General features: G+C 38.4%; 3 protein-coding genes and 1 pseudogene across 3 annotated transcripts; 3 read left to right on the top strand and 1 right to left on the bottom strand.

Moving 5' to 3' along the window:
• The first annotated feature begins 32014 nt into the window (after positions 1–32014).
• On the top strand, positions 32015–32951 carry LOC121475077 (olfactory receptor 2L5-like). Its single transcript, XM_041728211.1, is given in 2 exon segments — positions 32015–32166; positions 32168–32951. Coding segments are annotated over 2 exon segments (936 nt in total).
• Positions 32952–34921: 1970 nt separating this feature from the next.
• Positions 34922–36244, top strand: LOC121475003 (annotated as a pseudogene).
• A 24200-nt stretch (positions 36245–60444) lies between these two features.
• Positions 60445–61380, top strand: LOC121475084 (olfactory receptor 2L8-like). The gene has a single exon (XM_041728213.1). The coding sequence runs from the start codon at positions 60445–60447 to the stop codon at positions 61378–61380; it is 936 nt and encodes a 311-aa protein (XP_041584147.1).
• A 2618-nt stretch (positions 61381–63998) lies between these two features.
• Positions 63999–65996, bottom strand: LOC121475004 (transcription elongation factor 1 homolog). Its single transcript, XM_041728145.1, has 2 exons — positions 65876–65996; positions 63999–64291 (listed from the first exon to the last, which is right to left on the bottom strand). Exons 1-2 carry the CDS (start codon positions 65994–65996, stop codon positions 63999–64001), a joined length of 414 nt encoding a protein of 137 aa, XP_041584079.1.
• Positions 65997–72089: the final 6093 nt, after the last annotated feature.

A 72089-nucleotide genomic window follows, 5' to 3' on the forward strand; every position in this document is an offset into this window, starting at 1 on the left:
GGGCCTCTTGAGAACAAAGGTCTCACAATATAAACAGCTCATATTGAGCCTAGCACCTGAAAGAGGGTGGGGCATCTCCATCCAGGAACAGACACCTGAGCGTCAGCACAGGAGACCCCTCCTCCAGAACTGTTGGAAAAACAAAGGAAGAGCAAGTTTACTGAACAAGTAGCACTGGAAAGTTCCAGGACTGAGGGGAAATAGTATATACAACTAGACTTTTTCTTTATTATTATTATGATTCGTTTTTGTTTCAGTTTAAAAATTTCCAATGGTTTTCTTCTCTTTTCCTGCCTTAACTACAATATTTTACCAACTCTAAATTTTTAAGCTTTTTACTTTTTGACTTTCATATTTCTACAATTTCATGTCTTAGATATATTATTCATTTTTGGATTCCCTTAAACATATTAATTTTAATTTTGGTAGATAAGAGTTATGAGGTTTTTGTTGTTGTTGTTTGTGTTTTAGTTTTCTTTTGTTTGTTTGTTTTTTTTCTATCTCATTTTGTTTTACAATGGTAGAAGTTAGTGCCTTCTGACACACGGACCAAAATACATCCAGAACCAAGTGAAACACAGTGTTGGTTCATTTTGTGAGACTATATTCTCTCTTCCTTCCTATTCTGCCCCCCTCTTTTAACTTTTGTTTTTGTGGTTGATGTTGGGTTTCAATATTTATGCCCCTAATGTGGGAGCAGCCAAGTATATCAATCAATTAATAACCATCATAAAAAGATGCATAGATAATAGTATATTAATAGTAGAAGACTTCCACTCTCAGTAGAAGACAAAATGATCTTCTAAGAAGAACATCACCAAAGAAACAAGGGCCTTGAATGATACAGTGGACCAGATGGATTTCACAGATATATGCAGAATATTCCATCCTAATGCAACTGCATACACATTCTTCTCAAGTGCACATGGAACTTTCTCCAGAATAGACCACATACTGTGTCACAAATCGGGTCTCAACTGATGCCAAAAGATTTGGATTGTCCCCTGAGTATTTTCAAACCACAATGCTATGAAACTAGAACTCAGTCAGAAGAAGAAATTTGGAATGAACAGAAACACATGGTGGTTAAAGAGCATCCTAATTAAATATGAAAGGATTAAACAGGAAATTAGAGAAGAATTAAAAAGATTTATGAAAACTAATGAAAATGAAAATACATCTTCCAAAATATTTAGGATTCAGCAAAATCAGTCCTAAGAGTAAAATACATTGCAATACAAGTTTCCCTCAAATACACAAGCTCAAAAAATTGGAAAAAATCCTCAAATACACAAGTTAACCTCGCACCTAAAGGAATTGGAGAAAGAACAGCATTTAAAGCCTAAACCAAGCAGAAGAGAGATAATAAAGATTTGAGAATAACTCAATGAATTATAGTCTAGAACTGTAGAACATATCAACAAAACCAGGAGCTGGTTGTTTGAAAAAATTAATAAGATAGATAAATCCCTAGCCAGCCTTATTAAAAAGAAAGGAGAAAAGACTCAAATTAATGAAATCATGAATGAAAGAGGCCAGATCACAACCAATATCAGGGGAATACTAATGATTTTAAAAATGTATTATGAGCAACTATAATTAGGAAATCTAGAAGAAATGGATGCATTTCTGGAAACCCACAAATTACCATATACCTGATGAACATGAATACAAAAATTCTCACCAAGATACTAACCAAGACACTAACTAATCCAACAGTACATTAAGAGGATTATTCACAATGACCAAGTGGGATTTATCCTGAAGATTCAGGGGTGGTTCAACATTCATAAAACAATCAGTGTGAAAGATCACATCAACAAGTGAAAAAAGAAAAAAACAAGAACCATATGATCCTCTCAATAGACGCAGAGAAAGTATTTGACAAAATACAACATCCATTCCTGATTAAAAATCTTCAAAGTGTAGGGATAGAAGGAACATCCATCAATATCATAAAAGTCATTTATGAAAAGCCCACAGATAATATCATTATCAATGAGGAAAAACTGAGAGCCTTTCTCCTAAGATCAGAAACATGACAGGGATGTCCACTCTCACCACTGCCATTCAATATACTACTAGAACTCCTAGCCTCAGCAATCAGACAACAAAAAGAAATAAAAGGCATTCAAATTGGCAAAGAAGACAAACTCTCCCTCTTCACCCATGACATGATACCCTACATAGAAAACCCAAAACACTCCACCCCAATATTGCTAGAACTCATACAACAATTTGGCAGCGTGGCAGGATACAAAATCAATGCCCAGAAGTAAGTGGCATTTCTATACACTAACAATGAGACTGAAGAAAGAGAAATTAAGGAGTCAATCCCATTTACAATTGGACTCAAAAGCATAAGATACCTAAGAATAAACCTAACTAAAGAGGTAAAGGATCTATACCCTAAAAACTACAGAACACTTCTGAAGGAAATTGAGGAAGACACAAAGAGATGGAAAAACATTCCATGCTCATGGATTAGAAGACTTAATATTGTGAAAATGTCTATGCTACCCAGGGCAATCTATATGTTCAATGCAATCCCTTTCAAAATACCATGGACTTCCTTCACAGAGTTGGAACAAGTCATCTTAAGATTTGTATGGTATCAATAAAGACCCTGGATAGCCAGAGGAATACATAAAAAAGGAACCCAATGCTGGTAGTATCAAAATGCCTGATTTCAAGTTGTATTATAAATTTGTGGTCATCAAGACAATGTGGTACTGGCACAAAAACAGAAACATAGATCAATGGAACAGAAGAGAGAACCCAGAAATGGACTCTTGACTATATGGTTAACTAATATTTTTTTAAGATTTTATTTATTTATTCATGAGAGACACAAAGAGAGAAAGAGGCTGAGACACAGGCAAAGGGAGAAACAGGCTCCATGCAGGGAGTCCGATGTGAGACTGGACCCCAGGAATCCAGGATCATGCCCTGGGCCGAAGGCAGCATTAAACCACTGAGCCACCCAGGGATCACCTCAACTAATATTTGACAAAGCAGGAAATAAAATCCACTGGAAAAAGGACACTCTCTCCAATAATTGGTGTTGGGAATATTGGACAGTCACATAAAAAAGAATGAAACTAGACCATTCTCTTTAACCATACACAAAGATACACTCAAAATGGCTGAAAGATCTAAATGTGAGACAAGTATCCATTGAAATACTAGAAGGGAACACAATCAATAACCTTTTGAAATTGCTCATGGCAACTTTTAATTTAATTTTATGTTTTAGAGATTATTTATTTATTTATTTAGTTAGTTAGTTAGTTACTTATTTATTTATTCATGAGAGACACAGAGAGAGAGAGCCAGAAACACAGGCAAGGGAAGAGAAGCAGGCTTCATTCAAGAAGCCTGTTATTGGACTTGACCCTGGGACTCCAGGATCATACCATGACATGAGGCAAAGGCAGACACTCAACCACTGAGCCACCCAGGTGTCCCAGCCACAGCAAATTCTTGCTATACACATCTATAAAGGCAAAGAAAATAAAAGCAAAAATAAAATACCGGGACTTCATCATGATAAAAAGCTTCTTCACAGCCAAGGAAATAATCAACAAAACTAAAAGACAACCTACAGAATCGGATACAATATTTGAAAATGATATATCAGATTAAGGAATAGTATCCAAAATACATAAAGAATTTATCAAACTCAACATCCAAGAAACAAACAATCCAGTCATGAAATGGGCAGAAGGCATGAACAGACATTTCTTCAAAGAGATCTACACATGACCAACAAGCACATGAGAAAATATTCTGTATCAATTGCCATCAGGGAAATACAAATCAAACCACAATGATATACCACCTCACACGAGTGAGAATCACTGAAATTAATAAGACAGGAAATGCCAAATTTTGGAGAGGATGTGGAGAAAGGGGAAGCCTCTTACACTGCTGGTGAGAATGAAATCTGGTATAGCCACTCTGGAAAACAGTGTGGAGGTTCCTCAATAAGTTAAAAATAGAACTACTCTGATCCAGTAATTTCACTACTGTGTATTTACCCCAAAGATATAGATGTAGTGAAATGCTGGGACACCTGCACCCCAATGTTCATAACAGCAATGTCCATCATAGCCAAACTGGGAAGGAGCCACGATGTCCTTCAACAGATAAATGGATAAAGAAGGTGTGGTATATGTATACAATTGAATCTTACTCAGTCATCTGAAAGGAGGGATAACTACCATTTGCTTTGACATGAATGGAACAGGAGGGTATTATGCTGAGTGAAGTAAATCAATTGGAGAAGGTAATCATCATATGGTTTTATTCATACATGTAATATAAGAAATAGTGGAAGAGATTATAAGGGAAAGGAGGGGAACTGAGTGGGAAAAAATAGAGAGGTAGACAAACCATGAGAGACTCCTAACTCTGGGAAAGAAACAAAGGGTTGCAGAAGGGGAGATGGTTGGGCAGATGGGGTAACTAGGTGATGGGCACTAAGGAAGACACTTGATGCGATGAGCCCTGGATGTTTACTACATGTTTGCAAATTGAATTTAAATAAATAAATTAATTTTAAAAGCAAATAAAAAACACATAGGTTATCAGAATGGACAAGAAAGCCAAGATCCATCTCTAAAATGTGTAAGAGACTCATCTTAGACATAATGACACCTACAGATTGAAACTAAGAAGATGTGGAAATATTTATCACAAAAAATGGACATTGGGATAAAACCAGAGTTGCAATAATTATATCAGATACTACATGTTCAAATGAAGACTTTAACAAGAGACAAAGAGGGCACTATACACTCCTAAATGGAAAAATCCAACAAGAAGGTCCAATGATTACAAATATTTATGCACCCAACATGGAAGCACATGAATATATAAAATAATTAATAATAGACCTAAAGGAACTCATTATAATAGTAGGAGCAATGACAGTACACTTACCTCAAAGAACAGATCATCTAAACAGAATAAAGAAACCCAGAAGTAAGCCCACAATCATTTGGCCAATTAATATTTGAAAAAGGAGTTAATTTTTTTGTTTTAAATTGATAATTGGATATGGTTGATTTATATTGGGTTTAAATTGTGGAGCTTTCATGTTTACTGTCATTTAGTCTTAAAATATTTTTTACTTAGTAACCAGTGCTTTTGATAATGTGGTTGGCAACAAACCAGCAACTATTTAGAAGTGTTATAAAACTTCATTCTTTGAGTATTGGGAAAGTTAATTCAGATCCTACTCTAAAAGCATATTCACATATTAAAAGATTCAAACAAGGATCTGTGTAGAGGAGTAATCTGCAGTTATTTGACATAAACCTGATTTGCAGTGATCTTTCAGCAGTTCTGAAAATCTGGTATTACTATGTAAGGTCCTTGCTTTTGGTAAATTGTCTGACCCAGTTATTAATGAAAGAATATGGGTTTGAAAACTTTTAAACTGAACAATTTATACTGTCACAGAAATGGTTTTGTTGCTATTGTTTACTGGGTATAATTTCCCAATGCATTGATGTGAAGGGATAGAAAATCTGAACTAATTTAGTATCCAGTGGGGGGTGTATTTACTGTGATGAAGATGAGACAGATGCCAACAGAGCTTTGTGAATCAGCTGGGGTGTTTTCACTGATAAATCACACATAGCAGGTGTGCATTCATTACAAATATATGTGTCTGCCAAGGTGGAGCCACTTTAAAGAGTGAGTTTTGTCTTGTATCTGAAATGGATACAAGCGTATGTTTAAACTGCAAGATTTTTACTTGCTAGAGAATCTGTTTTAATATAGTGGTTTGGCCTCTGATTATTTATAGGTTCAATTTCTCTTTAAGGTGGCTCAGATTTTTCAATTCTTGTGCACATAAAATTGAGTTGAAGTTCCTTGTGCCTTTTTTTATCCAAATTTTGAGTTAAAGCTTCATATGGTAACTGCATCCTGTTCAGACACTGTAGTCGAAATTTTTGAAACTGTGTGGTGTTCACTAAAAGTAGGAATAAAAAAGTCAAAGCTAATTAAGGTCACAAACTTTGGTGAAACCCTTAAAGTTCAAATCTTCTTGATATTGTGAATTGTACCCCTTCCAGGTTAGTTTCTCCTGGACTCTTACTGACAGTTACCTTTTAAATTTTGCACACATTGAGATTAAATTGGGCCTCTACTGTGTGATTCCTATTTCCTCTTGTGTTTTAAGTGCGAACTAATGACATAAGTGAACATTAGCATCAAGAAGTACAGACATATGTGTGCATTTGCTTGATTCAATTTGTTGTGACCTTATCAGTTTGGAATTGGAATTGCACCATTTCATAGACAAAGGAAACTAAGTATGTTGCTGTACTTTTAGGTTTTCAGAACAATGTTGAAAAATTGCATTGTTTTTATTTTTTTAAACCCAGTTAAAAAAGACTAAAACATTCTTTTTAAAGAGGCATCTAAATGCGTTCCTAATTTTGAATATGGGCTTAGGTTTTGTAACCAATAAAAAAAGCTGCTATCAAACACGAAAATAAAGAAGGGAAAATACCCAATGGAAAAATTCTCTTCAACAAATAGTTTTTGAGAAACTGGACAGCAACATGCAAAAGTATAAAACTGGACCACTTTCTTACATCATACACAAAACATACACCTTACATCAACCCAAATGGATTAAGAACATACATGTGGGACCTGAAATCATAAAAAATTGTAAAAAAGAACACAGTGAGTAACTTCTGTGACATCAACCGTAGCAACATTTTTTCTAAATATGTCTCCTGAAGCAAGAAAAAGAAAGCCAAATTTAACTATCAGGACTACATCAAAATAAAAACCTTCTGCACAGTGACTGAAACAATCAATAACACTTTAAGACAATCTGCTGAATGGAAGAAGGTATTTGCAAATGAAATATCCAATACACAGTTAATATTATAATATATAATGATCTCATATGATTCCAAACTTAAATAATAATTCAATTAAAATTTCAATAGTCTTTGGCCAAAGACTAAGAAATATAATCCTGTCAGAGAGATACAAATACCATATGATTTCATTCATATGTGGAATTTAAGAAACAATAAAATGAAGAGAAAGAAAGGAAGACAAGAAAGAGAAAGAAAGAAAGAAAGAAAGAAAGAAAGAAAGAAAGAAAGAAAGAAAGAGAAAGAAAGAAAGAAAGAAAGAAAGAAAGAAAGAAAGAAAGAAAAAAGAAAAAGAAGAAAGAAAGAAAGAAAAGAAAGAAAGAAAGAAAAAAGAAAGAAAGAAAGAAAGGGAAAGAGAGAAAGGGAAAGAGAGAAGAAAAATATGACAAACCAGAGACCAGACTGTTAGTTATAGGAAAAAAAAAAAAAAACCTAATGGTTACCGAGAGGAGATGGGGATGGGTGACATAAATGTAAGAGGTTAAGAGTATACTTATCTTGATGTGGATTGAGTGATGTATACAATTGTTGAATCACTATATGGTATACCTTAAACTAATATAACACTGTGAGTTAACTATACTGGAATTATTATTTTTTAAAATCAATAGGCAAATGCATACATACATAACAAAAATGAGTGCATGTCCTCATTTAACTTTTTTAAAAATTTTATTTATTTAATTGCATGAGAGAGAGCATTAGCAGGGAGAGGAGGGACAGAGAAAGAGGAAGGAACAGACTCCCCACTAAACAGGGAGTCCAACATGGGGATGAATCCCAGGACCCCAGGATAAAGATCTGAACTGAAGGCAGATACTTAACAGACTGAGCCACCCAGGTGCCCCTGTGATCATTAAGATCTATGTGATTTAAAAAAAAAATTCAACTGCACTAAAAGCAGAAATTAAATGTACACAGATAACTTCTGTGTCTGAGTGGCTAAGTCAGTTAAGTGTCTGACTTTGGCCCTGGTCATGATCTCGTGGTCCTGGGATCAAGCCCTGCATCAGGCTCCCTGCTCAGTGAGGAGTGTGCTTGTCCTTCTCACTTTTCCCCTACCCGCACACCTCACTTATCTCTCTCAAATAAATACATTAAATATTTTTATAAATAAATAAACAAACAAATAAATAAATATAAATAGATCATGGTTTTCTTTAGGTTCTAGTCTTTTCTTTCATTGCTTAGGATAAACTGAATGTCATGGCTAAACATCATGGTTGCTTTTGTGGTGTCTCCTGGGGATATGGGTGGCATGAATTTTCACCATTTCTTATGCACTTTTGGAGAATATAGGGAGTATTTTAGGATCATTTCACTCTGATTTCACCGAGGCATTCTAGGGCTCTGAGTGTCTCAGTACTTCTATGACCAAACACAGAGTTATCTCGACCTGTCCACACATAGGGATGGTGCCAGGATGATGCAGAGATAGGAGCTGCCAGTCTACATCTCATCACAGAAACATGGATATGAATAACCATCCATCCACAGACATACCTTTATGAAAGTTCTTATATCTACATAAAAGCACAGGAATGGGAAAGGCAAATTGAAGAAAGTAGGAAAGACAGTTTAATTCCCTCCGTAGGGAAAAGTGTCAAGTGAGTATCCAAGATCTCTGTGGACACAAGTGTTAAGCCCATTTATCCATGGATCCTGTGAGATGCTCCATTTGTGTTATATACTTGCAGATCCACCAAAATTTCTGGCTAAACTGACTGGTAAAAGATTTTCCCTGTAATATGCAGTCCATAAATACTGGAAAAATGACTACTTCCTCAGATATGCAAACACCAATGCAAAGCTACAAGGTTCACAAAATGTCAAAGGAACATGACACAAGCAAAAATAAGATAAAACACAAGCAACTTATCATAAAAGAAGTGAAGATCTAAAAACTACCTAACAAAGAATTCGGAATATTTACCTAAATGAGAATAGAAAAACAACTCAAAAAAATCGGTAAAACCATACTTGAGCAAAATGATGCATTTAACAAAGAGACTAAACCTTAAAAAAAGAGAACAACATGGGATCCCTGGGTGGCGCAGCGGTTTGGCGCCTGCCTTTGGCCCAGGGCACGATCGTGGAGACCCGGGATTGAATCCCACATCGGGCTCCCAGTGCATGGAGCCTGCTTCTCCCTCTGCCTGTGTCTCTGCCTCTCTCTCTCTCTCTCTGTGACTATCATAAAAAAAAAAAGAGAGAACAACAACAACAACAAAAGACAAATGGAAATTCTAGAACTGAAGAACAGAATGACTGAGCTGAAAAAAATCAGATCTGAACAGACTTGATCCAACACAAGAAAGAATCATTGATCTCAAAGACATTACTTGAAATTATCCCACCTGAGGAATAAAAGGAAAATAAATTTTAAAAGAGTTTAAAAGAAAGCCAAGAGAACTTATGGGATCCCATAAGAAAATCTATATATACATGATGAAACCTCTGAAAGAGGAGAAAAAGAGAAAGGAGCGGAAAGCTTGGTGAAGGAAATAATACTAGAAAACTTTCATATATGGGGAGAAAGATAAGCATAGAGATCCATGAAGTTCAAAGGAACTCAAAATACTTAGGAAATAAACATATAACTAGGAATTTAAATAACTGAAAAATATTTTTAAAAAAATTTAAACCGTACCTATTTTTACCTTTTTTCAAGTAAAAAGTATAATTAATTCATTTACTGGAATCCAGGAAAAGCAAAAGAATATGTAAGATATTACCTACAATATTGCATTGTGAAACATTTTTTAATATTCTTGCATGAAAATCAGCAATATTATTTTCATTATTTAGTTTATTTAGTAAAAGTTGCTTCATAGTTAATTTTTTTCCAACAGAATGGAAAAATTTGAAAATATGTAATACCTAATATAAATTAAAGGTATATTTCATATTTGTGATATTTTAAGAATTTCTTACATGTTTTGTGTTAAATTGAATGCATTCCATTTAATTATTAAAGTTATGGGCCAATATAATCAAAATTGGGAAATAAATAAATATCTACAGATACATCGTTACTGTGAATTTACTGAACAACAATACATAAAATATGTAATTCATGAAACATAAGAGACACAGTACCACTGGAATAATTTGAATAAATGTATTTTTTTTTAATCACTGAATTGACCCTTAAAATACCTGTGAAAATATCTAAAGGAATAACTTGAACTCCTTCCCCAACCTTGGCTTAGGTCTACCTTAGGTTATTAGTAACTAAACCTGTATTGTCCAAGTCTCAGTGGACATTCCCAAGTGAATACAAAAGAAAAAAATGACAAAAGCAAACAGAAAGCAATAGATTAAATCTCCAGGTAAAGAAGACATAGAACCATTGTTGCTGTTGTGTTTCTTGGAGTTTCCTAAAATGTCAAGTGCAGATGAAAGAGTAAAATGGAAAACATTTGAAGATTTTACTTATAAGATGACTTTGTTCATATGATGATGATTGGACCACTGTCAGCTACCAAAGCCAGTGACTTTCTGAAAGTGTAGAGATAATACAAGGTACTCCAGTAATCTTAATTTTTTTCTTATTTTTAATACTCATATAAGAAGTGATAATCCCCAGCAAGTGCTGAGGAGAACATTATTTAAGATTTAATACTCTTGTGTATAATAAGCAATAGATGCATTTAGGGATCTCATTAATCAGAGGATTATATTTTATTCAACTAATGTGGATTTAAACAATATATAAATAATTTATGTTAGAGTATATACACCTAAAAATTGAGTTGGCTGATTGAACATTTGTTTATGTTTTAAGACATGAAGTTCTTTTATACTTAAAATGTGTTGTTATACAAATCTGAAAATTGATACAACTGTGAGTGTGGAATATTAATGAAAAAGAGTAAAATTGATAGAGAGGCTACTGCTAATGTTATCTATAAACTACTGCTTTGGATCTATTATGAGAACTACATGAGCTTATTCCTTTACTATATTCTGGAATATAATTGATAATAATTGTGATACTTGCTGACAGATTATATAAAATGTTTATGTAAATTAAAATAATACTTCAAATATCAGAATTTTTTGGTGATACTTGAACCTAGACATTTACAGAGAAAAAGTTGGACAGAAATTGTAGATTGTAAAATAGACACCCAAACACAGCATTGGAGATAATTTACAAAGTGCTGTCTGGATGGGAAATGAGACAAGGCTTCTACTGGAGTAGGCTTTGGATGTGCTCAGTGATTATTAAAGAAAACTACCACTTAAGAGTCCAAATGCTCAATAACTTTCTGGAGGATAGCTGTTTTTCCAGTTTCTTCTTTTACTATGAAAGAAGAGTGCTTACACGGTACTCATAGCAATCTTTTTTTTCTCATAGCAATCTTAACGTCACTTTCTACTGCTGTTTACCCTACATAAATTAACTATTTCTAATTAAAACTAGAAATTACTTATTTAGATTTTGTATAAAAATACAAATCAGAGTACAGTTCTCCCTCCTTTTTCTACTCTTCATTGTGAAGTCGGTCTTTTGTAAAAGTAAATTGGCATAGCTGAAACTTAAAAAAAAGACACACTTACATTCTGATGTGTATTTTTATATAAAATCTAGACAAGTAATTTCTAGTTATGAATTAAGAAGCATATATTTATGTGGAAAAAAGCAAGTAGGAAGTGCCATGAAGGTGACTGTGGGTTCCATACAAGCACTATTCTGTTGTGGAAAAAGAAGAAACAGTGAGGAAAAAGATCTGTCCTCCACAAACTTATTGAGCATTTGAACTCTTAAGTGTTTGTTTTCTTTAATTATAAATTAATCACATCTCAGGCATAATCCAATAAGATCCTTATCTTATTTCCCATACAGAGAGCACTTTTTAAAAAGATTTTATTTATTTATTTATTCATGAGAGACACACAGAGAAAGAGGCAGAGACATAGGCAGAGAGAGAAGCAGGCTCCATGCAGGGAACCCGTTGTGGGATACAATCCTGGCACTGTGGGATCATGCTCTGAGCCAAAGGCAGAGGTTCAACCACTGAGCCACTGAGGAGTCCCAGAGAGCCCGTTTGTAAATCAGCTTCAAAACCATGTTTCACGGGGATCCCTGGGTGGCGCAGCGGTTTGGCGCCTGCCTTTGGCCCAGGGTGCGATCCTGGAGACCCGGGATCGAATCCCACATCAGGCTCCCGGTGCATGGAGCCTGCTTCTCCCTCTGCCTGTATCTCTGCCTCTCTCTCTCTGTGTGTGTGTGACTATCATAAAAAAAAAATTAAAAAAAAAAAAAACCATGTTTCACTTATATGTGGAATATAAGAACAAGTGAAGAGGGTCATATGAGAAGGGAGGGGAAAATAAAATACATAAAAACAGAGGGGACAAGCCATGAGAGATTCTTAACTCTAGGAAACAAACCAAGGGTTACTGGAGAGGAGGTGGGTTAAGGTATGGAATAACTGGATGATGGCCATTAAGGACGGGACACAATGTGATGATCAATGGGTGTTATACACAACTGATGAATCACTGAACACTATATCTGAAATTAATGATGTATTATATGATGGCTAATTGAATTTAAACTTAAAAAGAGTTTTTTTTAAAAAGGCCTACTTCAGTACTCTTCATGTTAACCCCAAGAAATCTGAAAATATTGTCACTTAAAAAAAGGCAAAAGGTGGAATTGGCATTCAGTGCATATTTGGCAGCAAGTGATTAGAGAGTCAGTGTAAGCCTGGAGTCCTGAGTGTGGCACTGCCAAGCTGTTTCTTTGGAACAACATTAAAATTCTCAGCGTCCATCCTGTATGGTTTTGAATTGTGTGTGTGTGTCTCTGTTCACACTGATTCATGTTGTACATCCATCAACAATATGTGTACCAAGGTGTTATAAAAGCCTAGGAGTGGCTATTTTTTGAGTCTGATAATGAGGAAAACCTTTCCCATAAAAATTAATGGCCATTGTTTCTTCACTTCATGAACTTTCAGCTTATGGAAGCCTTTATAGGAGTGCTCTACTTTCAGAGATCAAGGGGAGCTTGTACATAGTGAAGGGAAAAAAAACTCAAAATTTATAATGGTGTGGGGAGGGCATGTGTAAAATGTGAGGGCCAACTTCTGGGAATAATCCAGAAAACTGTATGTTTAGTTATGGTGATCCATTTTTGTTTCTTTTATACACAAACAATGTGAAACTGATGTGTTTATGCTTGTAATTTTTGCATTTATTTATTTTTCAATTCTCATACAGATTAATATATTTCCAGTGAAAAACCAATAATATCTGAATTAAACAATTTGCAAAGTTTCTGTGAAGATCCATAAGCATAACATATGTAAAAAATTTGAAAATTGTATTATAAAAGTGTAGTGGATGAAAAGTGAAAATAAATTATTGTGATGACAATGATAATGATAAAGATGCTGAAATTTACATCTTCTCTTCAGTGACAACTTATAGCCAAATATTCACTATACTTTTATTACATACTATCTGATAGGTAACTTGTAATATTCCGTGTTTCATTATATAGTTTCTACTTAAAATGTTCAAGCTCTAATAGTTAAATTCTTTTATCCAATCTCACATTTCTTGTAAGTAGGTGAGCTAGAATTACATCCAGCTTTAAATCTAAACTTTCTCCAGTGCACTGGTACAATGATTCAAATTAAGGCATTCTCACTGCAAAAAAAAATTGAAGAACTGGTCTTCTAATTAGTTTCTGTCTTTGAAAATATCTACTTACCTAATTACCAATTTATCTACTAAGTAAGATTCACCATTATGAAATATTAAGGAATAACATGGACTGGAATCATATGAACATGCACTTAACACAAATATTCACTATGAACTTTCAGATCTCTTTATATTCTAAAAAAATAAAGTTCTTTTTAAAAATTAAAGTCCTGGAGGGTATTATGCTGAGTGAAATAAGTGAATCGGAAAAGGACAAACTTTATATGGTCTCATTCATTTGGGGAATATATAAAATAGTGAAAGAGAATAAAGGAGAAAGGAGAAAAAATGAGTGGTAAATATCAGAAAGGGAGACAGAATATGAAAGACTCCTAACTCTGGGAAACTAAGAGTGGTGGAAGGGGAGGTGCGCGAGGGGTGGGGGAGACTAAGTGATGGGCACTGAGGGGGGCACTTGACGGGATGAGCACTGGGTGTTATTCTATATGTTGACAAATTGAACACCAATAAAAAATAAATTTATTAAAAAAATAAAATACAAATGAAAGTCCATATTATTTGAGCACTAAATATTATCATTAAAATTCCTAATTCACTAAAGTAGTGCAAACTATATACTCTTTGTCCCTATAGTAGAATCTGTTGTAGAAGGACCTGAATGGATGTGAAATCTCATGTAGAATTCCAGAAATGGATAGTACAGATATTTATCCTTGTTTAGAACCCATAGACCCTCTTCTGTATCATCTGAATCTGACTTTAAAAAAAATCATTTTACAATAATGTAAACTTTACATAAGTGGTGACTATGCAAAATAATTCCTCTGTCTGCCTGGGTGGCTCAGCGGTTGAGCCTCTGCTTTTGGCTCAGGGTGTGATCCTAGTCTGGGATCCAGTCCCACATTGGGCTCCAAGTGAGAAGCCTACTTTTCCCTCTGCCTATGTTTCTGCCTCTCTTTCTGTGTTTCTTATGAATGAATAAATAAGATATTTTTTAAAAATTCCTCTTTTTTAAAAAAGATTTTGTTTACTTATTTATTCATGATAGCAAGGCAGAAACATAGGCGGAGGGACAAGCAGTCTCCCTGTGGGGAGACTGATATGTGACTCAATCCCAGTACCTTGGCATCACGACCAGAGCTGAAGGCAGACACTCAACCACTGAGCCACACAGATGCCCCCAAAATAATTCCTATTAAGACATGCACATTGATATATGATCATCCAATTTTTAGGAACTAAGATTCACTTTATGTAGCTAATGCAGTCAAAGCGGTCCTGAGAAAACTGGCCTGGTAATCTTGTTTATTGGTTTCCCAGGCTTCAGTTGAGTAAACAAAGTTACTGAGGAAAGATCCAGCATTTTGGACTATTACCAGGATCTTGAGAAAAGAGAAAGTAATTCAGATTTCTATAAACCTGGTAGAGAGTGTCTTGTGTTTCATAGGTTCTTAGAAGTCTAAGAAATGTCTGTGATTTCCTAGAACTCTTCCAACAAATAAAATTAAAGACTCTCTTAGGTAAAGCTGTATGATTTTGCACTTCTTTTTTTAAATAAATTAATTTTCTATTGGTGTCCAATTTACCAATATACAGAATAACACCCAGTGCTCATCACGTCAAATGTCCCCCTCAATGCCTGTCACCCATTCACCCCCACCCCCTGCCCACCTCCCCTTCAACCACCCCTAGGTCGTTTCCCAGAGTTAGGAGTCTTTATGTTCTGTCTCTCTTTCTGATATTTCCCACACATTTCTTCTCCCTGACCTTATATTCCCTTGCACTATTATTTATATTCCCCAAATGAATGAGAACATACACTGTTTGTCCTTCTCCGATTGACTTACTTCACTCAGCATAATACCCTCCAGTTCCATCCATGTTGAAGCAAATGGTGGGTATTTGTCGTTTCTAAAGGCTGAGTAATATTCCATTGTATACATAAGCTACATCTTCTTGATCCATTCATCTTTCGAGGGACACCGAGGCTCCTTCCACAGTTTGGCTATTGTGGACATTGCTGCTAGAAACATCGGACTGCAGGTGTCCCAGCGTTTCATTGTATCTGAATCTTTGAGGTAAAGCCCCAGCAGTGCAATTGCTGGGTCGTAGGGCATGTCTATTTTTAACTCTTTGAGGAACCTCCACACAGTTTTCCAGAGTGGCTGCACCAGTTCACATTCCCACCAACAGTGTAAGAGGGTTCCCTTTTCTCCGCATCCTCTCCAACATTTGTGGATTCCTGCCTTGTTAATTTTCCCCATTCTCACTGGTGTGAGGTGGTATCTCATTGTGGATTGGATTTGTATTTCTCTGATGACAAGTGATGCAGAGCATTTTCTCATGTGCATGTTGGCCATGTCCATGTCTTTCTCTGTGAGATTTCTCTTCATGTCTTTTGCCCATTTCATGATTGGATTGTTTCTTTGGTGTTGAGTTTAATAAGTTCTTTATAGATCTTGGAAACTAGCCCTTTATCTGATACATCATTTGCAAATATCTTCTCCCATTCTGTAGGTTGTCTTTGAGTTTTGTTGACTGTATCCTTTGCTGTGCAAAAGCTGCTTATCTTGATGAAGTCCCAATAGCTCATTTTTGCTTTTGTTTCTTTTGCCTTCGTGGATGCATCTTGCAAAAGTTACTGTGGCCGAGTTCAAAAAGAGTGTGGCCTGTGTTCTCCTCTAGGATTTTGATGGAATCTTGTCTCACATTTAGATCTTTCATCCATTTTGAGTTTATCTTTGTGTATGGTGAAAGAGAATGGTCCAGTTTCATTCTTCTGCATGTGGATGTCCAATTTTCCCAACACCATTTATTGAAGAGACTGTCTTTCTTCCAATGGATAGTGTTCCCTACTTCATCGATATTAGTTGACCATAAAGTTCAGGGTCCACTTCTGGGTTCTCTATTCTATTCCATTGATCTATGATCTGTTTTTGTGCCAGTACCACACTGTCTTGATGACCACAGGTTTGTAGTACAACCTGAAATCTGGCATTGTGATGCCCCCAGCTGTGGTTTTCTTTTTTAAAATTCCCCTGGCTATTCGGGGTCTTTTCTGATTCTACACAAATCTTAAAATAATTTGTTCTAACTCTCTGAAGAAAGTCCATGGTATTTTGATAGGGATTGCATTAAACGTGTAAATTGCCCTGGGTAACATTGACATTTTCACAATATTAATTCTGCCAATCCATGAGCATGGAATATTTTTCCATCTCTTTCTGTCTTCCTCCATTTCTTTCAGAAGTGGTCTGTAGTTTTTAGGGTATAGATCCTTTACCTCTTTGGTTCGGTTTATTCCTAGGTATCTTATGCTTTTGGGTGCAATTGTAAATGGGATTGACTCCTTAATTTCTCTTTCTTCAGCCTCATTGTTGGTGTATAAATGCCATTGATTTTGGGGCATTGATTTTGTATCCTGCCACACTGCCAAATTGCTGTATGAGTTCTAGCAATCTTGGGGGATGCTTTTGGGTTTTCTATGTAGAGTATCATGTCGTGGGTGAAGAGGGAGAGTTTGTCTTCTTCTTTGCCAATTTGAATGCCTTTAATGTCTTTTTGTTGTCTGATTGCTGAGGCGAGGACTTCCAGTACTATGCTGAATAGCGGTGGTGAGAGTGGACATCCCTGTCTTGTTCCTGATCTTAGGGGAAAGGCTCCCAGTGCTTCCCCATTGAGAATGATTTTTGCTGTTGGCTTTTGTAGATGGATTTTAAGATGTTGAGGAAAGCTCCCTCTATCCCTACACTCTGAAGAGTTTTGATCAGGAATGGATGCTGTATTTTGTCAAATGCTCTCTCTGCGTCTAACGAGAGGATCATATGGTTCTTGGTTTTTCTCTTGCTGATATGATGAATCACACTGATTGTTTTACGAGTTTTGAACCAGCCTTGTGTCCCAGGGATAAATCCTACTTGGTCATGGTGAATAATTTTCTTAATGTATTGTTGGATCCTATTGGCTAGTATCTTGTTGAGAATTTTTGCATCCATGTTCTTCAGGGATATTGGTCTGTACTTCTCCTTTTTGGTGGGGTATTTGTCTGGTTTTGGAATTAAGGGGATGCTGGCCTCATAGAACGAATTTGGAAGTACTCCATCTCTTTCAATCTTTCCAAACAGCTTTAGTAGAATAGGTTTGATTTTTTCCTTAAACGTTTGACAGAATTCCCCTGGGAAGCCATCAGGCCTTGGATTCTTGTGTCTTGGGAGGTTTTGATGACTGCTTCAATTTCCTACCTGCATATTGGCCTCTTCAGGTTTTCTATTTCTTCCTGTTCCAGTTTTGGTACTTTTTTGGCCTCCAGGATGCGTCCATTTCTTCTAGATTGCCTAATTTATTGGCGCATAGCTGTTCATAATATGTTTTTAAGATCATTTGTATTTCCTTGGTGTTGGTAGTGATCTCTCCTTTCTCATTCATGATTTTATTAATTTGAGTCTTCTCTCTCTTCTTTTTAATAAGGTTGGCTAACGGTTTATCTATCTTATTAATTCTTTCAAGGAACCAATTCCTGGTTTTGTTGATATGTTCAACAGTTCTTCTGGTCTTGATTTCGTTGAGTTCTGCTTGAATTTTAATTAAATCTCTTCTTCTCCTGGGTGTAGGGTCCATCTGCTGTTTTTTCCTCTAGCTCCTTTATGTGTAAGTTAGCTTTTGTATTTAAGTTATTTCCAGTTTTTCAATGGATGCTTGTATTGCGATATATTTCCCCCTCAGGACTGCTTTTGGTGCATCCCAAAGATTTTGAATGGTTGTATCTTCATTCTCATTAATTTCCATGAATCTTTTTAATTCTTCCTTAATTTCCTGGTTGACCCTTTCATCTTTTAGCAGGATGGTCCTTAACCTCCACGTGTTTGAGGTCCTTCCAAACTTCTTGTTGTGATTTGGTTCTAATTTCAAGGCATTATGGTCTGAGAATATGCAGGGCACGATCCCCATCTTTTGGTATCGGTTCCGACCCGATTTGTGACCCAGTATGTGGTCTATTCTGGAGAAAGTTCCATGTGCACTTGAGAAGAATGTGTATTCAGTTGAGTTTGGATGTAAAGTTCTGTAAATATCTGTGAAATCCATCTGGTCCAGTGTATCATTTAAAGCTCTCGTTTCTTTGGAGATGTTGTGCTTAGAAGACCTATCGAGTATAGAAAGAGCTACATTGAAGTCACCAAGTATGAGTGTATTATTATCTAAATATTTCTTCATTTTGGGTATTAATTGACTTAAATATTTGGTAGCTCCCATATTCGGGGCATATATATTGAGGATTGTTAAGTCCTCTTGTTGGATAGATCCTTTAATATGATATAGTGTCCCTCTTCATCTCTCACTACAGTCTTCGGGGTAAATTTTAGTTTATCTGATATGATAATGGCTACCCCTGCTTTCTTTTGAGGACCATTTGAATGGTAAATGGTTCTCCAACCTTTTATTTTCAGGCTGTAGGTGTCCTTCTGTCTAACATGAGTCCTTTATAGACAGCAAATAGATGGGTCCTGCTTTTTTATCCAGTCTGAAACCCTAGGCCTTTTGATGGGGTCATTAAGCCCATTCACGTTCAGAGTTACTATTGACGGATATGAGTTTAGTGTCATCATGATATCTATTCAGGCCTTGTTTTTGTGGATTTGTTCCACTGAACTTCTTCTTAAAGGGGAATTTTAAGAGTCCCCCTTAAAATTTCTTGCAGAGCTGGTTTGGAGGTCACATATTCTTTCAGTTCCTGCCTGTCTTGGAAGCTCTTTATCTCTCCTTCCATTTTGAATGAGAGCCTTGCTGGATAAACTATTCTTGACTGCATGTTCTTCTCATTTAGGACCCTGAATATATCCTGCCAGCCCCTTCTGGCCTGCCAGGTCTCTGTGGAGAAGTCTGCTGTTACCCTCATACTCCTCCCCATAAAAGTCAGGGAATTCTTGTCTCTTGCTGCTTTAAGGATCTTCTCTTTATCTTTAAGCTTAACTATTAAATGTCGAGGTGTTGAACGGTTTTTATTGATTTTACGGGGGGATCTCTCTATTTCCTGGATCTGAATGCCTGTTTCCCTTCGCAGATTAGGAAAGTTTTCAGCTATGATTTGTTCAAATACATATTCTGGCCCTCTGGCCCTTTGGCGCCCTCGGGAACCTCAATTAAACGTAGGTTTTTCTTCCTCAGGCTGTCGTTTATTTCCCTTAATCTATCCTCATGGTCTTTTAATTGTCTGTCTCTTTTTTTCCTCAGTTTCCCTCTTTGCCATCAACTTGTCTTCTATGTCACTCACTCATTCTTCCACCTCGTTAACCCTCATCGTTAGGACTTCTAGTTTGGATTGCATATCATTCAATTGATTTTTAATTTCTGCCTGATTGGATCTAAATTCTGCAGTCATGAAGTCTCTTGAGTCTTTTTTGCTTTGTTCTAGAGCCACTAGTAGTTGTATAATAGTGCTTCTGAATTGGCTTTTTGACATTGAATTGTAATCCAGATTTTGTAAGTCTGTGGGAGAGAGGACTGTTTCTGATTCCTTCTTCTGAGGTGAGGTTTTCCTTCTAGTCATTTTGCTCAGTGCAGAGTGGCCAAAAACAAGTTGTATTGGGAAAATGAGAAAAAGAGAGAGGAAGAAGGAAAGAAAATAGATAAACAAAAAAGAAAAAAGGAAGAAGAAAAACGAAGAAAAAGAGAAAGAAAAAGAAAGAAAGGGAAAAAAGGTTGGGGAAGCAAAGAGAAATCAAAAAGCCAAAACAAAAACAAAAACAAAAACAATCCTTTTTTTTTTTTAATTTATGATAGTCACACAAAGAGAGAGAGAGAGGCAGAGACACAGGCAGAGGGAGAAGCAGGCTCCAAGCATCGGGAGCCCGACGTGGGATTCGATCCCGGGTCTCCAGGATCGCACCCTGGGCCAAAGGCAGGCGCTAAATTGCTGCACTACCCAGGGATCCACCAAAAACAAAACAAAACAAAAAACCAAGGGGAGTATCTTTTGATTCTGTATACTTTAAGTCCCTTGACTTCCCCTGGAACTTTCCAGTGCTGCTTGGTCAATAATTTGTTTTTCCCCTGTCCGTCCAGCTGGTCTTCTGGGGGAGGGGCCTGCTGTGCTGATTTTCAGGTGTTAGCACTTGCGGGAGCTGCTCTGCCCCTGCCTGGTGCAGGGCTCAGTGGGGGTTGTTCACCCCGTGAGGCCCCAGGAGGAACAACCCCAGTGGCGGGGCCAGCTCTGCAGCCCTGGAGTCAGCTCCGGCAGTAGCTCCGGGGCTCTCCGTCTGCAGGGCCTGGAGGCTCTGGGGTGGGGCCTTGATCTGCTCAGCTCGGGGCAGGAGCGTCCTCGCTGTCCTGGTCCCTCCCGGCCTCTGCCTGTCCCGGGGGGAGGCCGGATCCTGGGCTGTGTCCCGGCGCCCTGTGCCCTGGGGCCTGCGCTGTTGGATTCGCGCTCCCGCCCCGCAGCCCCCTCCGCGGAGCCGCCGCCCGAGCCCCTCCAAGCTGCTCCGGGTCCCGCCCGGAGACGGTGCGCGCTGCAGCCCTTAGGGAGCTTGGGGCGCTCTCCCGGGGCGCAGGTGTCTGTTAGTGTCCCAGGGAGCCCGAGGGCATCCCCGCCCTCCTGGGTCCTGCTCCACCTCCCTGCGGGCCCCTTTCCGCGGGGAAGGTTCGTGCAGCTCCTGCTCCTCCGGGTCGGGGCTCTCCTGTCCTGGGGACACTCGCCCCAGCCTGGGCTGGGCTCCTCGCAGGGCCCCTCCCCCTTGGAGGCCTTTTGTGTCTTTATTTCTTTTTCCCCGTCTTCCTACCTTGATAGAAGCGCGAACTCTTCTTACTGTAGCATTCCAGCTGTCCTCTCTTCAAATCTCAGGCCGAATTCGTAGATTTTCAGGATGATTTGAAGGTTTTCTAGGTAATTTGGTGGGGACAGGTGCCTTGGGGACCCTGCTCTTCCGCCATCTTGCCCCTCCTTCTCATTTTGCACTTCTATAAATTTGTAATCATTAATGATTCTTTGAGAACTTTTAATAAAAAATGAAGATAATGGAGGCACCTGGATGGCTCATTGGTTGAGCATCTGCCTTTGGCTCAGGTCATGATCCCATGTTTCTGGGATTGAGTCTGGGGCTCCCTGAGGGGAGCTTGTTTCTCCTTTTGCCTGTGTCTCTGACTCTCTCTGTGTGTCTCTAATGGATCAGTAAATAAATAAAATCTTTTTTAAAAAAGTGAAGATAATGTAGGGCATAAAAGTTTGTTCAACAGTAGAAAATTCTTTATTATCTAGGTTCTAGAGTACATTTCCTGACTCTATCAGTAAGTCACTACATCAGCTTGAAAGCCTCACTACATAACTGTGATTTTGTTTATCTTTTTAATTACAGGAAATAGTTTTAAAAGTCATATGTCCTAGGATATCTGGGTAGCTCCATGACTGAGCATCTGCCCTTGGCTCATTTTTAAGAGATCCCGGGGTCCTGGGATCAAGTCCCACACTGGGCTTCTGCAGAGAGTCTGCCTCTTCCTTTGTCTATGTCTCTGCCTCTCTCTCTCTTTGTGTGTCTTTCATGAATAAATAAATAAAATCTTAAAAAATAAGAGGTATATGTCCTATAAATATATGAACAAATAATAGTTTCTTCAGTATTTAATTTTCAACTCTAAATATAAACATAGGAGAAAAAGGTTTGCAAAAACGTTGATGCATAGACTTCAAGAGATAGTAATATGTTTTTAACATTTTCAAAGATTTTATTTATGTATTTATGAGAGAGAGAGAGAGAGATAGTGAGCAAGAGAGAGGGAGGGAGAGAGAGCACAAGCAAGGAGAGAGGGAGAAGCAGGCTCCCTACTGACCAGGGAGCCCAACATGGGGCCCAATTTTGGGACCCTAGGATCATGACCTGAGCCAAAGGCACATGCTCAACTGACTGAGCCACCCAGGGGCCCCTATGTAGATCTTTTTGAATTTGGGCAGCATTTGGAAAGATTTACTCATTATGTAGAATATGGACATCTACAATATAAATTACACAGGAGATAATAAGGGTGTGTCTTTGCAAGCAAAATACCTTGGGTAAGGACACTTTGAGGGCAGCCCAGGTGGCTCAGAGGTTTAGTGCTGCCTTTAGCCCAGGATCTGATCCTGGAGACCTGGGATTGAGTCCCATGTCGGGCTCCCTGCATAGAGCCTGCTTCTCCCTCTGCTTCTCTCTCTCTCTCTCTCTCCCTCTCTTTCTCTCTCTCTCGAATAAATAAATAAAATCTTTTTAAAAAATAAAAAAGGGACACTGCATTGGGAACAGAATGCTAATTGAATTTTACTTAGAGATTTTGAGAGACTATCTTTATCAAGCAATGTGTGTGGTTGAAATAGGGTCAAGTGAAAATATAGCAAAGCCAGTGTATGTGAGAAAATAAAAGAATGTGTTTAGACTGTAAACTCCAAAATAATTTTATTTTTATTTTAAGGGATTTTTCACATATAATCTTTACCTTTTACCACTTATATAGAATGTCTATTTTAATAATATTATTTTATTATTTATTCTTCCTTTTTCAGTTTGTATGTGTGTATTGGTGGGTAAAAATTGACCCATCCTCATTTCAGATGAATTATCTCAAAATATTTAATATTGCAAGGATAAGATGGAGATCCATTTAGGGATAGATAGATAGATAGATAGATAGATAGATAGATGATAGATAGATGTTAGAGAGATAAATGAGGGAATCCAGTCATCTGAGTATATATGTTTAAGTTAAATTAACTATGAATTCTTGCATCTCAATGTTATAACTGATAAAATATTGGTGTGATTTCCGGTTCAAAAGATAGAGGTCAGGATCAAATAAAATTTAATTCTGGAACATATTCTGACACATATCAGTTATCAACCATTTTCATATCTTTCCTTTTCTCATGTGGAACATGAACAAGATTCTAGGCTTATTTCTTCTGTTCAACATAAAAACTATCATCAGATGTTTTCTGCTATTTCTTTTCTCCTATATACTCTGTAATGTTCATGCCCAGATTGCAAAGTTTTTATTTTTATTTTTTTATATTTTATTTATTTACTCATGACAGAAGGGGGGGGCAGAGACACAGACAGAGGAAGAAGCCAGCCCCATGCCTGGAGCTCAATGTGGGACTGGATCCCGGGTCTCCAGGATCACTCCCTGGGCTGAAGGTGGCGCTAAACCGCTGGGCCACTGGGGCTGCCCAGATTGCTGTTTTTAGGGAAATTTTAAAAATCAAAGAGGCTGAGTCAAGTAAGTCAGTCGGAGAAGGACAAACATTATATGGTCTCATTCATTTGGGGAATATTAAAAATAGTGAAAGGGAATAAAGGGGAAAGGAGAAAAAATGAGTGGGAAATATCAGAAAGGGAGACAGAAGATGAGAGACTCCTAACTCTGGGAAACGAACTAGGGGTGGTGGAAGGGGAGGTGGGCGGTGGGTGGGGGTGACTGGGTGATGGGCACTGAGGTGGGCACTTGACGCGATGAGCACTGGGTGTTATTCTATATGTTGGCAAATTGAACACCAATAAAAAATAAATTTATAAAAAAAAATCAAAGAGGTTGAGAGTAGACTTGAGACAGTTTTCAGGGTGCCATGCCTGTATTTCTCATGTACCTTAGTGCTGACAGAAGTTGGCTTTGAATCCCAACACTGCCACTGAATCTGTTAAAAATTGAGTAAATGTGAAGGTAAAAAAAAAATCAAAGAGATTGAGGGGCACTTTTGTGGCTCAGTTGGTTCAGCATCTGACTCTTGGTTTTGGCTCAGGTCATGATCTCAGTGTTCTGGGATCAAGCTCTGCCTCAGGCTCTGTGCTCAGCATAGAATATGCTTGCCCCTCCTCCCCCACCCACACTCCCTTTCTCTCAAATAAATACATAAACTCTTTAAGAAACTCAAAGAGATTGAACATGTGTTGGAAGTAAGCTCAATATAGGTTATCTATTGTGTTTTTAATGGCTAAAATCAACATAAGGGAACAAAAATAAGTTACTTGGATTTATGTTTACCTAAAACAAAAATGTCCTCTTTCCACCTTAAAATAGTCAAGGCTGATCTTCAGCAGTTGAAGCTACTTCCCTGTCAGATTCAGGGGTCCCTTAAATAGCATCCCATGACAGGATGTTCAACAGTGCAGCATGAGTAATAAAAAATACTAATGTGTCAGTCATAATGCATAGAATAAATTATCAGGGCATCCCCGGTGGCCCAGCGGTTTAGCGCCATCTTCAGCATGGGTGTGATCCTGGACCTGGGATCCAGTCCCACGTAGGGCTCCCTGCATGGAGCCTGCTTCTCCCTCTGCCTCTCTCCTTCTGCCTCTCTCTCTCTCTCTCTCTCTCTCTCTCTCTCTCTCTCTCTGTCTCTCTCTCTCTTTCATGAATAAATAAATAAAATCTTTTAAAAAAGAATAAATTATCAGATATGATGTGCCATTTATTAGTTATATTCTGTGCTGATTTGTTTCACCTTTAAAGGGGAATACTAGCAACTACATCATAGAAACTTTATCATTGCCTTATCATAGCCTTATCATAGAATTTGCTTTATCATAAAATACATGTGGTAAGAACGATCATAATTTTAGTGGTAATTTAAAATACATTTGTACTTGTCAATAATTAATTACAAATATAAATAGTATGCCATGGAAATAGTCTAACATACAGTATCATATTGAATCCAAATGACATTTTTGGGGGAAAAAATGTTACCCTCCACCTTTTTCTTTGCAATTTTTCAGAGGACACATAGAATTCAATGATGAACTGCAGTGCCTGCTTCAGGACCCTGTTGTAGGTTTCATACAATATTCTTGGAGTTCCAAATGAGGAATAATTTTTGTTTAAATTATGTTTTTGCCTTTTTAAAATTATGTGTCATATCCAAGAAAGCAAGGTTAAATCCAATGTTGTGTGGTGCCTGGGTGGCTCAGCTGGTGAAGCATCTGCCTATCTGCCTTTGACTCATGTCATGATCGCAGGGTCCTGGGATCTAGTAGGTACATCTAGTAGGTACTATTCAGTGGTGAGCCTGCTTCTCTCTCTCTCTCTCTCTCTCTGTCAAATAAATGAATAAAATGTTTCAAAAATCCAATGTTGTAACAAGTTTCCCCTATGCTTTCTTCTAAAGTTTATAATTTCACCTCTCTATTTAGCTACTTGATCCATGGAAGTTAAGCTCTGTATATGTTGTAAAGTAGCGGTTTAATTTCATTATTTCTCATGTGGATATCCAGTTTTCCCTGCACAATGCTTGAAAAGACAACCCCATTGGAGCACCTGAGTGGATCAGTTGGTTAAATGTCCAATTCCTGATTCTGGCTCAGGTCATGATCTCAGCGTCATGAGATAGATTCCCACATTGGTATTCATGCACAGCAGGTTTGCTTGACATTCTCTCTCTGCTTCTCCCCATGCTCTCTCTCTCAAAAATGAATAAATAAATCTTAAAAATATAAAGAAAAAGAAAACAACCACAAGAATGGTTTGGAAACTGTTGCCCAAAATAGTTTGACCGCATATGGGAAATGTTTCTTCTATATATCTTTTTTATTGGTCTGTGTTTGTGCTTGTGTCAATACTATACTGTTTTATTATCATAGCTTTTTTAGTAAGTTTTTGATCAGGAAGAGTGGGCTCTCGAATTATTTCATAGGATTGTTTGGTTCTCCAGGGTAACTTGAGATGATATATTTATTCTAGGATGTGTTTTTCTATTTCTGCAAAAACCTCATAAGGATTATGATAGGCATTTTAGTGGATCTGTAGTCGGTTTATAGTAGCATTGACATCTTAACAATATTAAGCTGACCAATCCATGAACACAGAGCGTTTCCGTTTAATTGTGTCTTCCTCAATTTCTTTCCACAAAGTTTTGTGATTTTCAGTGTATAAGTTTCTCCCCCTTCTTAAGTTTTTTCTTACCTATTAATGTTTTTAATTACATTGTGAATGTACCTTTTTTCAAACAATTCTTATGATTACACAACACGTATAGAAGTACAAATGATTTTGTATCCTGAGAATTTGCTAAATTTATTAGTTCTAACATATGATTGTAGACACATTAGAGTTTTCTACATATAAGATAATGTTTTTGTGAACCAAAATAGTTTTACTTCTTTATATCCAATTTGGTTATTGTTTGTTGTTTGTTTCTACCTAATTGCTATGGTTATAATTCCAGTCCAGTGTTAATCAGAAGGTGCTTTGCTTAGTTTTTTATTTTAGAATAACACCCAGTGCTCATCCCATCAAGTGCCCCCCTCAGTGCCCGTCACCCAGTCACCTCCACCCCCCCCACCTCCCCTTCCACCACTCCTAGTTCGTTTCCCAGAGTTAGGAGACTCTCATGTTCTGTCTCCCTTTCTGATATTTCCCACTCATTTTTTCTCCTTTCCCCTTTATTCCCTTTCACTATTTCTTATATTCCCCAAATGAATGACACCATATAATGTTTGTGCTTCTCTGATTGACTTACTTCACTCAGCATAATACCCTCCAGACCCATCCACGTCGAAGCAAATGGTGGGTATTTGTCATTTCTAATGGCTGAGTAATATTCCATTGTATACATAAACCACATCTTCTTGATCCATTCATCTTTCGATGGACACCGAGGCTCCTTCCACAGTTTGGCTATTGTGGACATTGGTGCTAGAAACATCGGGGTGCAGGTGTCCCGGCGTTTCATTGCATCTGTATCTTTGGGGTAAATCCCCAACAGTGCAATTGCTGGGTCGTAGGGCAGGTCTATTTTTAACTCTATGAGGAACCTCCACGCAGTTTTCCAGAGTGGCTGCACCAATTCACATTCCCACCAACAGTGTAAGAGGGTTCCCTTTTCTCCGCATCCTCTCCAACATTTGTGGTTTCCTGCCTTGTTAATTTTCCCCATTCTCACTGGTGTGAGGTGGTATCTCATTGTGGTTTTGATTTGTATTTTGCTGATGGCAAGTGATGCAGAGCATTTTCTCATGTGCATGTTGGCCATGTCTATGTCTTCCTCTGTGAGATTTCTCTTCATGTCTTTTGCCCATTTCATTATTGGATTGTTTCTTTGGTGTTGAGTTTAAGAAGTTCTTTATAGATCTTGGAAACTAGCCCTTTATCTGATACATCATTTACATACTATCTCTTAACTCATCACTCCAGCCAGTGTGGAAAGAGAATTTCCCACTCTATATAATATTATCTCTAAATCATTTTCCCTCTTTCAACCTTTTAAAATAGTTACATCCCATTTTTTCTTTAAAATAGCAAGGTTGTGGGATCCCTTGGTGGCTCAGCAGTTTAGCACCTGCCTTCAGCCCAGGGAGTGGTCCTGGAGTCCTGGGATCAAGTCCCATGTCAGGCTCCCTGCATGGAGCCTGCTTGTCTCTCTGCCTGTGCCTCTGCCAATATCTCTCTCTCTCTCTCTGATTAAAAAATAAATAAAGTCATAAATAAAGTCATAAATAAATAAATAAATAAATAAATAACAAGGTTGAGAGCATTGCTCCATCTTGTAGTATTTATTGCTATGATAATACATAGATTTGGACCCGTGGGTGGCTCAGTGGTTAAGCAACTGCTTTTGGCTCAAGGCTTGATCCCTGAGTTTTGGGGTCGAGTCCCATATCAGGCCCCCTGCAAAGAGCCTGCTTCTCCCTCTGCCTATGTCTCTGCCTCCTTCCCTGCTTCTCTCATGAATCGATAATATAAATAAAAATCTTTAAAAAATATATTTTTATAAAACTTGATGATATTTTAATTACTATTTCTATATATAGGATGCTATCTCCCTGTTCTTTCTTCTCATCACTGTTACTATTACCTCTATCTAGATATTTTAGGACCATATGATTATAGGCAATATTCAGAACGTTTAGAAAATGTTTTCAAGAATACCTTTAGAATTGTTAAGAAAGTATCTTGCAATAAAATACTTGTCATTTATTTTTCTGTGTTCTGTGTATGGCATTTGAATATGGTTGATCATATATATGTTCTTTTGATAATATTAATTCCATTATTATTTTAATATATTTCTATGAATGGCAATAAGCATATTAATTCTTCAGCTAGGTACACTTTACAAAATGATAATCTTTAATGTTGTAAAGATAAGTAATTTTGCCTTTCTAGCTGTTTGATCAATGCAATTTAAGTACTGTATATGTTGTAAAGTAGTGATTTAATTTCATTATCTGCATGTGGATATCCAGTTGCTGTTGTTTCCATTCATCTCTGGTAGATTTGGTTCTTTAGGACATCTTTAAAACATTCATTTAATCCATGGTGCATCTGGGTGGCTCAGTCAGTTAAGCATTTGACTCTTGGTTGCAACCCAGGTCATGATCTTAGGGTCCTGAGATCTAGGTGCCTGTTGAGTCCCACACAGTGTCCCCAGTCAGGAAGAAGTGTATTCCTTCTCTCTCATTCCTCAACCTGTCCCTCATTCCTATGCAGCATCTCTCTAAAAATTAAGTAATATATACTAATAAAAAAACTTTTCCTTAACCTTTTTATCATATACATAATAAATAAATAAATAAATAAATAAATAAATAAATAAATAATAAATATATAAATGTATATATATCTGAGTTTAGATAGATAAACAGATTTGCCAAAGAATCTCTTTCTAGCTGAGATTTCCTTTTATTTATTTTTTTAATAATAAATTTATTTTTTATTGGTGTTCAATTTGCCAACATACAGAATAACACCCAGTGCTCATCCCGTCAAGTCCTTATATTTATTTAATGGTGTTGATAATGTAAATTAATAACATTTCATGTTTCTTTAAACATAGGAATCCTATTAAATATTTCTGAATTTTCATATAATATAATGAACTTTAGTTCATTTTGTATTCCTGTGTGAGTGTGACAATATGTCTTTCTGTGTGTGCACATATGTATGAATAATCCTGTCTCATGTGGATAATTACTAAAAACTTGGCATCATTTGGATCTAGGAAATATTTAAGTCTGAAATACATACTGTATAGAGCTTGTTCACTTATGATGTCAGTGGAGAATTCCTCCACCGACCTCAATGAGAGTCTTGGATGTTATTTACTTTTATTCACACTTAAGTGACTTATTATTATTCCTTTATCTAAATTCATTTATTCAAAGAGTCATGAAAGGGATTCCTGGGTGGCTCAGTAGTTTTAGCACCTGCCTTCAGCCCAGAGCATGATCCTGGAGTCCCAGGATCGAGTCCCAAATCAAGCTTCTGCATGGAGACTGATTCTCCCTCTGCCTGTGTCTCTGCCTCTCAATCTCTCTCTCTCTCTCTCTCTCTCTCTCTCTGTGTGTGTGTGTGTGTGTGTGTGTCTCATGAATAAATAAATAAAATCTTAAAAAAACAAAGGGTCATGAAATATTTGATCTCTCACTATGCCCTTTGACACTTGTTCTATTTTGACTTATATATTTTATCACCATAATATTTGTTTATTAAGAGGGAGAAATAACAAATATATGTGATGAAATACATACACTGATATAGAATTAGAAAGTTTTAAGTATTTTTTTTACTCATATGTGGAATTTAACAAAAAAAACAAATGATCATAAGGCCAAAAAAGAAACTGTGAGGTGTAAACCAAGAAACAGACTACTAACTATGGAGAACAAAGGGATGGCTACCAGAGGGGAGTTGAGTTGGGAGAACGGGTGAAATAGGTGATGAGGATAAAGGAGTACACCTGCTGTGATGAGCACCAGGTGTTGTATGTAGCTATTGAATCACTATATTGTACACCTGAAACCAATATTACACTGTATGTTAGCTAACTGGAATTTAAATAAAAACTTTAAAAAAAGAAAAGAAAAAATGAGTAAGACAAAGTTCTATAGAGTACTGTATGTCATATAAATGTTAGAGAAGCAGAGAGACATAAAACATATGGTATTTGGAGGAACTCTGGCAGATTTGTGAAATGTACCAAGAGTGTGGTGTATAGATATTTAGTTGAAGGGTCTACTTGAACTGTGTCATTTAGAAACTGGTGGAGGATGGCCAGCCCAGGTGACTCAGCCGTTTAGCGGTGCATTCAGCCCAGGGCGTGAACCTGGAGACCCAGGATCGAGTCCCACATCGGGCTCCCTGCATGGAGTCTGCTTCTCTCTCTACCTCTCTCTCTCTCTCTGTCTCTCATGAAAAAATAAATAAAAATCTTTAAAAAAAAAAAAGAAAGAAACTGGTTGAGGAGACAGAAGACAATGACTTTGCATAAATAGTATGTGACAGTAAAGATTCATTCAAGATTTCAGAACAAATGATTCAGCAGTAATGTTACCTGACTGAAAGAATGTTTGATTTGATGCTACTGTGTAAAGAAAACTCTAGAAGGAAATATTGCTCCTCAACAGACACTGATAGGCTGCTATGCTTTAGAAGTACATCTTAGATATCAAATAAAGCATTTATTCTTAAAATAACTAAATACTCTGTGTATTTACATTGGTTTTTCTATGCATATATTTTGAATGAACGTCTGATTTCAGCAATACTTGTGTTTGTGTATGGCAGTAAAACATATATAACCTAATTAATTATTAAAAAATATATATGGCATTTTGGGGCACCTGAGTGGCTCAGTGGCTGAACATGTGCCTTTGGCTTAGGTCATAATCCTGGGTTTCTAGGACTGATTCCCACATCAGGATCCCCACATGGAGTCCGCTGCTCCCATGCTTATGTCTACCTCTCTCTCTCTGTGTATCATGAATAAATATAAATATATACACACATATATATAAAAATATATGTGTGTATATATATAAATGTATACATATGTGTATATATGTGTACATATGTATATATATATATATATTTATATATATAGTTTATATTTTGGTTTTCCATGTTTACACACACACACATGGCATTTTTAGTGACTTTAAAGATTTCCTGGAAAAGACATAGGCTAATAATACTTGCATCTGCAAATTTTATTTTTCACAGTAAATGACAGCTATATTAGATGTTGAAATAAAAATTACTTTTTGTTTATATCTGGAATCAAGATGTCCAATTTCAACTGTTTCTACAGCGAACTAACAGGAAAAAAATCACCTAAAAACATGGATCTTTTTTAAGGTGAGCTATACATGAATTTCACATTGGCATTTTCTTCAGTTTTCACCTCAACTATCAGTACTTAATCATTTTAAAAATCAAACATAATTTGCTAATAATGAACAACTGCACACTTCATACTATGACCATTTGATAACTGGTCATATGAAAATTTTAAACTCTAGGTAACTAAATAAGTTTGTTTCAGTTTTCCAAAGTAGAAAAGTTCAATTATGTACTTAACGGCTGTATGATTAGATGATACAGTATGACCAATGTGACTTATTTAAAATACTTTCTTTTTAATATTTGATTTACTTTTCTGTCTGCTTTCAGGAAAATTATATCAATGTCCCATGGAAAACTATACTCAAACATCAACTGATTTCACCCTACTGGGCTTGTTCCCACCAACAAGAATTGGCCTGTTCCTCTTTATTGTCGTTGTTCTCATTTTCCTAATGGCTCTGTTTGGCAACGTGTCCATGATTCTTCTTATCTTCAGAGACACATCTCCACACACCCATGTATTTCTTACTCAGTCAGCTCTCTCTCATTGACCTAAGCTACATCTCCACGATTGTCCCCAAAATGACCTACAATTTTGTGTGTGGAAACAAGTCTATCTCCTTCATTGGGTGTGGGGTTCAGAGCTACTTTTTCTTGACTTTAGCAGGTGCAGAAGCATTGCTCCTGATATCTATGGCCTATGATCGTTATGTGGCTATTTGCTTTCCTCTTCACTATCCCATTCGTATGAGCAAAAAAGTATGCGTGCTGATGATAACAGGATCCTGGATAATGGGCTCAGTCAATGCTTGTGCCCACACCGTATATGCCTTTCATATACCTTACTGTCGATCCAGGAACATCAACCATTTCTTCTGTGATGTCCCAGCCATGTTGACTTTAGCCTGCATGGACACCTGGGTCTATGAGTACACAGTGTTTGTGAGCACCATCCTCTTCCTTGCATTTCCATTCATTGGCATTGTATGTTCCTATGGCCGGGTCCTCCTAGCTATCTGCCGCATGCAGTCCACAGAAGGGAGGAAGAAGGCCTATTCCACCTGCAGCACCCACCTTACTGTAGTGACTTTATACTATGCACCCTTTGTTTACACATATTTATGCCCGAGATCCTTTCGATCTCCAACAGAGAACAAGATCCTAACTGTTTTCTACACTATCCTGACCCCAGTGCTCAACCCCATAATCTACAGCCTGAGAAACAAGGAGGTGATGGGAGCCCTGAGGCGATTGATTCAGAGAATCTCCTTTGTTAAAATGTAGACAAAGCTTTTTGCATATGTATGCAACATTGATTATAAGCCCATTCATTAGTGTACAGTAATTAAAATATTATTTTTAAGACTTTATTTATTCATGAGAGACACAGGAGAGAGGGGCAGAGACACAGGCAGAGGGAGAAGCAGGCTTCATGCAGGGAGCCAGATATGGAACTCTATCTTGGGTCCTCAGGATCACACCCTGGGCTGAAGGTCATGCTAAACTGCTGAGCCACCAGGGTTGCCCATAAAATATTATTTTATGCTTACAGTGCTAGGACTAAATTTAGAAGAGAAGATTATAACTAATGTTGGACACAATTATCTTTTATTACCTGCAAGATAATATACATATTAATATATATTATCATCACTGTGAAACTTACCTTTTCTTTCGTGTTACCCTTTCTCATGAATTTCCATAGCAATAATTGTTTGCTAACATGTTTTCAATGAAAATGAAAATGAAAATGGTTCTTTTTCATTTAAAAATAAAAATGTAAATTGTTAATTGAAGTTCTTCAACATAAGAGTTCAGGTATTTTCAATTTATTTTCCAATACATTTAAATGGAAAAATATTTGTTCCTGAATTCTTAGATCTAATTGAAAGTGAGAAAACTTCTCATATCTTGTGACTAATCTGTGCTAGTTTCTTTTTTTTCAACTTGTGGCAACTTATCTTTAGAAAGATGTATCTGAGACTTAGTCAGAGATTCTAAAATCCTTATACCATTCTGAATAAAATATACTAAGTTTATGCTCCTCTTATGCGAGTGAATCCTAGAAAAGTGATTTCATATCATGTATTCTGAAAGATCAAGTATAAGGACTTGAATGTGTCAATAAATATCAAGAATTGTGAGGTCAATAATAAGCTGAGTGTATTGAAAGTTCAGTAGGGTTAGCAGTTTCAAGGAAATTCACATATGGGAATGCTCTCATCATTTGCTCAATAGCCACTGCTATCCTTACACAAAATCATGTCTATCATGTGATATTTTATTTCCCACTCATTATGTTTCATAGTTTTCCTGAAACAGGTTAGTGGGAGGTCAACTTACATATACCAATTTTAGTCCTTGATAAATTATTTTTCAACGCAGGAACTACTATCACATCTAATAAAAAACCTTCAGCTCAGGTGAACTTCCAACTCAAGTAGATTTTTATTACTGCTCATCACTGGTAACTGAAGAAATGATCTTTATTTTCCCTGATTTGGCAGCGAAGGTAGTGGCCATATCCTATGCTCTTTACAGGGCACAACACAGATGAAAATATGAGTTCTCATTTGCAAAAAAAAAAAAAACCTTTTTCTTCAAAATTAATTTACTACATATGAAATACAACGCAATGCCCAGGGCAATTTACATGTTTAATGCAATCCCTATCAAAATACCATGGACTTGGACGCCCGCCTGCGCGGAGTGGAGCGCGCGCGGGGCGGCCTGCTCGGCTCCTCCGCTCCCACCTGGCGCTCAGGCCCAGCCGCTGCCACCGCCGTGCGCCCCTCCTGGAGGAAGAAGAGGAGGAAGAGGAGGAGGAGGAGGAGGGGAGGGGGAGGAGGAGGAAGGAGGCGGGAGGAGGAGTTGCGAGAGAGGAGGGGTGAGCGGGGCAGTCGCGCGCGGTGCTGGGCGAGGAAGCAGAGCAGGCCGCGCCAGGCGTCACACTTGGAGACTATGTTTGGGGAGAGGTGGTTATCCCGTTGTCCTTGGGAGCAGACTGTTTAATAAAGAAAGAAGAAAGAAGAAAAGACGGCATATCTCTGAAGGCCCGGGAGACAAACTGTTATCTGAGCATCAGTAAACCTGAAGACGTCACTATGCCATCCTGAAATTTTCCAACAGAGCATGGCTCCAAAGGGTCTATAAAGCTGGAAGAGTACCTGGATGCAGCACTGCAGCCCCTCCAGATGTGTGAGGAGAGTCTTCTGGAGAGACGGTGATCCTCTTGCAGAAGGTAACTAGTCATAATGAAGAAAATGAGTCTTAAAACCTTCCGAAAATCTTTCAACTTGAATAAAAGTAAAGAAGAAAAGGATTTCATGGTCGTACAGCAACCGTCCCTAGGCAGTGATTTGGGAAAAGATGATTCCTGGTTTGGTAGCTGCTACGGGGAAGATCAGGCCAGCTGGGATAGCACCAATGAAGACGAGAAAGGTGGGAGGGGCAGATGGAAAAGCGAAAGCTAATGGGTACGTTAAAAGGACGGCTGTCTGCGAAACAGAAGCAGAAGGGCAAGGGCAGCTCACCCGACGAGGACGCGTCCTCCTCCTCCTCCTCCTCCTCCTCCTCCTCCTCCTCCTCCTCGGCACCCCTGGTCCGCAAGGACGTGCGAGTCCCACGCCCTGGCCTCTGCGGCCCACGAACGCTGAGGACACGTGCATCAAAATGGAGCTGAGAGTCAGGGGTTCACTCTTCCATCCGAGCCCAGCCCTGAATGGGGTCCGGAAGGATTTTCACGACCTTCAGGCTGACACCGTGTGCCAGGAACACAGCAATTCCCTGAAGAATTCGAAGCTCAGAATGGAGACTTGCACCTTCACCTTGACGGACATGTGCCTGTAGTCATCAGACTTCTGGCTCAGGGCTACGCTGAGGCCCCGTGCCTTTAGGGGAGGGGATGTGCCCTTCGGAAGGACCACGTAGCTATTGTCTGGACGGTTCTTCTCCCACGGAGGGGTCTGCGGTCCCTCCGAAGGGGGAGGGAGATCCTTCGCCGAAGACGAGAATCAGGTAGCGCAGGACCCCGCGGTGGCCCCGGAGATCTTTGTGGATCAGGCGAAGAACGGCTTGATGATTGGCGCCACTGGAGTCATGTTGCAAAGCCCCACAGCGAGTCATGACGCCCTCCCTCCACCACCCCCAATCACCGTTGCTACCTCCAAAGCAGGCCAGTCAAATCCAAAGCAACTCCAGTGGGCTCACCGGCACATGCCCACGTGGCGGAAAGTATGCTCTGTCATTTGAATTTTGACCCTAATTCTGCCCCTGGGGTCGCTAGAGTGTATGACTCCATGCAGAGCAGTGGTCCCACGGTCGTGACAAGCCTTACAAAGGAACTGAAAAAACTCGCAAAACAAGGATGGTACTGGGGACCTAAGAGACGCTGGGACGCAGAAGGGAAACTAGCAAACGTGCTGGATGGCTCTTGGGATAGTTCTGACGACCATTACCTTTGAAGCGTGAGCTTTCACTCCCATGGCAAAACACTTCACACGAGAATTGAACACTCAAATGGTAGGTTTAGTTTTTATGAACAACCAGATGTGGAAAGGCAAACTTCCATACTTGATCTTTTTTTATTAATAAATTTACTTTTTATTGGTGTTCAATTTGCCAACATACAGAATAACACCCAGTGCTCATCCCCTCAAATGCCCCCCTCAGTCCCCACCACTCAGTCACCCCCACCCCCTGCCCTCCTCCCCTTCCACCACCCCTAGGTCGTTTCCCAAAGTTAGGAGTCTTTATGTTCGGTCTCCTTTCTGATATTTCCCACACATTTCTTCTCCCTTCCCTTATATTCCCTTTCACTATTATTTATCTTCCCCAAATGAATGAGAACATATGTTTGTACTTCTCCGATTGGCTTATTTCACTCAGCATAATACCCTCCAGGTCCAAACACGTTGAAGCAAATGGTAGGTATTTGTCATTTCTAATGGCTGAGTAATATTCCATTGTATACATAAACCACATCTTCTTGATCCATTCATCTTTCTAAGGACACCGAGGCTCCATCCACAGTTTGGCTATTGTGGACATTGCTGCTAGAAACATCGGGGTGCAGGTGTCCTGGCATTTCACTGCATCTGTATCTTTGGGGTAAATCCCCAGCAGTGCAATTGCTGGGTCGTAGGGCAGGTCTATTTTTAACTCTTTGAGGAACCTCCACACAGTTTTCCAGAGTGGCTGCACCAGTTCACATTCCCAGCAACAGTGTAAGAGGGTTCCCTTTTCTCCGCATCCTCTCCATTTGTGGTTTCCTGCCTTATTAATTTTCCCCATTCTCACTGGTGTGAGCTGGTAACTTATTGTGATTTTGATTTGTATTTCCCTGAGGGCAAGTGATGCAAAGCGTTTTCTCATGTGCATGTTGGCCATGTCTATGTCTTCCTCTGTCAGATTTATCTTCAGTCTTTTGGCCATTTCATGCTTAGATTGTTTGTTTCCTTGGTGTTGAGTTTAATAAGTTCTTTATAGATCTTGGAAACTAGCCCTTTATCTGATACGTCATTTGCAAATATCTTCTCCCATTCGGTAGGTTGTCTTTTAGTTTTGTTGACTGTATCCTTTGCTGTGCAAAAGCTTGTTATCTTGATGAAGTCCCAATAGTGCGTTTTTGCTTTTGAGTGCAATTGTAAATGGGATTGACTCCTTAATTTCTCTTTCTTCAGTCTCATTGTTAGTGTATAGAAATGCCACTGATTTCTGGGCATTGATTTTGTATCCTGCCACGCTACCAAATTGCTGTATGAGTTCTAGCAAACTTGGGGTCGAGGCTTTTGGGTTTTTTATGTAGAGTATCATGTCATCGGCAACGAGGGAGAGTTTGACTTCTTCTTTGCCAATTTGAATTCCTTTAATGTCTTTTTGTTGTCTGATTGCTGAGGCTAGGACTTCCAGTACCATGTTGAATAGCAGTGGTGAGAGTGGACATCCCTGTCTTGTTCCTGATCTTAGGGGAGAGGCTCCCAATGCTTCCCCATTGAGAATGATTTTTGCTGTGGGCTTTTCGTAGATGGCTTTTAAGATGTCGAGGAATGTTCCCTCTATCCCTACACTCTGAAGAGTTTTGATCAGGAATGGATGCTGTATTTTGTCAAATGCTCTCTCTGCATCTAATGAGAGGATCATATGGTTCTTGGTTTTTCTCTTGCTGATATGATGAATCACACTGATTGTTTTAGGAGTGTTGAACCAGCCTTGTGTCCTGGGGATAAATCCTACTTGGTCATGGTGAATAATTTTCTTAATCTATAGTGGGATCCTATTGGCTAGTATCTTTTTGAGAATTTTTGCATCCATGTTCATCAGGGGTATTGGTCTGTAAGTCTCCTTTTTGATGGGGTCTTTGTCTGCTTTGGAATTAAGGTGATGCTGGCCTCAAGAACGAATTTGGAAGTACTCCATCTCTTTCTATCTTTCCAAACAGCGTTAGTAGAATAGGTATGATTTCTTCTTTAAACGTTTGATAGAATTCTCCTGGGAAGCCATCTGGCCCTGGACTCTTGTGTCTTGGAAGGTTTCTGATGACTGCTTCAATTTCCTCCCTGGTTATTGGTCTGTTCAGGTTTTCTATTTCTTCCTGTTCCAGTTTTGGTAGTTTGTGGCGTTCCAGGAATGTGTCCATTTCTCCTAGATTGCCTAATTTATTGGTGTACAGCTGTTCATAATATGCTTTTAAAATCGTTTGTATTTCCTTGATATTTGAGGTGATCTTTCCTTTCTCATTCATGATTTTATTAATTTGAATCTTTTTCTCTCTTCCTTTTAATAAGGCTGGGTAATGGTTTATTGATCTTATTAATTCTTTCAAAGAACCAACTCCTGGTTCTGTTGATCTGTTCCATGTTCTTCTGGTCTCAATTTCGTTGAGCTCTAATCGAATCTTTATAAACTCTCTTCTTCTCCTGGGTGTAGAGTCCATCTGCTGTTTTTTCTCTAGCTCCTTTATGTGTAAGGTTAGCTTTTGTATTTGAGTTCTTTCCAGTTTTTGGATGGATGCTTGTATTGTGATGTATTTCCCCCCTTAGGACTCTTTTGCTGCATCTCCAAGATTTTGAACGATTGTATCTTCATTCTCATTAGTTTCCATGAATCTTTTTAATTCTTCTTTAATTTCCTGGTTGACCCTTTCATCTTTTAGCAGGATGGTCCTTAACCTCCACATGTTTGAGGTCCTTCCAAACTTCTTGCTGTGATTTAGTTCTAATTTCAAGGCATTATGGTCTGAGAATATGCAGGGCACGATCCCCATCTTTTGGTATGGGTTCTGACCCGATTTGTGACCCAGTATGTGGTCTATTCTGGAGAAAGTTCCATGTGCACTTGAGAAGAATGTGTATTCAGTTGAGTTTGGATGTAAAGTTCTGTACATATCTGTGAAATCCATCTGGTCCAGCGTATCATGTAAAGCTCTCGTTTCTTTGGAGATGTTGTGCTTAGAAGACCTATCGAGGGTAGAAAGAGCTACATTGAAGTCACCAAGTATAAGTGTATTATTATCTAAGTATTCCTTCACTTTAGTTATTAATTGGTTTAAATATTTGGCAGCTCCCACACTCGGGGCATATTTATTGAGGATTGTTAAGTCCTCTTGTTGGATAGGTCCTTTAAGTATGAGATAGTGTCCCTCTTCATCTCTCACTAGTCTTTGAGGTAAATTTTAGTTTATCTGATATGAGGATGGCTATCCCTGCTTTCTTTTGAGGACCATTTGAATGGTAAATGGTTCTCCAACCTCTTATTTTCAGGCTGTAGGTGTCCTTCTGTCTAACAAGAGTCTCTTGTAGACAGCAAATAGATGGGTCCTCCTTTTTTTCCAGTCTGAAACCCTGTGCCTTTTGATGGGGTCATTAAGCCCATTCTAGTTCAGAGTTACTATTGACAGATATGAGTTTAGTGTCATCATGATATCTATTCAGTCCTTGTTTTTGTGGATTGTTCCACTGAACTTCTTCTTAAAGGGGAATTTTAAGAGTCCCCCTTAAAATTTCTTGCAGAGCTGGTTTGGAGGTCACATATTCTTTCAGTTCCTGCCTGTCTTGGAAGTTCTTTATCTCTCCTTCCATTTTGAATGAGAGCCTTGCTGGATAAAGTATTCTTGGTTGCATGTTCTTCTCCTTTAGGACCCTGAATATATCCTGCCAGCCCTTTCTGGCCTGCCAGGTCTCTGTCCAGAGGTCTTCTGTTACCCTCATACTCCTCCCCCTGAAAGTCAGGCATTTCTTGTCTCTTGCTGCTTTAAGGATCTTCTCTTTATCTTTGGAATTTGGAAGCTTCACTATTAAATGTCGAGGTGTGGAACAGTTTTTATTGATTTTGGGGGGGGGTGTCTCTATTTCCTGGATCTGAATGCCTGTTTCTCTTCCCAGATTAGGAAAGATTTCAGCTATGATTTGTTCAAATACATATTCTGGCCCTCTGGCCCTTTTGGCGCCCTCAGTAACCCCAATTAAACATAGGTTTTTCTTCCTCAGGCTGTCATTTATTTCCCTTAATCTATCCTCATGGTCTTTTAATTGTTTGTCTCTTTTTTCCTCAGTTTCCCTCTTTGCCATCAACTTGTCTTCTATGTCACTCACTCATTCTTCCACCTCGTTAACCCTCGTCGTTAGGACTTCTAGTTTGGATTGCATCTCACTCAATTGATTTTTAATTTCTGCCTGATTGGATCTAAATTCTGCAATCATGAAGTCTCTTGAGTCCTTTATGCTTTTTTCTAGAGCCACCAGTAGCTGTATAATAGTGCTTCTGAATTGGCTTTCTGACATTGAATTGTAATCCAGATTTTGTAACTCTGGGGGAGTGGACTGTTTCTGATTCTTTCTTTTGACGTGAGGTTTTCCTTCTAGTCATTTTGCTCAGTGCAGAGTGGCCAAAAACAAGTTGTATTGGAAAAAGGAGTAAAAGAGAGAGAAAGAAGGAGAGAAAAGAGAAAAAGAAAAAAGAAAAAAGGAAGAAAACGGGGAAAAAAGAGAAGAAAAAGAAAGAGAAAGAAAGAAAAGGAAAAACAGGGTCGGGGAAGCAATCAGAAATCAAAAAGAAAAAGAAAACAAAAACCACGGGGGAGTATCTTCTGATTCTGTATACTTTAAGTCCCTTGGCTTCCCCTGGAATTTGTCCATCTTGCTGGTCTTCTCAGGGAGGGGCCTGCTGTGCTGATTCTCAGGTGTTAGCACTTGGAGGAGCTGCTCTGCCCCTGTCTGGTGCAGGGCTCAGTGGGGGTTGTTCACCCCGTGAGGCCCCAGGAGGAACAACCCCAGTGGCGGGGCCACCTCTGCAGCCCTGGAGTCAGCTCCCGCAGTAGCTCCGGGGCTCTCCGTCTGCAGGGCCTGGAGGCTCTGGGGGGCGCCGCTGATCTGCTTAGCTCGGGGCAGGAGCGTCCTAGCTGTCCTGGGCCCTTTTGGCCTCTGCCTGTCCCGGGGGAGGCCGGTTCCTGGGCTGTGTCCCGGCGCCCTGTGCTCCGGGGCCTGCGCTGTTGGATTCCCGCTCCCGCCCCGCAGCCCCCTCCGCGGAGCCACCGCCCGAGCCCCTCCGAGCTGCTCCGGGTCCCGCCGTGCGCGCTGCAGCCCTTAGGGAGCTCGGCGCACTCTCCCGGGGCGCAGGTGCCTGTTAGTGTCCCAGGGAGCCCGAGGGCATTCCTGGGTCCTGCTCAAACTCCCTGCAGCTCCTGCTTCTCCGGGACAGGGCTCTCCTGTCCTGGGGGCACTTGCCCCGGCCTCAGCCCGGCTCCTCGCGGGGCCCCTCCCCCTTGGAGGCCTTTTGTGTCTTTATTTCTTTTTCCCCCCGTCTTCCTACCTTGATAGAAACACGAACGCTCACTGTAGCGTTCCAGCTGTTCTCTCTTTAAATCTCAGGCCGAATTCATAGATTTTCAGGATGATTTGAAGGTTATGTAGGTAATTTGGTGGAGACAGGTGATTTGGGGACCCTACTCTTCTGCCATCTTGCCCCTCCAGAACAAATTATTTTAAGATTTGTGTGGAATCAGAAAAGACCCCGAATAGCCAGGGGAATTTTAAAAAAGAAAACCATATCTGGGGGCATCACAATGCCAGATTTCAGGTTGTACTACAAAGCTGTGGTCATCAAGACAGCGTGGTACTGGCACAAAAGCAGACACACAGATCAATGATTAGAAGAGAGAATCCAGAAGTGGACCCTCAACTTTATGGTCAACTGATATTCAATAAAGGAGGAAAGACTATCCGTTGGAAGAAAGACAGTCTCTTCAATAAATGGTGCTGGAAAAATTGGACATTCACATGCAGAAGAATGAAACTAGACCACTCTCTTTCAACACACACAAAGATAAACTCAAAATGGATGAAAGATCTAAATGTGAGACAAGATTCCATCAAAATCCAAGAGAAGAACACAGGCAACACCCTTTTTGAACTCGGCCACAGTAACTTCTTGCAAGATGCATCCACGAAGGCAAAAGAAACAAAAGCAAAAATGAGCTATTGGGACTTCATCAAGATAAGCAGCTTTTGCACAGCAAAGGATATAGTCAACAAAACTCAAAGACAACCTACAGAATGGGAGAAGATATTTGCAAATGATGTATCAGATAATGGGCTAGTTTCCAAGATCTATAAAGAACTTCTTAAACTCAACAGCAAAGAACAAAGAATCCAATCATGAAATGGGCAAAAGACATGAACAGAAACCTCACAGAGGAAGACATAAACATGGCCAAGAAGCACAGGAGAAAATGCTCTGCATCACTCGCCATCAGGGAAATACAAATCCAATCCACAATGAGATACCACCTCACACCAGTGAGAATGGGGAAATTAACAAGGCAGAAAACCACAAATGTTGGAGAGGATGTGGAGAACAGGGAACCCTCTGCACTGTTGGTGGGAATGTGAACTGGTGCAGCCACTCTGGAAAACTGTGTGGAGGTTCCTCAAAGAGTTAAAAATAGAAGTACCTTAAAACCCAGCAATTGTACTGCTGGGGATTTACCCTAAAGATACAGATGCAGTGAAATGTCGGGACACCTGCACCCCGATGTTTATTGCAGCAATGTCCACACTAGCCAAACTGTGGAAGGAGCCTTGGTGTCCATCGAAATATGAATGGATAAAGAAGATGTGGTCTATGTATACAATGGAATATTCCTCAGCCATTAGAAATGACAAATACCCACCATTTCCTTCGACGTGGTTGGAACTGGAGAGTATTATGCTGAGTGAAATAAGTAAATCAGAGAAGGACAATATTATATGGTCTCCTTCATTTGTGGAATATAAAAAATAGTGAAAGGGAATAAAGGGGAATGGAGAAAAAAGTTAGTGGGAAATATGAGAAAGGGAGACAGAACATGAGAGACTCTTAACTCTGGGAAATGAACTAGGGGTGGTGGAAGCGGAGGTGGGCGGGGGGAGGTCTGGGTGACTGGGTGACGGGGACTGAGGTGCGTACTTGAAGGGATGAGCACTGGGTGTTATTCTGTATGTTGGCAAATTGAACACCAATAAAAAATAAATTAAAAAAAGAAATGCAATACAAATGATAAATAGCATTTTGTGTCATAATTTTATATGTAATAAGTAGTAATACATTATTCTGTGATGTCTTCATTATTTGTACAATTTTTGTGGCTCACATTTCTCAAAATTATTTTTACCAAATTATATACTTTTACGAATTTGAGCTTTTTTACCAGAATATTTGAAAGTGTTATTCATTAGTGTTGACAAATACTTAGTTGCAATTAATTTTTGCCCAGTTTTATTTTTGACAAGAATCTGTATTCTTCTGTTACTGTAGATATTAGGAGTATTGATAAGTAGTGAAAACATTTGACTGATTTTCTGATACATTATATCTAAACATTAACTTTTACTGCCTCAAGAAATCTTTTTTTCCAAAAAAAAGTTCTCTAAAAAACTGATTTGAACCAATTTATACATATATCTGAATTTTTTAAATGTAAATTTAGTAAACGGCATTTTAAGTAATTCTCTACAATTTCTGGTAATATGTGGACTTTGTATAAAAAACTGAAAGTCATTTCATCTTTGAAATACATGTCTATTCATATTAACTCTGTATCTTCAATGACAAGGTAAACTGCTGTTATTTATTTCTTCCTGGTTTCTAAAATTTATATGAAATAATATTCTTTATCATTAATTCCATAATATTTCATGCTAATTTTAAAATATATTTAACCTTTTTAAATTGTGTGTTTATTTATAAACCTGTGTGTAATGACTTTGCAATTTTGTAGCACTTTTTAAAATAATAGATTTTGGATTATTTTATTACTTCTAATATATTCCCAGTATGCTTTATTGCAATGACAACCTGTGTGCTTTAATTTCGTGATAATTTAAAGACAAGGATTACTATTAAGCTCTACAGCATATCCTCTACTGGCTCTCAAGCAAGATAGAGCATAATTTTGTGAATGACACAAGAATGAGCTTTAAGATGGAAGTCAGCCTGAGCCCCCATCATGAGTCACTGCTGTAGCCAGGCAGAGCTTCACCTCTCTTCTGGCAGTGGCCCCTTTCACCATTGTGGCTGCCTCGGCAGCTGTTCCTGTCTCACCGACATCTCTGGACCCAGTCCCAACAGAGCTACTCCCTTGGAGTCTGGTAACATCCTGAGCAAGATGTGTGTGTTCCTATGACAAGGCCAGGGTTACTGCTCTGTGTGCATGTTGTCTGAGCCCATAAATGTCAGCACTGTTGCTGCCACCAAGAATAGTACCTCTGCTCACATGTATACTCAAAAAGAAAATGTTCAAAAGTTTCAAGATGGCAAAAACAGGACATTGAAGCAATCAAAGAGACTTTACAAGCACACAATCCACACATGCATGAGGCCAGCCTTGAGAAAGGTAGAATGAGTGAGTAGGAGGGGATTCTTAGAATGAAAACCATGCAAACGTGGGAATATCTTCTGTTTTGTCAGTGGATATCATTTGAAATAGTCTAAGGGGATGTGGAATAGACAGGGATAGCCATTACAGACTCTTCATCTATTTCAGGCAGTGAGTACTGGAGGAAATCTGAGAACTGGATCATTTATTGGCCCTGATATACCATGGCATAAGGGGAAATACACCACATCTCTGGACTTAGTTTGCTGAAAGGCAAGATGGAGCCATGGTACTTGATTGATCAATAAATGCAGTGATGGGGGCAGAGTAATGGTTGCACATTTCTTGGTTCAAGGATGAGATACCCATGTAATAAAAAAAAAATAGATTAACATGTGAGGCACCTAGTCAATTTAGCATCCAAATCTTGGTATCAGCTTAGGTGATTCCAAATTTGGAAACCTACAGATCATACTAACTAATAAGAGACATTGCTGACATAATGTAATCTACTGCTTCCCAAGATACCAGGAGAAGACTTCACATTTTAACTCTTGGAGAAGACCAATACAGATCCCTGCAATATCAGGTAGCTACAGTTTGGAGTTTTAAAAGTCAGAGGCAAAAAAAATAAATAAATAAAAATAAAAAAAAAATAAAAGTCAGAGGCATGTTAAAGGCATGGCTGGAATAGAGACCAAAGTTCTCTAGGTCTGTTTGGCTGGCAAGCAGTCCAAAGAAAGAAAGCTTGAAAATGGCTTAGGACCCAGTAGGGGAAACTATTTTACCTGGGAGGGCTTCCCTGAAAGAAATAAACAGAGACTCTCTTCTCCTGGGACAGAGAAGTTGGCTGGCAACATTTCCTCTCTTGCCTCTAAACTAAACCAATTTCAATAAATAGCACAGCACCAACACTGGCTGTCTAACTTGTTTACATGAAGTCCGTGCTTACTGGTGATGTTTTTCTAAGGCAAGTGTGCTAAGAGCCACATCATGGTCCCCACTCCCAGAAGACCAGCACAAACCCCTGGATGCACCACATCTACTAACCTTAGAGTTCTTCAAAGTTTCCATTCTTGGCGGAAACAATATCAAGTCTCATCTAAAAAGCAGACCAGAGCAAACCTTGTTAAAACTTCCACACTCTGGACAAAGTCCAACCACTGCTCACTGACGGCAAGGAGAACTTCTGTAGGTGACTGACCTGAGGGATGGAACAGCTATAATGCAGCAGCAGACTGCAAACAGCACATATTGGAGATACATTCTGAAACACGAGGTACTGGATATTAATGACCTATTTCTCATAAATCCATTACTCTCAAGAGCAAGAAATATAACACATATTCCTAAACAGAAAAGAAAACAGACATCTTGTGTGCTCAGTTAGTTAAGCATCTGCCTACAGCTGAGGTCATGATCTAAAGGTCCTGAGATAAAGCCCTGCGTTGGGCTTTCTTTTCAGACAGGAGCCTAATTCTCCCTCTCCCTCTACATGCTCCTCTTCCTACTTGTGCATTCATTCCTTTTGTGTGAAATAAGTAAATAAAATATTAAGGAAAAAAACAACAACATAAATAGAGACTGAGACAACATCCCAGCTAGAGGAATTCATCCCCCCCCCCCAAAAAAAAACAAGAAAAGCTCATGGCCAGGGATCTAATCAAAACTGATAGAAGTAATATGTCTGATCCAGACTTTAAAGAAATAATCCTAAGGATACCTCCATGGATTTGAGAAAATCATAGAACACATCATGGAGACCATTACCACAGAGAAAAAAATCAATACAAAAGACCAATCATATTGATTTTTATCTCTGTGGTAATGGTCTCCATGATGTGTTCTCACAGAAGAAGACATAGACATGGCCAACATGCACATGAGAAAATGTTCCACAACACTGGCCATCAGGGAAATACAAATCAAAAACACAATGAGATACCACCTCACACCAGTGAGAATGGGGAAAATTAACAAGGCAGGAAACCACAAATGTTGGAGAGGATGCAGAGAAAGGGAACCCTCTTGCACTGTTGGTGGGAATGTGAACTGGTGCAGCCACTCTGGAAAACTGTGTGGAGGTTCCTCAAAGAGTTAAAAATAGACCTGCCCTAGGACCAGCAATTGCACTGCTGGGGATTTACCCCAAAGACACAGATGCAGTGAAAAACCGGGACACCTGCACCCCGATGTTTATAGCAGCAATGTCCACAATAGCCAAACTGTGGAAGGAGCCTCAGTGTCCATCGAAAGATGAATGGATAAAGAACATGTGGTCTATGTATACAATGAAATATTCCTCAGCCATTAGAAACTACAGATACCCACCATTTGCTTCGATGTGGATGGAACTGGGGGTATTTTTTTTAAGATTTTATTTATTTATTCATGAGAAACACAGAGAGAGAGAGAGAGAGAGGCAGAGACACAGGCAGAGGGAGACGCAGGCTCCATGCAGGGAACCCGATGTGGGACTCGATCCCGGGACTCCAGGATCATGCCCGGGCTGAAGTCAGGCACTAAACCCACTGAGCCACTCCAGGATCCCCCGGAACTGGAGGGTATTATGCTGAGGGAAATAAGTCAATCGGAGAAGGACAAACATTATATGGTTTCATTCATTTGGAGAATATAAAAAATAGTGAAAGGGAATAAAGGGGAAAGGAGAGAAAATGAGTGGGAAATAGGGAGATGGAACATGAGAGACTCCTAACTCTGGGAAACAAACAAGGGGTGGTGGAAAGGGAGGTGGGCAGGGGATAGAGGTTACTGGGTGGCGGGCACTGAAGGGGGCACTTGATGGGATGAGCACTGGGTGTTATGCTCTATTTTGGCAAATTGAACTCCAAAAAAAATAAAATAAAATAAAACATCTGCAGGGGAATGAATCAGTTTGGAAGTAACACACAATTATATTATTATTATTTGTCCTTCCTTCCCTGATTTGAAAAAAATAAAACTACAAGAAAATCAGAGGATAGTACAATAAACGAGCAAACAGAGAAAAAAAATAGGAAAAAAAAAAACGATCATGCCAAAATGAAAAATGCAATAACTGAAGTTTGAAACTCACTGGATGAAAGATCTTAAGAATGGAATAAGCAGAGGAAGGAATAAATTCCTAACTTACAAGAGAAGGCCAGTAAGGTTAGGAGCTGATCTTCCCCAGAAACTTCTCAAGTCAGAAAGCAGCAGCATGATATATTTGTTGTGCTAAATGGGAAGAATCAGGGATCCCTGTATGGCTCAGTGGTTTGGCGCCTACCTTTAGCCCAGGCCAGATCCTGGAGACCCGGGATTGAGTCCCATGTCAGGCTCCCGGCATGGAGCCTGCTTCTCCCTCTGCCTGTGTCTCTCCCTCTCTCTCTATGTCTATCATAAATAAATAAATAAAATCTTTAAAAAATAAATAAATGGGAAGAATCAGGAGCAAAGAATAGTTTATCTACCAAGGGTATGATTCAGAATAGAAGAGATAAGAAGTTTCCCTGACAAACAGAAAATAATCACATGACCAGTAAACTAGACTTGCAAGACATATTAAAGGGGTCTCTTTGAGGGGAACCTGGGTGCCTCAGTTGGCTAAGTATCTGAATTCAGGTTAGATCATGATTTTAAGCTCCTTGGATTGAGCCCTGTGTTGGGCTCTGAGCTTAATGGGGAGTCTGTTTCTCCTTCTGCCCCTTACCCTTCTTGTTTTTTCTCTATTTCTCTCAAATAAATAAATAAATAAATAAATAAATCTTTTTAAAAATTTAAAAATTAAAAAAATAAAGGTTACTCTGAGTGGGGAAATAAAGAAAAATGTGGCAAAAAGTAGAAAGGAACAGAAAGAATTTCAGAAGCAACAACAAAACGTGGAATATAATGTCACAAAATACATATCTGTCAATAATAACTTTGAATGTAAAAACAATAAATGTTCCTATCAAAAGACTTATGGATCTAGATTGGATTAAAGAAAGGAAAAAAATCCCCACAATGCTGCCTTCAAGAGATTCATTTAGTCTTAAAAATACTGCAGGGGATGGAGATATGTTTAACATGCAAAGATATATTTTTTAAAATTTATTTATTCATGAAAGACACAGGCAGAGAGAGAGGGAGAGAGAGGCAGAGACACAGACAGAGGGAGAAGCAGGCTCCACGCAGGGAACCCGACATGGGACTCAATCCCAGGTCCCCAGGATCAGGCCCTGGGCTGAACGCAGTGCTAAACTGCTGAGCCACCTGGGCTGCCCCGTGCAAAGATATATTTTTAAAAAGCCTGTGTAGCAACACTTGAAAAAATGAAATATTAAACCAAAGAATGTAACAAGACATGAAGAAGAAAACTATACCAAAATAAAAAGACTGTCCAACAAGAAGATCTAATGATTGTCGTTATCTATTCCTCCAAGTTGGGAGCATTCAAGTATATAAAACAATTAGTAACAAATGTAAAGGAACTCATTGATGATAATACAATAATAGTAGGAGACCCTAACACCATCCTTACATCAATGGACAGATCACCTAAACAGAAAATCACTAAGGAAAGATTGGCTTAGAATGACACACTGGACCAGATGGACTTGATACTATATTTAGAATGTTTCATCCTAAAGCAGAAGAATACACATACTCTTCCAGTACATATGATGCATTCTCCAAAATAGATCATATACTAGCTCCCAAATCAATCCTCAACAAATACAAAAAGACTGACATTATAACATCCATATATTCTGAGTATTATACTATGAACCTTGAAATAAACCAAAAGAAAATTTAAAAAAAAAGAAATTCCACAAAAGTATGGAGGTTAAAGAATATCCTATTAAGAATGCATGATACAATCAGGAAATTACAGAAGAAATAAAAAATGCATGATAACAAATGAAATTGAAACCGCAGAAAAATCTTTAGGATGCAGCCAAAGCAGTAATAAGAGGGAAGAATATAGCAATACAGGGCTAACTCAAGAAGCAAGAAAAATATGACATACACAATTTAACCTTACACATAAAAGAGCTAGAAAACGAATAACCAAGGAAACATACCACAAATGGAAGGAACTAATAAACATTAGAACAGAAATAAATGATGTAGAAACAATAACAACAACGACAACAACAAAAACCAGCCAATGACACAGAAGGTGGTATTTTGAAAAAAAGGTAACAAATTGATAAATTACTACAAGACTTATAAAGAGAGAGAGAGAGAGAGCAAGAGAGAGACAGAGAGCCCAAATAAATAACATCATGAATGAGAGAGAGGAAATAATCAACACCAACATGCCTAAGCAATCGTAAGGAAAAAATATGAAAAGTTATATGCCAACAAACTGTGCAATCTAGAAAAAAAATATAAATTCTCAAAAATGTATAAACTACCCAAACTGAAATAGTCAGAAATGGAAAACTTGAACAGATAGATAACCAGCAAGAAATTGAATCAATAATAAAATATCTTCCAATGAAGAAAAGTCTAGGGCCACATGACTTTACAGGGGAATTCTACCAAGCATTTAAAGATGAGTTAGTAAGTATTCTTCTCAAACTGTTTGAAAAAATAGAAATGGAAGGAGACTTCCAAATTTATTCTATAAGGCCAGAATGACCCTGATATCAAAACCAGATAGAGTCCACTAAACAAGAGAAGGAGAAGCCAATATCCCTCAAGAACATGGATGAAAAAATTCTCAAAAAATACTAGCAAATCAAATCCAGCTCTATATTGAAGAATCATTCACTACCATCAAGCAGAGTAGTAATATTGATTCAATATTCACATAACAATCAATATGATGCCACACACTTATAGAAGAAATGATAAGAAACTATCTTCTCCATAGATGCAAAAAAAGGTTTTAAAAAGTACACCATCCATTCATGATAAAAATCTTCAACAAAGTAGGGATAAAGGGAGCGTAATTCAACATCAAAAAAGTGAAACATGGAAAATGTACAGTTAAAATTATCTTCAATGGTGAAAAACACACTTTCCCTCTATGGTCAGGAACAGGACAGGGATGTCCACTCCCACCACTGTTATTTAACATGGTCCTGGAAGTCCTATCCTCAGCAGTAAGGCAACAGAAAGTAATACAAGGCATCCAACTGAGGAATGAAGAAGTCAAACGTTCACTATTTGCAGATAAAATGATTTCCTTTTTTTCTGATAGCATGATTTCTATATATATAATCCATAAAACACCAATAAATTGCTAGAACTGATAAACAAATTCAATAAAGTTGTAGGATACAAAGTGAAGGTACAGAAATCTTTTGCATTTCTCCTCACCAATAATGGAGTAGCAAAACAAGAAATCAAGGGATTGATCCCATTTACAATGCACCAAAAATGGTAAGATCCTTGGAGATAAATTTAATCAGCTCTGAAGACTATGAAACAATTATGAAAGAAATTGATCACACAAAGAATTGGAGAAACATTCCATGCTGATGGAATGGAAAAATAAATATGGTGAAAATGTCTATATTACTCAAAGCAAACTACGCACTTAACGGAAAACAAATCAAAATGACAACAGATTTTTTTTAAAGAGCTTGTACAAACAATCCTAAAATTGGTATGGAACCACAAAAGACATTGAATAGTTTGAGCAATCTTGAGAAAGACAAGGAAATCAGGAGAAATCTCATTTTCAGACTTTCAGTTATATTAAAAACTTGTAGCAATAAGGACAGTATGATATCATCACAGAAACAGACACATTGATCAATGGAACAGAATAAAGAAAAAAAAGAAATAGACCAATGCCTATATGCTCAAGTAATAAGTTATAAGACATTTGGAAACAAATTACAAGATGGCAAAAATATATTCCATATTCACCAGAAATCACCATAAATGTAGGTGGATCAAATTTCCCAATTTTGCCCTACATTATCAGAATGAATTATCTACAAGATATTCAGCTTATATTTATAAAGTCTCAATAGCATGAAAATAAAATGATTTGCAAAAAGCCTGATAATCTATGCAAAGCATAACCCCCAAAATATGAAAATACGCTAATTAATATCAAAGTGGAATTTAAGTCAAAAATTATTCATAAGAGATAAAAACCATTATATAGTATCTACCTTTGAATTTAAACTAAGAGTATTTAACATTTCTAAGCATATATGCATCAAATATCAGATTACCAAATCATATAAAGCAAATATTGAAATAATTGCATGGAAAACTAATAGGAGACTATTCTACAGTAATAGTTGGAAACTGCAGTGTCCCTCTTTCATTGAAGAATTGAACAACCAGATAGAAGTTAATTTTTTTCTTTATAAATTTATTTTTTATTGGTGTTCAAATTGCCAACATATAGAATAACACCCAGTGCTCATCCCATCAAGTGCCCACCTCAGTGCCCATCACCCAGTCACCCCCAACACTCCCCCCACCCACCTCCCCTTCCACCACCCCTAGTTCCTTTCCCAAAAAATTTCTCAAAAGGGAAACTACTACCTTGACATCGGCCATAGAAACATATTTCTAGAGATGACTTCTCTGGAAAGAGAAACAAAAGTCCACATTAAACTGTTGGGACTAAAATAATTTTAATTATAATGCCTGGTGAAAGAAATCATCAATAAAACAAAAGGGCAATCTTCTGAATGGGAGAAGATATTTGCATATGATATTTCCAATAAGAGGTTAACATCCAAAATACATACAAAATGTATACATGAGAGATATAATGTTTTAAAAATCTGAATAAAAATATGTGTTTACTCACTTTAACACAGCCATTAAAACACCTACACAAGTTATCAGAACTCATTTCTAAACTTTGGCCCAAGGCCATGCTCAGCAATAATGTAGGTGATTTAGCCTGTATTATTCATATCTCAGTGGACATTCCCAAGTGAGTACACATCAAAACACCAAGTGTTATCCTTAATCTCTAAGACTTCCTAAAATCATGATTGCTGTTCACTCTTCATGGAGTTTTCTAAAACACCAAGGACAGGGATGATACATAAGTATAAACACTGGTTTGAAAAATATTCAAAAAAGTCAGTTCAAAAAAATAGCTTCATTCATTTGATGCCTGGAGGACCAATGTCATCTATCCAAACCAGTAAGTTTGTAAATATGCAAGATAGTAAAATATACATGTCTTAACACAATTTTATTCTTATTTATCATTTAAGATTGAGATACTTCTGCAAATGCTTAGTTAATTTATATTAGAAATAATGAAGACAATTATAATAATTTTTTATAAAAGACAACTGATACATTCAAGCACCTAACTATGGAAATGCAAGGGAAATTTTATTTGACTATAGTCGATTTACAAGATACTATATATTTTTATTTTTTTAAATATTCGATTTTGACTGGGTTATGGGCACTGAGGTGGGCACTTGACGGGATGAGCACTGGGTGTTATTCTATACGTTGGCAAATTGAACACCAATAAAAAATAAAATTACAAAAAAAAATAATTTACATAAAAAATATTCGATGTTTTTATATTAAAAATACAATTAAAAGTAAAAGTAAATAGATTGCTTACAGATTTGTGAATTTAAAGAGACATAAAACTCCCTTTAAAACTAAAACAAAGCATTATGCAATTCTTGAAAGAATTGATGTAATACCTTATAATCTATTGTGAAATATTAGTAAATATGGTAGAATTGATATTATGTGAATGATTGATATTATCTATGAACACCTATGAACCTGTTTTCTGGAATATTGTATATAAAAGTAAGGTCTACACTAAATGATACTATATTCATGAAAATGTGGTTAAATAATAATAATTAATAATAATAATAATTCCCTGTGATAAATTATACATGATTTTAATGAATGCAAATGGAACTGAAAATGTGAGAATTTGTCTACATCAAGCATTTTTAGAAAAATAATTGATTATTAATTGATTGATATATTTGCAGCTCCCACATTCGGGGCATATATATTGATTATTGTTAAGTCCTCTTGTTGGATAGATCCTTTAAGTAGGATATAGTGTCCCTCTTCATCTCTCACTACAGCCTTCGGGATAAACTTTAAGTTTATCTGATATAAGGATGGCTACCCCTGCTTTCTTTTGAGGACCATTTGAATGGTACATGATTCTCGAACCTTTTATTTTCAGGCTGTAGGTGCCCTTCTGCCTAAAATGAGTCTCCTGTAGACATCAAATAGATGGGTCTTGCTTTTTTTAATTTTTATAATAAATTTATTATTTATTGGTGTTCAATTTACATTGGTAAATTGTGGAGATTGCTGCTATAAACATCGGGGTGCAGGTGCTCCGCATCACTGGCCATCAGGGAAATACAAATCAAAACCACAATGAGATACCACCTCACACCAGTGAGAATGGGGAAAATTAACAAGGCAGGAAGCCACAAATGTTGGAGAGGATGTGGAGAAAAGGGAACCCTCTTACACTGTTGGTGGGAATGTGAACTGGTGCAGCCACTCTGGAAGACTGTGTGGAGGTTCCTCAAAAAGTTAAAAATAGACCTGCCCTACGACCCAGCAATTGCACTCTTGGGGATTTACCCCAAAGATTCAGATGCAATGAAACGCCGGGACACCTGCACCCCAGTGTTTATAGCAGCCATGTCCACAGTAGCCATACTGTGGAAGGAGCCTCGGTGTCCATCGAAAGATGAATGGATAAAGAAGATGTGGTCTATGTATACAATTGAATATTACTCAGCCATTAGAAACGACAAATACCCACCATTTTCTTCGACGTTGATGGAATTGGAGGGTATTATGCTGAGTGACGTAAGTCAATCGGAGAAGGACAAACATTATATGGTCTCATTCATTTGGGGAATATAAAAAATAGCGAAAGGGAATAAAGAGGAAAGGAGAGAAATGAGTGAAAATATCAGTGAGGGTGACTAAATATGAGAGACATCTAACTCTGGGAAATGAACAAGGGGTAGTGGAAGGGGAGGTGGGTGAGGGGGTTGGGATGACTGGGTAATGGGCACTGAGGGGGGCACTTGGCAGAATGAGCACTGGGTGTTATTCTATATGTTGGCAAATTGAATTCCAATAAAAAATTTTTTAAAAAGAAGTGGGATTGTTGGATCATATGCTATTTTTAACTTTTTGAAGAATTTCTATTGTATTCCATAATGTATCTACTAACCTATATTCCCTCAATAGGGCACAAGTGTTCCGCTTTCTCTGGGCTCTCTCCGACATTTGTTATTTTTTAAAAAATTTGTTTATACCCATCCTAAAAGGTGTGAGATCATACCTTATTGTGATTTTGGTGAGCTCTACTTTTACAGGTTCATAGAGTTGAATTCACTAATCCAAGTTTACTTTCCTAGTAGTGACTCAACTAGAATTAGATCTAATATTGGCTCCAAACAATCTGCAATGTGTTCTTTACAATCAAGCAAGATAAACATATCTTTAATCTGACACCAAACTCAAACTATGCACTGATAAATGAGATCTCTCTCAAAATATCTGTCTACTTACTCTTCTATTTACCTATCAATGCTGATTCACCATTACAATATTTCATGAAGGCATATTTAGAAACACACAGATATATATGCACATGCAGATACTGTGCCTTTTAGATCTCTTTATACAATAAAATAATTATAGATCACAATTTCTATAATGACCTCAACAAAAATATACATTGCTTAAATATTTAATAAGAGTATTAATTCCGAAGTCACTAAAGCATTATTAACTATATACTGTTTGTCATTCTTAATAGAATTTGTTGTGGAAACATTAGATTACATGAAAAATCCATGTATGACTCATTGAAGACATACTATAGAGAACTGTGTTTGGCTAAACTCTAGAGGATTCTCTTCTCAGTAATCTGATTCATTCTATGAAAGCCATTTTACAATGCTGTAAAATCTAGATAACTGATATAAGTGCAAAGTAATTGTTATCTATGAACATGCAGATATAATTATGACCAAAGTGGAGCACCTGGCTGGCTCAGTGATTGAATATCTATCTGCCTTTGGCTCAGGGCATGATCCCTGGGTCCTGGGATTGAGTCCTTCATGAGGCTTCCCGAAAGGAGCCTGTTTCTCTCTCTGCCTGCATCTCTGCCTCTCTCCAGTTCAAGGTATTTCAATAGATTCAAGGCAATCCAGGAGTATGTGGGGGTGGGGGAGATCTGATTTACACTTTTCTTCCCCTAAACAAGTGATAAAGTAAGTTCATTTTGGTGAAGTTCAGCACTCAAAATTATGACAGGGTCTTTGAAGAGAGGAAACAACAAACATTCACATGAAAATTGGTGGTGATTTTGTGTGTGTGTGTGTGTGTGTGTGTGTGTGTGTGTGTGTGTACATTCAAACGCTTTTAAAAGTTTAGTCTGAGATTCCTTACAATATTATCGGCAAAACAATGAAAAGCTCCTTTGAAAAATGCAGTCTTGCTGAAACTATGCAAATAATCAAACCACATCTAATGTGACCAGACCAGACTTATTTAGTGATCTGAAATATCTTTCTTTGAGATCAGTTGATTTCAGAAGAAAATTATACATTATCTGCTATCTGGAGGACACATTTCCAGATTTGCCACTGGATAACTATTTTTAAATGATTTATTTCTAATCATTTGGAATCCACTTATAATCTTATAATAATGACCCTATATTTTAAAAATCCATTTATTCTAAAAATATGTCAACCAATAAAATGGGACATTTTTCAAGTTTATATGCAATTGAAAAGGAACATGGAAACACAGGAAAAAGGAATGCCTGGCAGTTAAACAATGCTTATTGAATGTTATTAAGCTAAATTTTAAAAAGTAATATGCAATTATTTATAAACTGGATGTGGTTTAGAGAATCTTCCTCATTAAAATGTAGGAATGAATTGAATGTATACAATTACAACCTAATTTATAGAGGAGATGATACAGAAGAGGCTATTTCTTTGTAACCAAAATCACCTAGGGAATCTTTGGTATCTGGGCAATCTGAGGTGGATTAGATTTCATTTAGACAATGTGTGAGTGATGGATGCATTCTCTACATCATTGATTAAAGTATTTTTGGAGGGAACAAGTGAAAATATGATTGACTCCAAGCCAAAGGAAAAAGAAATATCTTGAACAAAATATAAGCACTAAACCAATTAATTTTTTTATTTTTTAAACCAATTTATTTTGACATAAAACCTTATATACATTTTTGATCCTCTTTCATCTATAGTAATTTTTAAATTAATAGCTTATAGTTTTCCTTTTCATTTCTATTTTTTTAAAGATTTTTGTAAGATTTATTTATTTATTTTATGATAGAACATAGAGAGAGAGAGAAAGAGAGAGGCAGAGACACAGGCAGAGGGAGAAGCAGGCTCCATGCCAGGAGCCCGACGTGGGTCTCTATCCTGGGACTCCAGGATCACGCCCTGGGCCAAAGGCAGGCACCAAACCACTGAGCCACCCAGGGATCCCTCATTTCTATTTATTTTTGAGCAGTTCAAAATAGCCATTTTTATTTCATAATTGTTGCCTAAAAATGTTTAATGGTAAGGTAAAGAATAATTTTAAGGGGATCCCTGGGTGGCGCAGCGGTTTAGCGCCTACCTTTGGCCCAGGGCGCGATCCTGGAGACCCAGGATCGAATCCCACGTCGGGCTACCGGTGCATGGAGCCTGCTTCTCCCTCTGCCTATGTCTCTGCCTCTCTATCTCTCTCTCTATGACTATCATAAGTAAATAAATAAAAAATTAAAAAAAAAAGAATAATTTTAAGTAAAAATTAATATATAAACATCTGCATCCATTTATCTAGCATCTACATTAAGAGAGGAAAACCAAAGAATTTCCTTAAATCTCTGAAATATGATTCATCATCTACACACATCTGTAGCCATATGGATGGTTGCATCAAATGTAAGAGCCACTGGTCGGGATTAAAGGAAATTTGTTCCTGGCACAAATCTTGACATATGTTGGATTCCACCCAGTGGAAGTGTATAGTTCTATCTTCTCTGCCATGAATGGATCTTGTTCAGGCTCAAAGCTTAGTTCTCCAGCTCACTAAGAAACCAACTCTTTGACTTTTTCTCCACTGTATATTGTAGTAATGTTGATGCCAAAACCAAAAGTTCTAGTGAAGTATAAATGATTGAGGCAGGTGCAAATATTTTGCATATAGTGTGTAACTAGATTAGTTTTCATTATGTCATTAGGTAAAATGAAAATAAAATGGAATTAATCTAGCTATTTTACATAAAAAATACTGTTCTTTACATTAGACCTTGAAATGTATACAATATCTATAGTGGTTTCAATGTCAGATGCAATACTTCTTTTACCTATAAACAAAATGAGCTCTCCCAGTTATTCCTCTGCAATTTGGAATAATTTAAAATCAATTGCTGCAGATAGATCCAGAACCCTGCTATGGGAATATCACAGTAGATTTGTAGATTCACATCTGCAATAATATCAGTACCTGTAAATTTCTAACTGCAATAACTTTTATATCACTCTAACATTTTATTCAAAGGACGCATGGACAGGATATCAACAGTCCACATGAAGGCAAATACTTCTATTTATTTTATGATTTGTCTCCCAAAACTACCTCAGTATTTTAAGCAATATATTCATCTTCTAGTGCTTGGTTCCTAAATCCCAAATACCAAACCATAATTTGTAACTCATCCCACTGTGGATGAAGTGTCACCCACTCCCTACATCATCAACCTTATCCCCTACCCTCCCCATTCTGTCAACATAGCTACATCCCACATTAATTCTGAGGGCATGCATTGATAGCATTCTTCCATCTCCTAGAATTTATTGTTTCCATATAAAATATACAAGTGTATTGTGAAACATGAGGTCATTTTGCATAAATTACTGCATATATTTCTTCTCAGGTTACCATGATTTGTCTCAAGTAGAATTCAGTGTATCTATCTTGTTGATATTGAGAATTATCAAATTGTTTTGAAGACAATATTTAGTATTTTCAGGAAAATACCATTTAATGGGTTATTTCTCATTTATTTTTCTGTATACTTTGTATCCTCTTTGAACATTGCAGCTCATAAATAATGGTTCCCCCAAAAAAGGCTCATACAATAATATTGACTTAAAAATAAATGTTTTGTCATGATTCCTGGGTGGCTCAGTGGTTGAGCATCTGCCTTCAGCTCAGGGTGTGATCCTGGAATTCCAGGATCCTGTCCCACATTGGGCTCCCTGCATGGAGCCTGCTTCTCCCTCTGCCTATGTCTCTGCCTCACTCTTTCTCTGTCTTTCATGAATAAATAAATAAATCTTAAAAAAATAAAAAAAATTTTTTTTCAAAAATATCAATGCCACATTCACTTACAGGAATGCCCTAAGTATATACTGGGTTATTTGTATTATTCCTATCATTTTCTTATCTGTTTTAAATGTCAAGTTTTGCTTTGTAATTGCTTTCTGGTAAATTCTCATCATCTTATGTTTAAAGACATTCAATACATTTATATTATTATCTTTTACATGTCCCGGTATTTTACCTATAATACCAGTATTATTTTACACTTCATTTTATGTACTGCATGATATTTTTACTTTGGAATTAACAATTTCTCATATTTCTCTGAAGATAGATTATTGTAAAGGCTGCATGGAATTATCCCAATCATTATCCCAAGGCTACATGGAATTATCCCAAAAATGTGTGTGTGTGTGTGTGTGTGTGTGTGTGTGTACATCTGTCTTGAATATAAAGACTTCCTCAGCAGCCTGATGGCTTTGATCCAAAAAGGTATGAGATATTGAGGCACTACAATCCTTTTTAGGCATAACATGCTGGACTTTACTCACTGATGATATTCCTTCTGGAGAAGATTCCCTCCACTCATTCCCACTTAGACACTCTCAAAATGCCAGTTCTCTTTCTCCTTTTAAGTATCTGTTTCTTAAAATTTCTTCTCCCAGAAGGTTCTTAACGTTTTCATCTCTGACACCCCTCTGTTGTCATTCCTACTTTTTAAATTAATGCAGATTTACTTATTATTATATTAGTTGAGTTTTATGTGGGTAGTGAGAAGTATAGGGGCTAAATTCTCACAGTTATCTACACATGGAAAGAGTTTTAAATACACAAAAGCAAGAGGTAAAACAGAACAACAAAAGCTGCCATAAAGGAATGCATAATATTATATAATTATTGAGAAGCATATGAACACAATACAGATCTTTTCAGAGAGCTTGAACAGAGTCATGGAGCTACAATAAGACTTTAGAAAAAGTTATCATGAAAATAGGGTCCTTAAACTACAGAATTTGAATATTGAGTGAGGAGGGAGAAGATATCTGCTTTATATAAATTATACTTGGCAATAGCTATTCATTGAACATTGGGGGGGGGAAAGAAGCAGGTAATAATGGTTGGGACCTAAAAAGGTTGATTAGGCTAGATTTTTAAGGGAATCAAACAAACGAACAAAGAGGGTATGTATCTACAACTTGATCTTATAGACTACTGTAGTCTCAGAAATATTAGGGATTAATTATAAAAGAAAAAAATCATTGCATGGGGTCATAAAATGTATTGAAATATGGGAATGTAATTTATGCATGTATATTAACTTTCAATGCAATCTCAAAAAGTATAAATTCTGATGTTGACAATAATTAAATTTACAATGAGAAATTAAAAAAAATATTAATAAAGTCACAGAAATATATCTTTCTTACAAATTTAAGGATTTCTATGAAATATTTTGGAGACAAATGTATGGATCAAGATTTTATATATGAGGAAAAAATCAACTGTTTTTTCAAATTATGTGCTAAACTTTTTTAGAGCTGGAATGTTTTCTGAATAGATCACAATGGAACTAAAATAACATTATTATTAAGAGATTATTTTTCTCTAGTAACATGTGTCTCTCTTTAGGGAAATCTAACTTAATGTCCCATGGAAAATATTAACCAGACATCTGGTTTCTTCTTATTGGGGCTGTTTCCACCATCAAGAATTGGCCTGTGCTTTTTCATTCTCATTGTTCTTATTTTCCTAATGGCTGTGTTTGGCAACCTGTCCATGATCATCCTCATCTTTGTGGACACTCATCTCCACACACCCATGTATTTTCTACTTAGTCAGCTCTCCCTCATGGACCTGAGCTACATCTCCAATATTGTCCCCAAGATGGCTTCTAATTATCTCTCTGGAAACAAGTCTATTTCTTTCATTAGGTGTGGAGTTCAGAGCTTCTTCTTCATTGCTTTAGCTGGTGCAGAAGGACTAATATTGGCCTCGATGGCCTATGATCGTTATGTGGCTATTTGCTTTCCTCTTCACTATCCCATTCGTATAAGCAAAAAAGTGTGCATGCTGATGATAACGGGATCTTGGATAATGGGCTCAGTCAACTCCTGTGCCCACACTGTATATGCCTTCAATATACCTTACTGTCGATCCAGGACTATCAACCACTTCTTCTGTGAAGTCCCAGCCATGTTGACGCTGGCCTGCATGGATACCTGGGTCTATGAGTACACGGTGTTTGTGAGCACCACACTCTTGATTGTAATTCCTTTCATTGGCATTGCATTTTCCTATGGACGTGTTCTCCTTGCCATCTTCCACATGCAGTCCACAGAAGGGAAGAAGAAGGCCTATTCCACCTGCAGCACCCACCTCACTGTGGTTACTTTCTACTATGCACCCTTTGCTTACACGTATTTACGCCCAAGATCCCTCCGAACTCCAACAGAGGACAAGGCCTTAGCTGTATTCTACACCATCTTGACCCCAATGCTTAACCCAATTGTTTACAGCCTGAGAAATAAGGAAGTGATGGGTGCTCTGAGAAGAGTGATTCTGAAGTTCTGCTCTATAGAAATGTAGCAAAGTTATCACTAGTTCTGATGCTTAGAAGTATATTAATTTCATTTTGTACACTCCTTAAGAACAATATCATAGCAGGATTAAAGATAGGAATTACATTAATCTAGAAAATAAAAATAATAACGATTTGAAAAAGTAATTATATATTCCCAGTCACTCATTTTGTGGCATTTTTTTCTTTTAATTTCTTTATTTTTTACAAATTATTATTTCTTTTTTGTTACAAATTATTAACCATAACCTGAAGTGTAAAGGCCACAGATATTCTCAATAATGCAAGTACTTAAGCAATAAAGTAAATAACAAACAATAGCCAAAATATGGAAAGAGCCCAGATGTTCATCAATGATAAGAAGTGATATATATATATATATTCCATTGTATATATATATAAAATACATATTAATATATATATTAATATTGGCCTTGATGGCCTATGGTCGTTATGTGGCTATTTGACTTCCTCTTCACTATCCCATTCATATAGGCAAAAACGTGTTCATGCTGATGATAACAGGATCTTGGGTAATGGGCTTAGTCAACTCCATTATATATATATATATATATATACTTAACCATCAAAAAGAATGAAATTTTGTCATTTGTAATGAGATAGAGGGAGCTAGAGGGTATTATGCTAAGTAAAATAAGTTAGGGAAATACAAATACCATATGATTTAGCTCATATGTGGCATTTAAGAAACAAAACAAATGCATTCATCTTTCGATGGACACCGAGGCCTCTTCCACAGTTTGGCTATTGTGGACATTGCTGCTATAAATGGATAAAGAAGATGTGGTATATGTATTCAATGGAATATTACTCAGCCATTAGAAACGACAAATACCCACCATTTGCTTCAACGTGGATGGAACTGGGGGGTATTATGCTGAGTGAAATAAGTCAATCAGAGAAGGACAAACATTATATGGTCTAGGGAATACAGGGAATATAAAAAAATAGTGAAAGGGAATAAAGGAGAAAGGAGAAAAAATGAGTGGGAAATATCAGAGAGGGAGACAGAACATGAGAGACTCCTAACTCTAGGAAATGAACAGGGGTGGTGGAAAGGGAGGTGGGTGGGGTGTGGGGGTGACTGGGTGATGGGCACTGAGGGGGGCATTTAATGGGATGAGCACTAGGTGTTATTCTATATGTTGGCAAATTGAACTCCAATAAAAAAAATAAAAATAAAAATAAAGAAACAAAACAAATGAACAAAGAGGAAGGGAAGGAAAAATTAAATAAGATGAAAATTGAGAGGGGAGCAAACCATAAGAGACATCGAACTCTAGGAAAAACTTGAGGGTTGCTGGAGCTGAAAGGAATGGCAAGATGGGATAATTAGAATGGGCATTAAGGAGGGCATGTGAAATAATGAACACTGAGTACCATAAGCAACCAATAAATCACTAAATTCTACCTGTGAAACTAATAAATATAATAATAATAATATAAAAATAATAATATAAAAATATAATATAAAAATACACTAATACACCTTGGAAAAATAAATCCAATGGACCATGAGATAATTCAAAAAATGTGATCAGTTTATTTTTATATGTTTTTAAGATTTTATTAATTTATCTATGACAGACACAGAGACAGAGGCAGAGACATAGAGGGAGAAGAAGTTCCCTCACAGGAAGCCCACACAGGACTTGATCCCTGGACCCAAGGTCAGGGCCTGAGTCAAAGGCAGATGCTCAACCACTGAGGTACCCAGCTGTCCATGTAATCAGTCTATAGAATAGTTTGATCTTTATATATCCAAATTGAAAATATTTATTCACATTTTCAATCTTCAAATCATCCTAGTGAAATCTTCCTTTCTTGATCTTAAGACAATATCTTACCTTGATTTCATCACTTGTCCAATAACTCTAAGTATTCAAACAGCAACCAAACTTTTTCTTATATTAAGTTTATCTCTTCTTTTCCTTCTTTTTTTCATTTTTCTTAATTTTAATTTTAGTTAGCATATGATGTAATATTGGATTCTGAAGTTGAATTCAGTGATTCATCATTTGACACAACATTCAGTTCTCAATTTTTTTTTCATCGGCTGCTTTATTTAAGGGCTGGTGACTGACAGCTATCCCAGGCCCTGCCCCTTCCTCCTCTACAAAAGCAACTAAATGGGAAAGGGGCTGTTCTGCTAGGGCCCAGGGGGACTGTGGGACTGTGGCTCTGAATCTCAGGGCACAGGCCTTGGAAGGCAGGGGAAGAGGGTGGGAAGTCCAGTTCAAATGGGCAAGGTGCTGGTGAGGTGGGTGAGGAGGCTGGAGAGTCCCGAGGCAGCCTCTGCTGGCCTTGGCCTTGTCCAGAATGTCAGGACACAGGCTCCGAGGAGGAGCAACCAAGTTAAAGGCTTTCAGAGCCAAGTGAAGCACTTCAGACTCCCGGGGGGCCCACCTCACCTCCAGTCGGTGCCCACAAGCATGCTGCCATGGCCACACTCGCAGCCGTACACACTCACACCCACACCCACACCATCCACACGGAGGGCCGTGAATGAATCCACACCCTGGACCCTGGAATGTCTCTGTACTGGTAGCCAGCGGGGCAGGTCCACTGCAGGCGGCACCACCAAGGGAGCGGGTCCTCTGCGTGGCTACTGATTGGCTGCCTCGCAGGCATCTATCCAATCGCTGTACACGTCCACTGGTTCTGACAGGTATGTGATGGGTGTCTGGAATTCCTCTAGGCGCACGATGCAAGAGAGGACTCCAGTGTTGTGGATCGTGTTGTGGGCACGATCCATCTTTACCTCACAAGACTTCTCGTGGTTGCAGAAGGGGCAGGTGAACTGGGCCTCTAGGGTGCCGGTCATCTTATTTTTGGGGGGTGGCTTCTGTTTGGACTTTCTGCGCCCCAGGTCTGTAGGAGGACAAACACTCCTCTCCCCTCGTTGCGACGGCCTCGTTCACCCTGGAGACAGCCTTCAGTTCTCATCATACAAGTACCTGTGGGACCCAGGAAATTTAACAAAAATCCCCTGCCTCTGGACAAGCAGAGCAGGACTAACTCCATTTTGTGCTGCACCCGCCACCTCCTGTATGACCCCCACAGGACCTGCTAACTGCTTAAGGTGCTGCCCCACCCTCGTCAAGCCGCTAGGCACAACCTAATCGGAAATCGGCTCATAAAAATGTAACCCTGCCTTGTGCCCGCCAAAACTGCACACGGATTCTGACCAAAATAATAAGCCAGCTCAAATGGATACTGTAGAGTAAAATGTAATTCAATTGGCCACCTGCTTGTGGACCGGCATGATTGTGCAACTTTCTGCATATGTTACAATCCCATTGGCCACTGGCCCCTATAAAGCTGCTAAACCTCTTAGTCTCAGGGTCCAAGTCTCTGCTCCACTGTGTCGGGTACACTTGGACCCAAGCTCAAGCTTGTAAATAAACCCTCGTGTGTTTGCATCCATGTCGGCTCTTTGGTGGTTTCTCAGATTCACAATCTTGGGCACAACAGTACCCACCTTAATACCCATCACTCATCTAGCCTGTCCCTCATACACCTCCCCTCCATCAATCCTCAGATTGTTCTTTAATTTTATTTTTTAAAAGATTTTATTTATTCATGAGAGACACACAGAGAGAGGCAGAGATAAGGCAGAGGGAAAAGCAGGCTCCATGCAGGAAGGCCAATGTGAGACTTGATCCTGAGAGTCTAGGATCATGCCCTGAGCCAAAGGCAGTGGCTCAACAGATGAGCCACCCAGGCATCCCTGTTCTTTAACTTTAAGAGTCTGTGATGGAGGGGCATCTGGGTGGCTCAGTCAATCAGACACCTTAATCTTGATTTCAACTCTGGTCATGATCTCAGGGTTGTGAGATTGAGCCTTGCATTGGGCACTTGTCGTAAGCAATGACCTGCTTAAGATTCTCTCTCACCTTCTCCTCTGCCCCTGCCCACTGCTCATGCTATCTTCTTAAAAAAAATTGGGGGGCAGGACAAGATGGCGGAGAGTAGGATCCTGAAATCACCTGTCCCCACCAACTTACCTAGAAAACTTTCAAATCATCCTGAAAACCTACAATACAGCCTGAGATTTAAAGAGAGAACAGCTAGTATGCTACAGTGAGAAGAGTTCACACTTCTATCAAGGTAGGAAGACAGAAAAATAAATAAATAAATAAATAAATAAATAAATAAATAAATAAATAAAAAGCAAGCAAGCATCGAGTGGGGGAGGGGCCCCTCTAGGAGCCAGGCAAAGGCCAGATGGCAAGTGCCCCCAGGAGAGAAAAGCCAAGTCCCAGAGAAGCAAAAAATTTACCAATCTTACCTGATGGAAAGATGCTTGCAAGAACTTGGACACGATCCCAGGAGGGGCAGTGGAGCCCCCAGGTTCCTAGGGTCACTAACAGAAGAAGTGTGCCCTGGGGAAGAGCGTGCCACACACCGAGGGCCGAGCTCCCTAAAGGGCTGGAGCTCGTGCCTGGTGGGGCATAGGGAGCAGCCCACGTGGCAGCTCACATGGCGGCTCCCCGTGGAGGGGCCTGCACAGCTCTGAGAGCAGCTCAGGTGGTGGATCCACGCAGAGGGGGCTCCACAGTCCCAGAAGCATGATTCCAGCGGTGCAGGCCCTGGAACCCATGGTGCCAGGGAACACAGTTCAGGATCCAGTGCTCCCACTGGGACAGGTGGAGGCCAGGAGGACACAGGACAGCGAGGACACTGCTTCCCAGGGCACCGCCAAACTCTGTAGATCAGCGCTCCCCGCCCCCAGAACATTGAGGCCCCTGCAGACTCAGAGCTGTGGTAGTTATTACTGAAGCTGACTCTAGGACTGGAGAGCTGCCCACTGCCACTGTTGTTGTTCCTCCTTTTGTGTCACCTTGTGCCTGGGACAGACCAGGGCTGCCAGGGAGCAGGGGCCTCACAGGATAAACAGCTCCCACTGAACTGTGGACCAGGCAGGGGGCAGGGCAGCTCCCATGGGGGCACACACCTAAAAATCAGCACAGCAGGCCCCTCCCCCAGAACACCAGCTGGAAGCACAGGGGAAAGCAAGTTATTGACCAAGCAGCAATGCAAAGTTTCAGGGGAAGTCGAGGGATTTACAGTATGTAGAATCAGAGGATACCCCTCCCTGTTGTTTGTTTTCTATTTTTTCTTTGTTTGTTTCCCCCCATTTTATGTTTTCCCCTTCTTCCTTCCTTTTTTCCAATACAATTTGTTTTTAGCCACTCTGCACTGAGAAAAATGACTATAAAAAGAAGTCACCACAAAAGAAAGAATCAGAAACAGTCCTCTCTCCCACAGAGATACAGAATTTGGATTACAACTCAATGTCAGAAAGCCAATTCAGAAGCACAATTATAAAGCTACTGGTGGCTTTGGAAAAAGCATAAAGGAATCAAGAGACTTCATGATGGCAGAATTTAGATGTAATCAGGTCAAAAATAAAAATCAATTAAATGAGATGGCATCCAAACTGGAGGTCCTAAAGAGGAGGGTTAATGAGGTAAGGGATAAGTGAGTGACACAGAAGACAAGTTGATGCCAAGGAAGGAAGTGAGTAAAAAAGAGAAAAACAATTAAAGGATAATGAGAAAAGGTTAAGGAAAATAAATGACAGCCTCAGAAGGAAAAATCTATGTTGAATTGGGGTTGCAGAGGGCACCGAGAGGGACAGAGGGCCAAAAAGTGTATTTGAGCAAATCATAGCTGAGAACTTCCCTAATTTGGGGAAGGAAACAGGCACTCAGATCCAGAAGATAGAGAGATCCAATCCCCTAAAATCAATAAAAACTGTTCAACACCCCAACATTTAATAGTGAAATTTGCAAATTCCAAAAATAAAGAGAAGATCCTTAAAGCAGCAAGAGACAAGAAATCCCTAAACTTTATGGGGAGAAGTATTAGGCTAATAGCAGACCTCTCCACAGAGACCTGGCAGGCCAGAAAGGGCTGGAAGGATATATTCAGGGTCCTAAATGAGAAGAACATCCAGCCAAGGATATTCTATCCAGCAAGGCCCTCATACAGAATAGAATGAGAGATAAAGAGCTTCCAAGATAGGCAGAAACTGAAAGAATATGAGACCACCCAACCAGCTCTGCAAGAAATATTAAAGGGGATTCCAAAAAGAAAGAGGAAGTCCAAGGAAACAATCCACAAAAACAGGGAATGAATAGGTATTATAATGACACTAAATTCATATCTTTCAATAGTAACTCTAAACGTGAATGAGCTTAAAGACCCCATCAAAAGCCACAGGTTTTCACGGTGGATAAAAAAGCAAGAACCATCTATTTGCTATCTACAGCAGGCCCACTTGAGACCTAAAAAAGCCTCCAGCCTGAAAATAAAAGGATGGAAGCCATTTACCATTTGAATTGTCCTCAGAAGAAAGCATCCGTAGCCATCCTCATTTAGAAAAATTAAATTTTATCCCAAACACTTTAGTAAGAGAGGAAGAGGGACACTATATCATACTTAAAGGATCTATCCAACAAGAGGACCTAACAATCATGAATATTTATGTACCTAATATGGGAGCTGCCAAGTATATCAATTAATTAATAACCAAAGTTAAGACATACTTAGATAATAATACACTTATACTGGGAGACTGGAACACGGCACTTTCTATAATTGACAGATCTTCTAAGCACAACATCTCCAAAGAAACAAAAGCTTTAAATGATACACTGGACCAGATGGGTTTCATAGATATTTACAGAACTTTCCACCCAAATGTAACTGAATACACATTCTGCTCAAGTACACATGGAACTTTCTCCAGAATAGACCACATACTGGGTCACAAATTAGGTCTTAAAGGATACCAAAAGTATGGGATTGTCCCCTTCATATTTCAAGACCATAATACTTTGACATTAGACCTCAGTCACAAGAAGAAATTTGGAAGAAGTTCATACATGTGGAGGTCAAATAGCATCCTGCTAAAAACATGAAAGGGTCAACCAGGAAATTAGAGAAGATGTAAAAACATTCATGGAAACTAATGAGAATGAAGATACAGCCATTCAAAATCTTTGGGATACAGCAAAAGCAGTTGGGAGGGGGGAAATACATCACAATACAAGCATCCATCCAAAAAATGGAAAGAACTCAAATATAAAACCTAACCTTGCACTTAAAGGATCTGGAGATAAAACAGCAAATAGATCCTACACCCAGCAGAAGAAGAAAGTTAATAAAGATTCGAGCAGAACTCAATGAATAGAGACCAGAAGAACTGTGGAACAGATCAACAGAGCCAGGAGCTGGTTCTTTGAAAGAATTAATATGATAGTAAACCATTAGCCAGCCTTCTAAAAAGAAGAGAGAAAAGACTCAAATTAATAAAATCACGAATGAGACAGGAGAGATCACCACCAATACCAAGGAAATGCAAACGATCTTAAAAACTTATTATGAACAGCTATACGCCAATAAATTAGGCAATCTAGAAGAAGTGGACACATTTCTGGAAAGCCACAAATTACCAAAACTGGAACAGGAAGAAATAGAAAACCTGAACAGGCCGATAATCAGGGAGGAAATTTTTTTTAATTCTATTTTTTTTAATTTTTTTATTTATTTATGATAGTCACACACAGAGAGAGAAAGAGGCAGAGGGAGAAGCAGGCTCCATGCACCGGGAGCCCGACGTGGGACTCGATCCCTGGTCTCCAGGATCGCGCCCTGGGCCAAAGGCAGGCGCCAAACCGCTGCGCCACCCAGGGATCCCTCAGGGAGGAAATTGAAGCAGTCATAAAAAACCACCCAAGATACAAAAGTCCAGGGCCACATGGCTTCCCAGAGGAATCCTATCAAACGTTTAAAGAAGAAACCATACCTATTCTACTAAAGTTGTTCAGAAAGAAACAGATGGAATACTTCCAAACTCATTATATGCGGCCAGCATCAACTTAATTCTAAAAACGAAGACTTCACCAAACAGGAGAATTATACTGGGATGCAAGGCTGGTTCAACACTTGTAAAGCAATCAATGTGATAGATCATGTCAACAAAAGAAGAAACAAGAATCATAGAATTCTCTGAATAGATGCAGACAAAGCCTTTGACAAAATACAACTTCCATTCCTGATTAAAACTCTTCAGAGTGTAGGGATAAAGGGAACATTCCTCATCATCTTAAAAGCAAACTACAAAATGCCCACTGCTAATATCATTCTCAATGGGAAAACACTGGGAGCCTTTCCCCTAAGATCAGTAACATGAACGGGATGTCCACTCGCACCACTGCTATTCAACAGAGTGCTAGAAGTCGTAGCCTCAGCAATCAGGCAACAAAAATATATAAAGGCATTCAACTTGGCAAAGAAGAAGTCAAACTCTCCCTCTTTGCAGATGACATGATATTGTGCATAGAAAACCCAAAAGACCACCCCAAGATTGCAAGAACTCATTCAGAAATTCAGCAGTGTGGCAGGATATAAAATCTATGCCCTGAAATCAGTGGCGTTTCTATACACGAACAATGAGAATAAAGAAAGAGAAATTAAGAAGTCAATCCCATTTACAACTGCACCAAAAAGCATAAGATACCTAAGAATAAACCTAACCAAAGAGGTAAAGGATCTATACTCTAAAAACTATAGAACAGCGCTGAAAGACATTGAAGAAACTCAAAGAGATGGAAAAATATTCTCTGCTCACGGATTGGAAAAAATAAAATTGTGAAAATGTCTATGCTACCCAGTTCAATGTACTCATTTAATGCAATCCCTACCAAAATACCACGGACTTTCTTCAGAGAGTTGGAACAAAATGAGCAAAAGATTTGTGTGGAATCAGAAAAGACCCTGAATAGCCAGGGGATTATCAAAAAAGAAACACAGAGCTGAGGGCATCACAATTCCAAATTTCATGTTGTGTTACAAAGCTGTGATCATCAAGACAGTGTATTACTGACACAAAAACAGACACATAGGTCAGTGGAACAGAATAGAGAATCCTGAAGTGGACCCTCAACTTTATGGCCAACTAATATTCAACAAAGGAGGAAAGACTATCCACTGGAATAGAGGCAGTGTCCTCAATAAATGGTGCTGTGACAGTTGGACAGCTTAATGTAGAAGAATGAAACTAGACAATTCTTTCACACCATACACAAAATAAATTCAAAATGGATGAAAGATCTAAATGTGAGACAAGAATCCATCAAGAGCCTGGAGGAGAACACAGGCAACACCCTTTTTAAACGTGGCCACAGCAACTTCTTATAAGGAACACCCATGAAGGCAAGGGAAATGAAAGCAAAAATGAATTATTGAGACTTAATCAAGATAAAAAGCTTCTGCCCTGCAAAAGAAGTAGTCAAAGAAACTAAAAGACAACCTACAGCATGGGAGAAGATATTTGCAAATGACCTATCAGATAAAGGACTAGTATCCAAGATCTAAAAAGAACTTATTAAACTCAACAGCAAGGAAACAAACAATACAATCTCGAAATGGGCAAGAGACACGAATATAATCTCACAGAGGAAGACATACACATGGCCAACAAGCACATGAGAAAACGCTCCGCATCACCGGCCATCAGGGAAATACACATCTAAACCACAATGAGATACCACCTCACACCAGTGAGAATGAGGAAAATTAACAAGGCAGGAAACAACAAATGTTGGAGAGGTTGTGGAGAAAGGGGAACCCTCTTGCACTGTTGGTGGGAATGTGAACTGGTGCAGCCACTCTGGAAAACTGTGTGGAGGTTCCTCAAAGAGTTAAAAATAGACCTGCCCTACGACCCAGCAATTGCACTGCTGGGGATTTACCCCAAAGATACAGATGCAATGAAATGCCGGGACACCTGCACCCCAATGTTTCTAGCAGCAATGTCCACAATAGCCAAACTGTGGAAGGAGCCTCGGTGTCCATCAAAAGATGAATGGATAAAGATGTGGTTTATGTATACAATGGAATATTACTCAGCCATTAGAAATGACAAATACCCACCATTTGGTTTGATGTGGATGGAACTGGAGGGTATTATACTGAGTGAAATAAGTCAATCGGAGAAGGACAAACATTATATGGTCATTCATTTGGGGAATATAAAAATAGTGAAAGGAAATAAACGGGAAAAGAGTGAAAATATCAGTGAGGTCGACAAATCATGAAACACCTAACTGGGAAATGAACAAGAGGTAGTGGAAAGGGAGGTGGGTCGGGGTTTGGGTGACTGGGGGTGATGGGCACTGGGGGGCACTTGGCAGGATGAGTACTGGATGTTATACTATATATTGGCAAATTGGACTCCAATAAAAAATAAAATACAATAAAATATTTAAAAATGAATAATTATGGTGACATGTATATCACACACAAGGGTTCTTGTCTTTGCCTCTGTGTGTGTGTGTGTGTGTGTGTGTGTGTGTGTGTGATGAATAAATATATCACCCTTACTCATTAGTCAGTTAAATGACATTTAGGCCTTTTCTATAGTTTCATTATTGTGATATGCTGCCATAAACATCAGGGTGCATAGGCCCTATTGATTTTTTCCATTGGGTAAATACCTAGTAGTGCAACTATAGGATTATAAGGTATTTATTTTTATGTTTAATTTTCTGAGAACTCTTCATAGTGTTCTCCTGAGTGGTGGCACCAGTTTGCATTTCCACCCAAGTGCAAGAGGGTTCCTCTTTCTCTGCATCCCCACTAACATCTGTTTTTTCCTATGTTGTTTATTTTAGTCATTCTGACA

Source organism: Vulpes lagopus, chromosome 13, assembly GCF_018345385.1.
Source record: "Vulpes lagopus strain Blue_001 chromosome 13, ASM1834538v1, whole genome shotgun sequence".
NCBI lineage: Eukaryota > Metazoa > Chordata > Mammalia > Carnivora > Canidae > Vulpes > Vulpes lagopus.

Coding starts and splice junctions, on each gene's coding strand:
- LOC121475084 (XM_041728213.1), top strand. CDS start 60,445: ATGGAAAATATTAACCAGACATCTGGTTTCTTCTTATTGGGGCTGTTT.
- LOC121475004 (XM_041728145.1), bottom strand. CDS start 65,996: ATGGGTTCCAGGGCCTGCACCGCTGGAATCATGCTTCTGGGACTGTGG. Junction 64,292..65,875: donor CCTCCACGGGGAGCCGCCAT/GTGAGCTGCCAC, acceptor CGTCGCAACGAG/GGGAGAGGAGTGTTTGTCCT.